Source organism: Glycine soja, chromosome 1 (genome assembly GCF_004193775.1).
Source record: "Glycine soja cultivar W05 chromosome 1, ASM419377v2, whole genome shotgun sequence".
In the NCBI taxonomy this organism is placed as follows: domain Eukaryota; kingdom Viridiplantae; phylum Streptophyta; class Magnoliopsida; order Fabales; family Fabaceae; genus Glycine; species Glycine soja.
In genome coordinates this window covers 6,374,748-6,446,289 of record NC_041002.1, presented here as the reverse complement: position 1 = coordinate 6,446,289, position 71,542 = coordinate 6,374,748, and the positions used below count along the sequence as shown (strand labels likewise).

General features: G+C 34.2%; 7 protein-coding genes across 10 annotated transcripts; 2 read left to right on the top strand and 5 right to left on the bottom strand.

The window, feature by feature from the left end:
- The first annotated feature begins 6,572 nt into the window (after positions 1–6,572).
- On the top strand, positions 6,573–13,191 carry LOC114411580 (rhamnogalacturonan I rhamnosyltransferase 1-like). 2 transcript variants are annotated; one of them, XM_028375220.1, is made up of 9 exons: positions 6,573–7,012; positions 7,113–7,427; positions 8,474–8,541; positions 8,623–8,711; positions 8,796–8,958; positions 10,174–10,463; positions 10,828–11,032; positions 11,759–11,916; positions 12,467–13,191. In XM_028375220.1, the coding sequence occupies exons 2-9, from the start codon at positions 7,157–7,159 to the stop codon at positions 12,741–12,743; spliced, it is 1,521 nt and encodes a 506-aa protein (XP_028231021.1). In that variant the 5' UTR covers positions 6,573–7,012; positions 7,113–7,156; the 3' UTR covers positions 12,744–13,191. The 2 variants fall into 2 exon arrangements, with proteins under 2 accessions (XP_028231021.1, XP_028231025.1); XM_028375224.1 differs by lacking the exon at positions 6,573–7,012 and adding an exon at positions 7,938–8,082 and having other exon boundaries at positions 7,330–7,427.
- Positions 13,192–14,437: 1,246 nt separating this feature from the next.
- On the top strand, positions 14,438–17,958 carry LOC114411600 (multiple myeloma tumor-associated protein 2 homolog). The gene is made up of 4 exons (XM_028375228.1): positions 14,438–14,609; positions 14,937–15,026; positions 16,368–16,635; positions 17,493–17,958. Exons 1-4 carry the CDS (start codon positions 14,567–14,569, stop codon positions 17,803–17,805), a joined length of 714 nt encoding a protein of 237 aa, XP_028231029.1. The 5' UTR covers positions 14,438–14,566; the 3' UTR covers positions 17,806–17,958.
- Positions 17,959–41,123: 23,165 nt separating this feature from the next.
- LOC114411561 lies at positions 41,124–43,924 on the bottom strand. 2 transcript variants are annotated; one of them, XM_028375207.1, is made up of 3 exons: positions 42,979–43,924; positions 42,213–42,872; positions 41,124–42,112 (listed from the first exon to the last, which is right to left on the bottom strand). In XM_028375207.1, exons 1-2 carry the CDS (start codon positions 43,297–43,299, stop codon positions 42,735–42,737), a joined length of 459 nt encoding a protein of 152 aa, XP_028231008.1. In that variant the 5' UTR covers positions 43,300–43,924; the 3' UTR covers positions 41,124–42,112; positions 42,213–42,734. The 2 variants fall into 2 exon arrangements, with proteins under 2 accessions (XP_028231008.1, XP_028231014.1); XM_028375213.1 differs by having other exon boundaries at positions 41,124–42,086.
- Positions 41,481–42,284, bottom strand: LOC114409354. Its single transcript, XM_028373135.1, has 4 exons — positions 42,213–42,284; positions 41,975–42,112; positions 41,669–41,882; positions 41,481–41,569 (listed from the first exon to the last, which is right to left on the bottom strand). Exons 1-4 carry the CDS (start codon positions 42,282–42,284, stop codon positions 41,481–41,483), a joined length of 513 nt encoding a protein of 170 aa, XP_028228936.1.
- Positions 43,925–45,938: 2,014 nt separating the features above from the next.
- Positions 45,939–47,898, bottom strand: LOC114411550. Its single transcript, XM_028375200.1, has one exon. It carries the CDS (start codon positions 47,636–47,638, stop codon positions 46,139–46,141), a length of 1,500 nt encoding a protein of 499 aa, XP_028231001.1. The 5' UTR covers positions 47,639–47,898; the 3' UTR covers positions 45,939–46,138.
- A 1,779-nt stretch (positions 47,899–49,677) lies between these two features.
- Positions 49,678–57,129, bottom strand: LOC114411534. Of its 2 annotated transcripts, XM_028375184.1 has the most exons (4): positions 56,909–57,127; positions 56,185–56,307; positions 50,318–50,420; positions 49,678–50,211 (listed from the first exon to the last, which is right to left on the bottom strand). In XM_028375184.1, the coding sequence occupies exons 1-4, from the start codon at positions 57,001–57,003 to the stop codon at positions 49,972–49,974; spliced, it is 561 nt and encodes a 186-aa protein (XP_028230985.1). In that variant the 5' UTR covers positions 57,004–57,127; the 3' UTR covers positions 49,678–49,971. The 2 variants fall into 2 exon arrangements, with proteins under 2 accessions (XP_028230985.1, XP_028230992.1); XM_028375191.1 differs by lacking the exon at positions 56,185–56,307 and having other exon boundaries at positions 56,909–57,129.
- Positions 57,130–58,323: 1,194 nt separating this feature from the next.
- LOC114408555 lies at positions 58,324–67,947 on the bottom strand. Its single transcript, XM_028372021.1, has 7 exons — positions 67,782–67,947; positions 67,591–67,652; positions 66,900–67,505; positions 66,655–66,715; positions 61,556–61,580; positions 59,567–60,418; positions 58,324–59,459 (listed from the first exon to the last, which is right to left on the bottom strand). Exons 1-7 carry the CDS (start codon positions 67,945–67,947, stop codon positions 59,348–59,350), a joined length of 1,884 nt encoding a protein of 627 aa, XP_028227822.1. The 3' UTR covers positions 58,324–59,347.
- Positions 67,948–71,542: the final 3,595 nt, after the last annotated feature.

Here is a 71,542-nt window from a genome sequence, read left to right as displayed (position 1 = left end):
ACTATTTTGAAAATATTTTGTCACAAGTTGTGACTCTTGAGATTTGAAATTCAACGTTCAAAAACATTGGTAATCGATTACATGCCCATGGTAATCGATTACTACTTTGTAAAATAGTTATAAAACTGTTTTGGGCTTCTGGTAATCTATTACTGCCTTATGGTAATCGATTACCAGAGAGTAAAAACTCTGGTAAAAGATTTTTCTTTGAAAAATTCTTTTGGACAAATTGTGCTATTGAATCTTTTCTTTGAAAAATTCTTTTTATACTTATCTTGATGTTTTTCTTGAGGTTCTTGCATATCTTGAGTCTTCTCTTGAATCTTCACTTGAATCTTCTTGATTCTTTAATCTTGTTTGAATGGATCTTTAATAATCTTTGGCATCATCAAAATAATCTTGGAAGCTTTGCTTCTACATCTTGGCTCTGACTTCTCTTGCTAGCTTCAGATCTGCAATGAGCGCTTCGTACTCTGCCTGGTTGTTTGAGGCTCTAAAATTGAGTTTGAGGGCTTGCTCTAGAGTGATAATGTCAGGGCTTTTGAGGATGATCCCTATCCCACTTCCTTTTACGTTGGATGCACTGTCAACATAAAGGATCCACCAGCCTGGGGTGGTTGTGTTATTTCCAGAGAATTCTGCTAGAAAGTCAGCCATGAACTATGTCTTCATAGGGCTGCGTGGTTTGTACTGGATGCCAAACTCTGAAAGTTTAACAGACTAGGCCACCATCCTTCCTACGAGTTCAGGCTTTCTCAAAACCTGTTTGATGGGGTAGTTCATCTTGACTACCACTTGATGACTTTGGAAGTAGGGCCTAAGTTGTCAGGTTGAGGTGACGAGTGCTAGTGCCACCTTTTTGATCATTTGGTAGCGCTTCTCAATGTCACGGAGCATGTGGCTGGTGAAGAAGATAGGGAGTTGGTGTTTCCCTTCCTTTTGTACGAGGGCTAAGCTGACATCTTTGTCAGCTACTAACAGATACAAGAGTAGGGGTGCTCCTAGCCTAGGTCTACTCAAAATTGGCGGTGTGGCTATGGTCTTCTTAAAAGCCAGAAAGGCTTGTTCACGAGTCTTGTCCCATGAGAAGGACTTAGTTTTCTTGAGCAGTTTGTAGAAAGGCTTCGCCTTTTTGGCGAGCTTTGGGAGGAACCTGGACAGGGATGGTAACCTATCGTTGAGCTTCTGAACTTCTTGTATGTTGGTTGGGTTGTGCATTTTGAGTATGGCAGTGCATTTGTCGGGGTTGGCTTCAATCCCCGGTGTGTGATCATGAAGTCGAGGAACTTGTTGCCGCCTACCCCAAAAGTACATTTTTCAGGGTTGAGGCGTATGTCGTATTTGCATAGTCCCCCGAAGACTTCTTCCAGGTCCGCTACATGTTGGGGTATGCTTTGAGACTTCACAATCATATCATCCACATATACCTCGACATTTTGTCTGAAAGTTGGCATCTTCAGTGATAAATGTCATTTTCTACTTGTCTGGAGGATGCATTCTGATTTGGTTGTATCTAGAGTAGGTGTCCAGGAAGCTTAGCACTTGGAACCCAGACTTCCCATCGACTAGCCTGTCGATGCTGGGCAGAGGGTACGCGTCTTTGGGGCATGCCCCATTGAGATCAATGTAGTCGGTGCACATTCTCCATTTGTCGTTGGCTTTTTTGACCATTATGACATTGGCGAGTCAGGAGGAAAACCTGACCTCTTTGAGGAAGTTTGCGCGGAGTATCTTATTGACTTCTTCTTTGACAACTTTGCACCATTCTTCTCTCATTTTTTTTTCTTTTCTTCTGTGATATTGGTTTGGCTTGTGGGAAAATGGCAAGTTTTTGGTAGATTATGTCGGGATGGATTCTCGGCATGTCAAAAGGCTGTCATGCAAATAAATCCACATTTTTGTGTATGACATTGGCGATGCACTGGTGCTCGTGACTGGTAAAGTCCCTACTGAGCCGTGTGCACTGCCTGGGTTTAGGTCTAAGTTACAGCTGGGCAAGCTCTTCGATGGGTTTTGGGCCTCTATCAAAATTTTCGTCTCGTGGATCTATGTCAAACTCATTGCCCTGGCTTGTTCGGTCAAGGCTCAGGCTTGAGACCCTTCGTTTATTGTCATGACTTGAGTGCCTTCGATCGCTGCGGGGTGAGGCCTAGCAGGCTCCCGAATGGGAGGATATTGTGTTACCTTTAGGCTTTCTGCATAGCATTGTCGTGCCTGCTTCTGATCAGCCTTGACGGTTACGATCTCCCCTGTCAATGTAGTGAATAGGGAATTTCATTATCAGATGGAGTGTGCAGACTATGGCTCAAAGCACGTTGAGTGTCTTTCTGTCGATTTAGGAAAAATATGATGTGTTTGTGTCAGCCAGTAAATATCTGATGGTGAAGCTCCTTCAGAGCTTGCCCAGACCGAAGGTGGTCATCAAGTGCACATAGCCTCTAGTCTCGACTCTCTTGCCGGAAAGTCGAGGAGTGGATCGGCGTGAGGGTGGACAGTGTCGGGTGAGACCTTGAGTCTCTGGAAGGTTTTCCAATATAGGATATCAACAGAACTGTCCTGATCGATGAGGACCCTAGACACCATAAAGTTTGCTATGATGATGGAGACAACCACATGGTCGTATTGGTTGACAGAATTGATGCCCTTGAAGTCCCTATCCGTGAAGGTGATAAAAAGGAGACTTCATTGTAAGGGTGTGTCGACAAAGTTAATGTCAATGTCCTGGATGGCATTTAAGGTGCCATTTTTGGGATTGTCTGGACTGTCCGCCATAGGAAAAGTCTCCAACGATGGTTTTGATTACAACTCTGATGTGTTGGGCATGTTCCTGTTTCGGTGGAGGTGATCTCTCACACCGTTGTGGTTGTTGTCTCTGTCTGCCTCAATCTTTTGCTCTTCTCCTGTCTGCTTCTTGGTTCCTGTGCTGCTCCTTTTGATGTCCTACGGGTCTTGCTCCTGCATGGTGATAGTCTGGTCTTTTTACAAACTAGGCTAAGTACCTAACTTGTATAAGTTATCTGATCTTGTCCTTTAGGACCCAGCAATCTTCAGTGTTATGACCAATACCATGGTGATACCTACAGTACTTGATTGCATCTGACCTCGACCTAGGAGGTTTCATCTGGGGTAGCCGGATGGGTACCTCTAGGTTGCAGGCTTCCTCGAGAATCATGGTATGATTGGGCATCAGAGGTGTGTAACGCTCATACTTGAGCCCTTTGAAGAGAGGCTGGCACTTGTCTGGCTTGTGCCTCTTGTTCGACTTGTGCAAGTCGGCCTTAGTGTTTGCTTTGTGCTTGTCGTGCTTCTGTTCAACTTGGAAGACTTCATTCCAAAATTTGGGCATTTCTTTCATCTAGATGTAGCCCTCGGCTCATTGGTGTAGCTCGTCCATGCTACTAGGTGGTTTTTTGCACAAACTATCTGCGAACTTGTCGGTGCATAGTGCGAGGAGCATGGAATGCAACGCTACCTCGGGGTTGAGATTTCAGATCTGGACAGCTGTGCCCTAATCTGTCCATGAATTTTCTGAAAGACTCGTCGTCTGCTTGTTGTAGACTGACCAAGGCGAGCAAGGTCATGCGGTAAGACCTGCTAGTGACATACTGCGATGATCCTTATGAATAAAAAAATGAATTCTCTTTTTTTAATTTTTTTTGGCAATAATTAACTTTACCCGCAATAGCTTTATCTTTATCTCTTTTATATGTCAAAGTAAGTAGGTGGAGACTTTTTTAGAAATTTTTATTGCACCTTTGATGAGTAATGAATGAAAAAAATATCAATACATGTGCATTAAACACTAATTGAGTGGAAAAAAAATAAAATTAATATTTAGAGCATCTCTAATGGAATTTTCTTGAAGGATTTCTTAAGTGAAAAATTTGTTTCTTACCGTTTCTTTTCTATTGGAATAAATCTATGTGGCAAGGGAAGTTTCTCAAAAATAAGATTTGTATATTTTGCAAGAAACTGTTTCTTAGTAATAAAAAATAATATTTATTTGACATTTAATAACACTATAATTAAACCATAATAAAGTGAAAATAAAAAAAAATATATAAGCGAATGTTTTGAAGTTTCTTACCATTGGAACAATATAGATTTCTTATAATGACATGGTACTATAACTCAAGAAACCTATTTAAAAAAATTTCCTTAAAAATACTCTTAACATCTCAAATATGGAGCTTTTTACATTACATTTTAAAATTTTTAAAACACATACCATTAATGCCCAAATATATATGTGTATTAATAGACATTAATTGAGGGAAAAGAATTAAAATTAATATTTAACATCTGAAATATGTAACTTTTTACCTTACATTTAAAAATTAAAAACATACCTTTAATGTCCAAATATACGTGTGTATTAATAGACATTAATTGAGTAAAAAAAAATTAAAACTAATATTAATTTAACCTCTGAAATATAAAACAATTTACTTATTTTAAAACTAAAATATATGTTTTATTATCAAATGTTAATGATAGATAAGTAATCCATCTAACCAATCATGATTATACTTTATTTCCATAGAGTCATTACAAAATATAAAGATACAATGACAAATATAGGAACATCTTTTGAAAGAAAACATTACACAAAAATTTACTTATATGTGTCTTGAATTGGTAAGTATTTTAGATATAGTAAATTTATTTTAAATTGTATATTATTTAATTATGTTATGAGATTTTTCTTACTTTTTCTATCAAACAAAAATAAACAGTAAAGTGATGTTTAAACATAAAAATTCAAATACTTTAATGCCTTTTATTAAAAAAATTGATCCCATTTATAATTAAATATTTTATTTTATTTATCAAAGTATTTGATTGGCTAATCTAATTTTATAAAAAAAAAGGAGAACAATGAAGTTTGAAAATAAATAATATTTGTCATCAATTTTTGAATTTATTCAATATAATAATACACATTCTTCAGATAGTTTAAATTAAGATAATAATAATAAATAAATAAATATATAAAAGGTTTATCATTTGTTTTAACTACTAATATAATTAAAACCATTAAAATGTGATGTAAATGAACCTTTTTCTCTTAGCTTGCACTTTTTCAATTTTCTATTCCATATTGCGCCATTTTTTATTTTTTGAAAATGAATATCAATGCACACATAACTTCTAATTTTATTTAATGTATTTTAGTCTTTATAGCCATTCTGCTAGGTTTGGTATTCAAAATATAAAGGAGATGAAAGCTAGTTCTTCCATTTTCCCCTTTCAAGCTTTGATGACTACATGATTTCAACCATAGCAAAATTTATTACCATTTTATTTATTTATTTATTTATTAATTTATTTAACTTTTAACATTAATTTGTGATTTCAAATTAACTGAAAAATATAACATTAATCTTTGTCTCTGAAAAAGATTAATTACTTAAAAATTACTTCGTACTAATATCATGATTAGAAAAAAAAATTTACACATATTTATTAGAAGAAATATACTACAATGAAGGTTTTTATTTTGTTACAATTTAAAATATAGTTCTTCAAATATTTTTGAAATCATATATTAATTATACATACATTATATATGTTGATAATATTATTCATGATATTTTACATGTATACTTGACTGAATTATTTTTATCTTTATTTTGTTTGATAAGGTGTTTGAGACATATAAAAAATAATTGAAGAATTATATATCTATTTCAACAATTTACATATATTTATAATTCCTTATAACAATAATAATTATTTTCTTAAGCGTAACACATGTTATCTTACTTTTATTAAATTGAATTATTTTTTTAGTATTTTACTTATTATATGTCAAAGCAAATAATTCAATAAAAAATTTGTTATACAGCTATATTATTTAATAATAATTATTTTATATTACATAAAAAACTGTTTATTTTGTGAATCACACTCATAAATTAAAACCAAGTATTATAAGAACTAAAAGAACATATTAAATAAATGTTAATGTCAACCTATCATGTACCACCTCACCATTTTTTCCATATCGCAAGACTACACGTATATGCACACCTAAGCCTTTAATGACAGACAAATGAAAAAGACTAAAAGTGGTAATGGAACAAAAGTTAGGAACTTTAACTTTCAAAAATTATATTTAAAGGACTAAAACGAACATCTAAAAAAGTTAATGAAAAAAGAAATTAAGCCCATAAAAGGTTCTGTTTTATCTAAATAATTAATGAATAATAAATACTGTATACTCTAGAATGTTCATTGTAGGCTAAGAAATTATTAAAATTATAAGAAGTGTTTAATGTTGATATATATTCTCATTTAATTATAAATTACTATTTAAATTATTTTAAGATAATTGTCTTAAAAGTTAATAAATTTATAATAAATTATAATTAAATGATCGGGTAAAATTTTACACTGTAATTTTTTTTCTCTTCTAATAATCTTACGATTATTTTTTTAATTTTCCCCATTTTTTTTGTTAGTTATCCATATCCATTTTGACTGCATCATTTTTCATGAGAAATACTACTAGTACGGTAACTGACCTGGTCGTAGTTATACTCATTTTATTTTAAAACTTAGTGTAAAGCGAGAAAATCAGAATCGGATAGAGAGAAAGAGAACATTTTTTACTGTGGAAAAGAGCGAGAAAACTTCCATTGAGATTGGCGAAATCGTGGTGTGGGATAGAAAAGGCAAAGAAAAAAAGAAAGGAAAAAACAAAATTTTCCCAGAAAAGGGAATCCAGAAATGCATTGCAAGACCGTTTGTTTGTCGTTGAGATTTGATCCTATCCCTTCACTCCCTTGTTCTTGGATCTCTGTGTCTTCTTGCTATTCCAATCTTTCTCTATAACTCTTTTTTCTTTCTTTTTAAAATTTTTGGCCATTGATTCTTTAAGAGCTCTCTGTTTGAGCAAAAATATCCTTTTTTGAGCCTCCCCCACGATAACTTGCATCAAATCCAATTCTGGGTTGGTTTCAATTTCTCCTAAAGATTCATTCACTTTGTTGCATTGTTTGTGCCCGAGGTAGGGATTCATGGGTTTGCGAATTTTGCATTGTTATAATGTGCATTAATTAATGAAGTTATTTATTTATCGTTGTATCTTTGTGTTATACTGTGTGAAGGTTTTAAGGTTCGATGAAGCGGCAATGAGGTGTGTGGCCGAGAAATGGAGGTTAGATCAGAGGGTATACAAGTGAGGTGTGATAAACTTCAGAGTCCCGTGATTCCTAGGACACGTTTGAGGATTTGGTTCATTCGTGTGTGCTCAAGCATTGTGGTGTGGACGTGTCTGGTTCAGTTAGTGACAGTGAGTGAACTATGGCATTCACATTTGATTTCTGGGATTACTAATGGTATATATCACATAACCCAAGTTCAGCTTCCAATACAAGAGGATAATGGGGTTGCTCAATCGCCTCCTGTTTTTCTTCCGCCAAGTTAGTTTCATTACTGAATACTTGTCTTACTGCTAAATTTTTTGCTTAAATGAAGAATTTGTAGTTGTAATCCAACATTGGATAAAATATAATTGATTTCTTAAATGAAGAATTTGTAGTTGTAAACATTGGATAAAATATAATTGAGCAACGAAATTCACGTGTATTATTGGCCATGTGTTATTTTTGTTGTTAGACGGTTATGGTCCTTATGGTTGTCATTAACTAAAAGTAGGTGCAAATTCTGTTAGATTTGTGGATTGTGAAATCTCTTTGGAGCATCAATGATGTATTGATTTATGTTTGTTAACTGGTATTCATTAGTCGGTTTTCTAGTGGCCTTTGGGCCATTATAAGTTGGGGATGTATGACGAGAGCATTAGAATTTCAAACTAAGATAAGATCAAATCTTACTGAATTCTGAAAGCCGACATTAATTTGATATTTTATCATGTTTTGGGGATTTCCTGCAAGAAGAGCTGCTTTATACTGATTTGTGGTCCCATTCAGTTTTGGTTAGGGGTAGCAGGAGGGACCTAAATGGAAAGCAAATATGACTATAACATAGGGTCTACTGCTTCATCCCAATTATTCTTTTAAGACATGCATATGTGCATGGTTGTTTTACATGTACCTTTCTACGTTGAAATAAGAGGTAATTATCTCTAAATATTACAAAAAGATCTCCTCTCATACATTTTATGTGTTGTCCTTCTATAGAACTTCTTTTATAACTATTTTATATGTTTGATTTATTTGAAACTGCTTGCTTGAGATAGTTTGCTTGTGCGTTTTGTTTTGGATATTAATATTGATAATTTCCTGAATTCTGGACCAAAATTGTTTGCTGTTGTTGGGCACCATCTTTTGATTTCCATTGTGTGCTTTACATTGTTAAAATGATTGTGAATGGGTATAATATGACTAATATAAAGCAATACTTGCAAATGTTTAGGTTTAATAGATAGGATATGTTAGGTGTTTTTACTTGTGTTTTCTAACACATTTTGGTATATGTTAAAGTCTTTTGACCCGAAACATTACAGGAAATTATACAAGTAATGGTTTTCTAAGAGTTTCCTGCAATGGGGGCTTGAATCAAATGCGTGCTGCGGTTTGTACTTCCTATTCTGCCATTTTTCTGTTTTTATTGTATGACAAGCATAAATACTCATTTAGAGGTACAATATTTCAGATTTGTGATATGGTGACAGTTGCTCGATTTTTGAATCTCACATTGGTTGTTCCAGAGCTTGATAAGACATCATTTTGGGCAGACCCTAGGTATATACTTTGTTCTGGAAAAACTTTAGTATCCTCTAATTTGGCCTCCTCGTCATTTTAAGTTTTTTAGTTTTCTTTTTGCAGCAATTTTGAGGACATTTTTGATGTGAAGCATTTCATTTATTCTTTAAGAGATGAAGTTCGGATAGTAAAAAGAGTGCCCAAAAAGTTCAGTAGCAAACATGGATACGCCACCTTGGAGATGCCTCCTGTTAGCTGGTCAAATGAAATATATTACTTGGAGCAGGTGTGCAGATTTTATTAGTTTTATTTCATGCGAGCAAAAAACAAAAACTATACTATGCAAAATGCAACTTAAGTTTTGATATTGTGATTATGATTCTAAACCTTTATTTTTATGTATTCGAAATATGTAGTTTTAGGGCAGCATGGATTATTTAATTTGTCAGTATTATGATATGAGGGTGTAGTTCCCCTCTAAATTGGTACATTGTTGATGCTTTTTGAGAAGGTCTTGGAGCTTTTCTCAACTTTTATGATTGTATGGCATGTAATGGTTGACTTATTATTTAGTAGACATGAAGGTAGGATGGATTGTATGTGTCAGTAATTTTGTCCTTTTGCAAATTGATTGGGACTTCGGCATTATTATTGCCACTAGTCTATAATTATGGATTTCTAAATCATGCCTTACTAATTCTTAATTTTTTTATTTGGTTACTTTTGATCTTGTTATGTGATGCACCTAGACTAAAATGCTGTGAGAACTTGTAATATTAATATATAAATAGGGAGTACAGTATAATTTTTCATTTGTCTTGTCATCGAAATGCCTCTTTACTGTCTGTACCTATCCATGGTGGAGAGTTAATTGGGATAATGGTTAAAAAATTCTTTTAATTAGGCTATTATAGATGACTTACTTTGAATGTTTTCCCCTGTAAATAACCATGAGTTTGTACTGATTTGATTTTATTGTCTGAAGTACTTGTATTTTTATCTTTTCTAGTGGACACTCCTCAGCCCTCCCCCTCTGAGTTGTCAATTGTTTCCTCATCTGGGCTAACAGTTATTGGCTCAATTTCAAATTCGGAAAATTATTAAGTTCATTAGTGTTCTTCCTTAATATCTCATATCTGTTCATCAAAAAGGAAATGACTGGAGAGGTAAATGTGCAATGCAGGAGAAGAAATGTCTGATGTTGTAGAAAATGGAGTCTATTGGTTATGTTATATTAAGAAATATATTAGCATTGAAGTGGAACATTTCAACTCTTCAATTATATTGAAATAATAAGAAAACCAAAAGTACTACTTTAAGTTGCTTTTCTTGTGTTTACTATTTATAAAGTAGACTGAGTTGTTTCTGATGTAGCTATACCAAAGTAGGTATCAAACCAAAAGTAGCACTTCATTGAGTGCACAGAATTAAGAAAATAACTACTTTTTTATGACCAGTACATATTATGAGTTTAATCTAATGCTGTTAATTCCTACTGCAGATTTTACCACTTTTTGGAAAACATAAGGTGTTACACTTCAACAAAACTGATACCCGTCTAGCAAACAATGGTCTTCCACTTTATTTACAGAAACTCAGGTGTCGTGTCAATTACCAGGCACTTAAATTCACTCCTCAAATTGAGAATTTGGGGCACAAATTGATTCAGATGCTTCATGAGAAGGGACCTTTTGTGGCGTTGCATCTGAGATATGAGATGGACATGTTGGCTTTCTCAGGTTGTACTTACGGTTGCACTGATAAAGAAGCTGAAGAGCTCAAGCAGCTGAGGTATTTTATGTTTCTTGTTTGGCTCTATATATTGGGTTTTAAGTCATTCTTGCTTATATCATTAATTGAGAGATAGATGCTTCTTATCTCAAAATTGCTAGGGAAGATACAAATGGATATCATTTTTTTCCCTGTCATAGCTAAATTACCATTGATTTGAAGTAGTTATTTATGTCTCCTATTGGATTTGAGATGAAAAATAAGCATATTATAGGTAGGGATTGATGGTAGATGCTAGTTACTTTTGCTGATAGAGGCTCCTTCTGGTTGGATTTGGAGTATTTTGTCACACTTAATGAAGAGTTTTTGTTGTAAGAATTTTTGCTATGAGCCACAGAATGTTGATTTTGCTTCTGTATTTCAGATATGCTTTCCCTTGGTGGAGAGAAAAGGAGATAATTTCTGATGAGAGGAGATCACAGGGTCTATGTCCTTTGACACCAGAGGAGGCAGCCTTAGTTTTGCGAGCCTTAGGTTTTGGTAGGGAGACACAGATCTATATTGCAGCTGGTGAGATTTATGGTGGTGAACGTAGACTTGCACAATTGAGAGCTTTATTTCCACGAATTGTGAGTTTTCATTGGCATTGTAATTTTTCCTACCACTTTTCTGTTTATTGTTTGGAACTTCTAAAAATGGTGCTGATTACTGATGCTCAATAATTGTGACCAATGAAGCACGGACACCTCTCTTGTTTGCCATGTTACCGTGTTGGACACGTTTGTGACACCGACACACCCTGACAGTTGTTTGACAGTTGTTTGACACTTGTCCGACACTTCTTATTAAGTGTCTAATTTTAAAATTAATTTTTGTTGGCTTGAACATGTAAGCTCTCACCTTTACACAACTCATACACTTGAAAAAACGTTGAAGGTTGGTTTACAAAGATGTATATACCATCAATTTAGATATTTTGTTATATGTTACTCATATTTCATTTCATTAGAGATTCTCTTACTGTGTGTGTATGTGGTGTTCCCATGTCCTAGATTTTAGACATTAGCCGTGTTGTCTGGTGTCCATGTTAGAGTCCGTGCTTCATAGATTGTGACAAATACTAATAGATTTCTGGGGATTATGAAAAATTGTCCATGTACAATTGTACATTTTGTATCACATAGGCACAGGGCAGATTCTGCTAAAAACCTTTTGAAAACCATGGTTAAGAATTGTTCTAGCTCTCAGTGGTTGGACCTGATCTAAATTATGCATTTTCTCCCTGTGATCCTCATTTCTGCTCTTTAAAATTATTCTGCATGGCAGCATCTGACTTTTCTTTTTTGCAATTTTAGGTGAAAAAGGAAACATTGCTAACCTGGGATGATTTGCAGCAGTTCCAGAATCATTCATCGCAGATGGCAGCCTTGGATTTTATGGTTTCAGCAGCCAGTAATGCATTTGTTCCTACCTATGATGGGAACATGGCAAAACTAGTGGAAGGTCATCGTAGGTATGTATTTACCTTGCAGGTTGAAAATTGATTTTGAGGAATGCTAGTTGACACAATGACACGTTCTATCAAAACAAATATAATTTCATGTTTGTCCCAAATAGAATGGGTGCCACTGATTCAGTGTGTATGTTGAATCGATTAATTTAAGCAAAGCAACTCATTGTTGCTTCCAGATTTTCACGTATTTTACGCGATTTTTGGGTCTTCACTGCCAATTCAAACTCACTATCAGTGGGATCCATAATCATAAGAAATTCATCAAGTGTATTGCTAGCAGAGGAGTGCTAGTAACACTCTAATATATATACTCTTTTTAACACATTTTTCTACTACTGGTTAAAATTTATTGAAAATTACAAAATTACGAGTGCAACACATTAAATAAGAAGTGAGACCCTCAAAATTTTGATTTCCAATAAATTTCAATTAATAGTAAAGTGTTTTTAAGATAGAGAGTGCTTCACTTGCATTTCTCTTACTAGCAATTCTGTTTGATTTTACTTGAATGTTTGTGGAAAGTTTCTTACTGAGATTAGTTTGTGCACAGGTATTCTGGTTTTAAAAAGACCATCTTATTGGATCGAAAAAAGGTGGTAGAATTGGTTGATATGCATCAGAATGGAACCCTTTCATGGATTGAGTTTGCAGATGCTGTGAGACGGGTTCACGAGAAGAGAATTGCTCAGCCAACTCGGCGAAGAGTTATATTAGATAAGCCAAAGGAAGAGGACTATTTCTATGCCAACCCTCATGAGTGCCTGTGTGAGGAAACAAATTGTGATGACTTGCTAGGTCCTCGTAACTCTAGTCAGGTATCATCATGAGTTAGGAGATGGAATCCAAAAAAATGCACCCATTCCACTCACTTGCTCAAGTATTGTGTTAAGAATGAAGATCACTGCTCCCAAGACCTTAGATTACAAGAATTTTGTAGGAAATCAGGGAAAGGAAAGCACATGAGTAAAAATAACAACAAAAAGAGAGGAAATATTAGCTTATGTTGAGGCTAGCAAAAGATGCCCCTTCATTTGTTGAATCTTCATTAGTTATTTTTTTTTTTTCATCCGTCTCTTTAAAGTTTCATTCAATGAATATTTGACAGTTCACATTGAATATACATTGAAAAAAAAAAGAGGATAAAAAGAGAACGAGTAGCCCATTATCGTATCCTAATCTCAAAGGATATGATTTTAATGAATTGACATATTAGGACTTTAATGATTCGGTGAATTGATAATTTTGAAATCCATTAGAATTGATAACCTTGAGTCATTTCTGTTGGCTAAGTCATGGGAAATGAATTGTAAATTTGAAAATTTGATTGTTCACGATGCATTTTTGTTTTTCTTATTGCTTTAGCTCTTCTGTGTCTTTCCAAAAAAGCTTGTCAGTGCTCACGAGTCCTCTCCTAAACTAAAAAACATTATAACTTGTGGCCTATGAATGGTATAATAAGGACTTCCTTTTCTAACCAGACTTGTAAAATCGCAAAACAAGAATAAAAATAAATTTAAAATTAGCATCTTCTCGTAAGTTTTCGAAATGTTCAGCGAATTTGTCTTCCAATTTTTCTTTTGCCATCCTTCTAGACACAAATATAATAGCCTAATAATAGCCTTGTCCTTATGTTTTGGGTGGTTCCATTAATTGATAGTATTTGCTTTTTTATTTCTTATTGTCAACTAATTTGTCAGCCATCTATTTTTCATGGTAGTCATATGATCATAACTTTTATCACGTGTCCTTATTCCTTCAAGGTTTTCAACCTATGTGAGTATTAATCATACTGCCAAATGCAATATAGTTGCACTCTTCCCTGTAAACGACCTTGTGTTTAGCCTTGTTTTTCTTTTGAATTTCTAATGAAGTAAGACCATTCCCTTGTATCCTTGAATCATGCAATATAACTAAATTTCTGAAGGGTTACATGGGTGGTATCCTGATTTCCTTGACTTCCATGCCCTAACTCTGCTATTTCATCAACATTAAAAAAAAAAAAAAGTTTAACAAGCATACAAGAACAAGATGTATCATCTAAATAAATGAATGGTTAATTGTATTTCATCTTAATCGTCTATTTATTTTGATAATATATCAACGATTAATTTTAGGTGGATGAGGGACTTTTTTTTACCTCTCACCTTAGAATTCACCTCCATACTTTAACTTGAATTCCTCTCTCTTTACCGGATACTAAACTTCACCCGTAAAAGTATTAAAACAAACACTAACCACATGAGTGATATATATATATATATATATATATATATATATAAAAAGGAGTAAAATAATATTTTAAGTTCTTATACATAATATTACTTATTTTTGTTATTTGAGTCTTTGTTGTACACAGAGATTTGGATTCAAATTAAAAATAAATATGATGTATTTTTTATTTTTTATTTTTTTTTAAAATATACCAATGAAACAATTTTTAATTTTTCAAAACTACATATTTTGCAAACAATTTTTAAAACTCAAGGAGAAGAAAATATAAATATACCAACCTAAATTCCTAATAATACGAAGCAAACAAACGCGCTTTAAACATGATTATTTCATTGCATAATAGATTGAGGCGGTGAAAGACCGAAAGGCTAAATCTTTTTGAACAGACGAAGGAAAAACGCAGTGATTAAGCGCAGACATGTATCATCCAACAAGAGGTGGCGTTCGTGGCGGTCGAGATCGTAAGTCATGTTCAATTTCTCGCTATTTCCCAAAATTTCTCTTTCTCTCTCTTTTGGGTATTGAATCGTTTCGGAATTTGTCAAATTGAAACTAGCAATTTCCTCTCTGTGATCCAATTTCATAAATTTTTTATTGAAATTGGTGTGATGGACGGTTTCTGCAAATTGGGGTTTTGTCTTTTTATTTTTATTCTGTATGAGTTGGTCATGTTGAACCCTAGAATTATGATTTTCACAAAATTCATGCTTAGGAGTAAAAAACTTTTGTATATAACTTCAATGATTTATGTATGATATCGATGAACGTGTTTTACTCTTGATGGCCAGAATTCACTTGGGAGGATGTGAAAGTTGATAAGCATAGGGAGAACTATCTTGGTCACAGTATCAAGGCTCCGGTTGGAAGATGGCAGAAAGGTAAAGTTGATTCTTTATTTCAGCTCAGCATTCTCTTTCTTCATTCAAAATGTCATATGTTGTTTTCATAATCTTGCATTTGGCATGGAGGCAAAACATTGCTTAGTTACATTAGCAGACATTGGATCATGATGCCTGGGGAATATGGCTGCCCTCGGCATGTTTTGTTCTGGTTATTATTTTGGGGGACCCATAACATGCCTCTAATTGGTATTTGTAGGTTTATGCTTTGAATTGACTAATGGAATCGTGAAACACTTTGCTATACCGAAGTTGATGTTTTTCGTTTGAAGAGCTTGGGTTCCACTTTGATTTTAAATAGGATACTGTCCGACTAAAATTGAGAGAACATCCCATTGTTCTGTTATTTAGATCCATAGAGTCTATTGTTCTACCTCCCCTCTTGTGTAGGACATTATGGAAGCTGATAGCCTTCTACAATGTTTATATGGATTTTGTCTAATGCAAAAAGAAAAAAGAAGGAGATATTTCGACAGGAACCACCAAAATTCCCTTATGATAATTTTTCCAACATTGTTATTCAAACTATTTTTTGTTTATAGTCTTCATGATCTTGTGTTTCAGTTAACTGTTCAAACTTAATCTTGTCTTATTCTTTGTTTGAGTTAATCAAAATGTTGACTGGTCAGTCTTTGGTTTACAAAATCCAGTGAAATAGGTTGTTTAAATAGAACATGAAATTTGAAGCTATTGGAAAGATCTGATAAAAGTGTCTTCTATGTGGAACAAATTTAATCCCAAATCTAGGCCAAATTTCAACTTTTTAATTCGAAGTTCACTTCTCTAACACCTTAATACCGATACACCTAAACCTAACTGCTACAAAGATTTAATCCTTGACCTAACTGCTACAAAGGTTTGTCTGGGGCCTAAATTGTTCACCCTAATATCCTGCTTCCTCCACCAGGGTCAGTGTTGGACAGTGGTCCCTGGTCTATATGCCTTGTTCCTTTACATTCAACACCAATCATCCTGGAAGATCCTTATTTGGTTGCACTTGGACTTTTTTGAGTCTGGTTACTTATTGGGCCACACTCAAAAATTTAATGAAAATCACTTTATAGCTGGAAAGGTAGGAAACTTCATATTTAAACCATTTTATTTTCCATTATTTTTTGTTTGTTTATTACCATGACATGGTTCCATCTCTCAGTTTTGAATCTGTATAGAGGACAGTACCTCTTCTTATTGTATTTATTATATACCTTTCTCTTTCATTAGTGTAGTTCATTGATCTAATTTTCTTGCAGTACACACTCTGTTATTATCTTAGTAAAAGAGCAAAAGAGCATCATTGAATCTCCTCTTTTAATTCAACAGGGAAAGATCTTTTCTGGTATACCAGGGATAAAAAGTCCCAAAATGCAGAAATGGAGGCTGCAAAAGAAGAGATAAAAAGAATTAAGGAAGAAGAGGAGCAGGCAATGAGGGAAGCTCTTGGCTTAGCTCCCAAGCGTTCTAACCATCCTCAAGGTAACCGTCTTGATAAACATGAGTTTTCAGAACTGGTAAAGCGGGGGTCTACAGCAGAGGACTTAGGTGCAGGTCATGCTGAAGCTGCAAGGGTTCAAGGTCTTGGTTTTGCAAGGTAAAGTGACTAGGAAAGAACATATTTTATGGCAATAAAGTAGATTTGATTTTCTTTATATTTACTTTAATTTTTTTCTATTTTCTGTTTCAGTTGTTTCTGATTTTTAGTACATTGTTAGAAATATGATTTAAAATCGTTCATGTGTCTTCACCTAACATTTTTAAGTTTTTGGTTTATTTAGTTCATGAAAAAAATGTTAGGATGTCCCACATTGGCTAGGAATATGACTAAAATACTTCTTTTAAGACTTGGGGAGGCTTTTGGGTGTGAGTTAGACCCGGTTTATTTTTAATATGGTATCCAAGCCTATCCAATCTTAATATTGAGTCACTTGTAGATGAATAATCTTGCAAATTTCACGTACAAGATGTCCAATTCTCCTCCTTCCTTATACTAGCTTTTATGAATATGGCCAAAATACTCCTTATAAGACATGTGAATCATAAAAAAAATGATTGGATTAAGAATAACTTGATGGGTTTGCTTTTGGTCATATGGACATTAAGATCATTATATTTAGACATAATGTGGATTAGCAATAAGATCATTTGGACATGGATATTCAGTTGCTTATGCTGGGTTTACCAATTCACTGTCCTAGTTTGTCATTGTTTTTGCAATTGCAATTGGCAATTACGTGGATTGGTTGTACCCTGTATAATTTGTCCCACATTTGTTTTTGAAAAATAGATCTTTTAATTATTGAATAGATTTTATTCACTTGAAAATATGCTTCACCTACTGAGTTTGTTTGCATACTAAACGAAACTATTATGCCAGCAATCATGTTTATTGTCAAGGATTTCCCTACCAATATTCTGTTACTTACATTTCCTACTGTTTGTACTTTGTAGAGAACCACGCCCTTGGGAAGAATCCGGTTCTTCTAAGCTTTCACTTAGTGACACACCAGCTGAGGTGGAAAATGTATCTATGCCAAATCAACCAGCACCAAAGACTGAAGATGATTCAGAAGATGAAAGTAGAAGAAAGAGAAGACGTGAGGAGAGGAAGGAGGAGAAACGTGAAAAGTGTGAGAAGCATCCTTCTCGTGAGGATAGGAAGCAAGAGAAGCGAGAGAAACATGAGAAGCGGCATTCGCGTGATTCAGATGACAGGAAGAGACACAAGAAAGATAAGGAGAGGAGAAGACATGATTCAGATTGAATATAATACTCTATGGGGGTTTTCTCATCACCTAATGTGAATTAGCATGTTTATTTCTATTTTCATAACTCAACATGGATGGTGTATCTTGGTTTTTCAAATTTGGAATTAGTGATGAAGTGAAATGAAGTCAAATCAGGGCTTAGTAATTGAGAGTATTCTTGATTCAAATATAAAGGAGGTTTAAAATTGTAATTGAAGTAGCTCATATGTTTACTTCACAACCAAAGCATAACCTGTCTCAATTAGTTGTGGCCTAATTAAAAAAATTAGTAACCCAATGCTACTTCAGTGATTAATTATCGTATCATGGCGAGTTTATTTTTACCATCTTACTTTTTTTTTTTTTTTGCCTTTTTGTAACTAAAGAATATGAGAAATTTTAAATGTGTTGCTACTCTGCTTAACATCCTGTTCAAAGTATGCAATAATAATATGTTGTAACAGATAAAAGTTAAAAAATTTTTGAATTTGAAAAACTAATGCTTGCATAGTTATTAGTTAATTTTGCATTTGCTACCTTAATACCGACATAAGAAAAAACTATCTTTAACACATGATGAAACAACTTTAAAACACAAGTTTTAAGATTTTTCCATAACTTCTCCAATTCCTAGCAAATATACTTTAAAGTTTATTCTTACACGTTAAATCACTTTTAAAGTAAATATTTATAATATTCAAACTTCAAATAGCCCGAGGCAAAATAACTGCAAACTTGGGCAAAAACTCCTTAGCAACTGTCAGTTTCTTTGCTCAAGTTATTTTTTATCAAGATTTCTCTGTACAGGAGTAAAAGCCAAATCTATTAAATATTTCTTTTTTTATGGTATGTTCAACTTGCCAACTTATCCTGTGTGTGCCAGCTTTTTCATACTACGTTGAATTTTCTTTCATACTATGTTTCATTTTCAATTCAACGTACATTTTTGCTTTGAATTCTTGCTGCTGCAATCATGCACTGAAGTGGGGTGCCATTAATCATCCTTGCCATTTTCCAACATTATTAAGTGCTCGTCAGAGAGACGCTTCAAGAATTTGAGAGGCCTAAAAGCAAATTTAAGAATGATGAATTTTATTTACTCATAAAATAATTTATTAAAATTATCATTGTTTTATTTAAAATTAATTTTTTGGGCTTTTTGTGATGCAAAATTATCAATTAAATTATCGTAATTAATTTCATTTAACATTTCTTTTTCAATAGACGATAACTCGAATCCCTTCGATCTTTATTGAGACATTGTTAATCTTAAATACGTTTTTATTATTTTTAGCTTTAAAAAAAATTTTCAACTGAAACAACTGATACTGTATCGTTAACATTATTCTATAAGTTATATATGCATTTGGAAAAGAATTTATTCTTTTTATATAATTAAGAATGTAAATTGGTTTATCACTTTCCAATCCTATAATTTTCTTTAAGATATTTAATTCTGAAAATAAATCTAATCTATCAACATCCAACAAATTATCATGTTTCAAATATTTTTTAGGGTTTAGGCATTTCTCTTTCAAAAGTGTACAATTTAGTAACTTTAATTTTTTAACACTAAATAAAAAACCAAAAATATCTTCATATATTTTAAATTGTTCAAATCTACTTTGAAGTGTGGTAATTGTTTTATCTACTATGTACAATAAGTAATCAATGCATTTTCAAATCCATTTTCTCTATACTTTTCAAAAAATGAAAAAAGACCTTTTAATTGGTCAATAGCTTCATCGCACAAATCTTTTGATTGTAAATTCTTACTAAGTTAACTGCAAATAAAATGTCATACCAAATAGTCATGCCTAACAAAAATTCAAAGTTTTCAAACTCATAATTTGCTAAACAATCAACTTCACTTTTTATTTTAGGATCATCACTAGCTTCAGCTAATTCAAATAAAGTATCTCTTATTTGTAAAGTTTGAAATCTTACAGCTTTCACACTTTCAATACGGCTTTCCCAACTTGTTTGTGACAATGATTTAAGAGTTAAGCTATGTATATGATTTTGTAAAATTTTTCACCTTTTTGTAGAAGAAGAAAATAAAGTGTATACACGTTGTAACACACCAAAGAAAGATGTAGCTTTAGAACAAAAGTTAACCATATCACAAAGTACTAAGTTTAAACTATGACAACCACAAGGAGTATAAAATGATCTAGGATTAATATCAAGGAATTTTTTCTGCACACACCTTAATACGAAAGACATTTGCTCTTGATGACTTATATCTAGAGTAAAGTCAAGTATGATTGCATAATATTTTTCATCCTTAATTTTTTTTATAATTTTTGTTTTGATTATGCCTACTAATAGATTTATCAACTCATTTTATATATTATGCTCAAGGTAATGATTGTGAATTTTATCGTCTTTCATTCAACAAATATGTTCTTGTATGATTGGATCAAATTCTATAATCATTTCAATTAGACTTAAAAAATTTCCTTTAACTTCTTAGTAGATGTTTTCATTTTTTCGAAGGAAGGCTAGGTTTAGATTGTGAACGTTAAAAAGGAAAACTGTTTTTTCCAATAATAATGGAGGAAAAAGAAATGTAAAAATGACATTGGTGGAAATAAAAGCTGAGGACCCATAACTCTTAATCAACATGAATTATTTTAGGCGAGTTGTCAGCAGCTCTTTAATTCGATATAAATTTTCGTATTTACTACCTCTTTAGTTTTTATCTGTGTGGATGAAATTTCCAGAAATGCTCCATTGAAGTACGACAATGTCATCTATTTATTTTCTTGTTTATTAGTATCTTTTTTATTTGGGAATTCGCGTTCGCAAAGAATTCTTTTCTCACTCAAGGCAGTTGTTAAATTTTATAAATTCAATTTAAATTAAAAAAAATAAACTAGTTTTAGAAAGTAGTATATCACATTAAAAAAATTCTAAAAGAATATTTTTTTTCGATATAAATTCTAAAAGAATATTACTATTTCCTTTATGAGTTTTACATATGCATAAGACTCGATTAAGTTAATCATATGGAACATATAATTATAAACAGTATAAAATTAGGAAAATAAACAGAAAGAAGCTTAAAAGTATCATTAGATAAATAATTAGTCACATGAACCTGCCTGGATATATGCATTCACTCGTGTAATGTTACGATCGATATGTAAAGTTGAAAAAGAAATTAAATTTAATGCATGTGCATAGCATGTATGCTATGATGCTTGCCACTGATGACATAGAGTCTCCAACATCCACATTGTGCTTCCCCGAGAGTACTGTGCAAATGAATAATAATAATAATAACACTATGGTCTCAACCAACCACATTGGGTTAATCAATGGAAACTATTTACTCCCTCTCCAACCACCGTAGATGAGTTTATTATTACCAAAAGTTTAGGAACAACAAGTAGTGAGGGTGCAATTGAAACTGTGAATGGTGGGGGTGACAGTGAGTCGTGGAGGTACTTCACCAAACACAACAATGAAGAAGAACTCGTTGAAACTGATGAGAAGAGAATAATGTACGACACGATGTCATGTTTGCAAGACGATGATGACATTATGGTGGCTGTTGAGGCATTAAGAGGTGCGGGTAATAATAATAATAATAATAATTCATCTTAATTAGCATTCTTGGATTAGAACCATTTTCTAGCATTCTGCATCATTCAAACCTAGAAAACAGGATATAGGTAAGTATTAAATATATTCTTCAGATTTCACTAAATGAGTCTGGTCCCCTGACTGCAATTAAGCTCTCCAAGATCCCTGTTTCTAGCGTTCTGCTTTATTCCATTCTAGAGAATAGGTTATATATATGTAAGAAATATAAGAAAAAAAATTATTATATTTGTATGTGCATTCATTTTTTTTAATTTTATTTTCCTTTTATCTTTATCTTCACTTCTTGTTACACTCCGAATTTGAAGTGTACATTTAGTTTTTAAGACTTAGAAAACACACTTTGGAATTGCACTTTTGTATTCACGTTGAATCATCTAAATTTATATTGAGATACTATTTAATATGATTTTAGATGAGTTTCAAGAAAATTGGAAATTGAAAGGAGATTAAGAATTTAGAGAAAAATGCAATAAAAGTAAAATTTAGAATTGAAATGACATCTGAAAATATTGTACTATCCCGTGAATGTGAAGTGTGAACTTAGGAATACTGAACATGCATATGTAAGTGTTTACAAATTCCAAAACTTATTACATCATACAAATTAGTATTTATAGATAAAAAAATTTAACTACTCATAACTTTCATAAACTTATTTTAATTAGTAATTTTTATTATTGATGACTTATATTTGTAATATCTCATAATAACTTTTGTCTTCCATCTTTATTTTTAATAACTTATATCTTCAATTTTTAAAGTTGATTACTTTTTGTAATGTTAATACTTTTTAAATTTTCATTTCTTATATTAATCTAAGTTAGTCAAAAGATTATATTTTAACACTTATATAATCAAAATAGTCTATTAAAAGACTATTTTTTAATACTTCATGTAGATCATTTTTGGATAATAAAAAATGATTATATTAAATAAAATAAAAGTTTTATGTTGACGAGAAAATAAAAAGTCCTCAACAATTTTATTAATGACTTTTGTTCTATATAGTTTATAATAAATGTATTTATGTATTATAACGGTCAAAATTATTATTATATTAATAATGTAGTTTAATATTTTCAAGGTGCTCAATATGCTTCCAAGAGTTCTCTTATAATAACAATATCAATTCATTTAATACTCTGGTTAATTAGCATTCTCGGATTTTAACCATTTTCTAGCATTTGTATTCAGTACACATAACCACATACAATTTACTCAACACAACACGCTGTTTGTTTGTTTTTAATCTTTTGAATCTCTTTCCGAAACCAGGACATGTTCTTTGAAGATTTGTCTTTACGAAATTTAGTAATTCTTTGGTTAAAAGCATAAACAACCCTTTCCATGAGGAAGATAAAGAAACGGTATTCTTGTTCTTCAAGGAAAGGAGCATAGAACATTATGATTTATGAAACAATCTTTAGCTAGTTTCATTTATTCTATTTTTGGACCACTTTATTCAGTGGAGCCCATGATTTATGAAACAATCTTTAGCTAGTTTCATTTATTCTATTTTTGGACCACTTTATTCAGTGGAGCCCAGTAGCTGGCTTGTTTTCACACCCACATTATTCATTCCTTTTGGAGAAACTTGTGCCTTTTCTTGTGGGGAGTTGCTACGTGCACCCAGCAAACAGTGAAGTGGCGAAACTGCCATTCAGCAATTATTCTTCCGGAAGAAGTTTCTATTTGGAAACTTTCCGGAAAACCTTTTTCCGGAAATTTTCCGGAAAACCTTCTTCCGGAAGAAGAATTTGTGACTTCCAGAAGTACCCACAAACTACTTCCGGAAGAACGTCATCCGGAATGTTTCCGGAAGAACCGTCTTCCGGAAGTTTCCGGAAGAAGCTTCTTCCGGAAGTTAGTTTTTTTTTTAAAAAAAATTTATTTTGTAATAATTTACTTTTAATGGATAAACTAAATTATAAAATAATTAATATTATTATACATAAATAATTAAATAATTAGTGAACGTAATTATGACTAATATTTATAATTTGTTTTTTAAACCATAAAAATTAATTAATTCGTAAATTTTATTAAAAATATAAATTATTTATTATGATAACATTTAATTTCTATTACAAAAGTTAATATATAATAAAAAAATGATTATTATTTTATAACAAAATGAAGAAAAAAGAATTTTCATTTTATAATAATAAGTAAAAATAAAATAATATTTAATGCGTATGTAATGACGATTTTGCCCTTGTGTAATTTTTTTTAAATTAACGCGTTCACGCTTCTTTTTACTGCGCTTTCTTCTCTGCTTGTTTCTTCTCTGCTTTGTTTCTTCCGTTTTGGTTGGTTGCTGTTGTTTCGGTGGTGGTCCCTTTTGCAGTTTCCATTGGTGGTCCCGTGAAGTATTTGAAGATTTGGTGGTCCCGTGTTCCGTATTTGAAGTTTTGTTAGTGGCTGTTCTTCCTATTTCGTCGGAGGTACGCATTTATGAGTATTTTTTTCATTTTCCGGCTAGTTTTTAGAGAAGAAAAACAATAAAAAAAAGTGTATCCGGAAGAAATTTTAGGCACAGCAGGAGGAAGGTCCGGAATGACCACTTCCGGAAGTTACTAAGGCCTATTCCGGAAGAAGTGCTTCCGGAAGACCTTCTTCCGGAATGGGTCTTAGTAACTTCCGGAAGAACTTCTTCCGGAATGTTAAATTATTAGCATTTTGTTTTATTTCTGTTTTATAATTTATATATATATATATATATATATATATATATATATATTTCTGTTTTATAATTTTTTTTATTTCTGTTTTATATATGTTGTGGATGATTGATTTAATTAGGTATAATGGTATAATATTAAATGATTTAGGTAACTTAAATGTATAATGGTACAAAAATGTTTTATTAGTTGTTTATTATAGTGATAAGTTTAGTTTAAGTAAATAATGTAGTTATAAATTTAGAATATATTTGTATTAGTTGTTAGTTAATAAGTAGTCAATTTATGGATGTGGTTATATGATAATTTTAATATAGTTGTGTATGATGCATATGTGCTATTAATATGTTTGTTATTTAAGGTGTAGTAAATTTTTGGATGTGGTTATATGATAATTTGAATGTACTTGTGTATGATGCATATGTCCTTAAGATGGATGAAGATCAATGGAGGTATGACTTTGCGATGTCACAAGAAGTTCATATGGATTATGATTATGATAATCAAGAAGAATGTGGGGTGAATGAACCACATGTCGATTGTTCAAATGCTTTTAATACATCTCAGGTAGTCATAGATAATTTGAGTCATTGGTTGAATTGATGGTTTGTATGAAAATTAATATGTTAGGGTTGCGTTGTAGGTATTCGCTACTCGAGATGATGTTTTGCAATGGGCTCGAACAGTTGCCCATGAAAATGGATTTGTTGCAGTGATTATGAGATCTGACACAGAGACCGGTAGCAGAGGAAGAAGTTCATTTGTCTTAATTGGGTGTGAAAGGAGTGGTACGTACAAGTGTAGAAATAAAGAATTCGTTAGAAAAGACACCGGGAGTAGGAAATGTGGTTGTCCCTTCAGGCTTTGTGGGAAACCAGTGCATGGATGGGAAGGTTGGATGGTGAAGTTGATCTGTGGGATTCATAATCATGAATTGGCGAAGTCCTTAGTTGGACATCCATACGCCGGACGATTGACTAAGGAAGAAAAGAAAATTATTGCTGATATGACAAAGTCCATGGTGAAACCGAAAAACATCTTGCTAACGTTAAAGGAACACAATGCCGACAGTTGCACCACGATAAAGCAAATTTACAATGCAAGAAGTACATATCGTTCTTCAATAAGAGGAGCTGATACCGAAATGCAGCATCTGATGAAGCTTCTCAAACGTGATCAATACATTCATTGGCATAGATTGAAGGATGAAGTTGTGGTGCGTGATCTGTTTTGGTGTCACCCAGATGCAGTAAAGTTATGCAATGCATGTCATCTAGTGTTTTTTATAGACAGTACCTACAAAACAAACAGGTACAGACTCCCACTACTTGACTTTGTTGGAGTGACACCAACGGCGATGACATTCTCTGCTGGGTTTGCATATCTGGAGGCTGAGCGTGTTAATAATATTGTATGGGCTTTGGAACGATTTCGAGGCCTATTTTTAAGACACGATCGCCTCCCTCTTGTTATTGTCACTGACAGAGACCTAGCACTGATGAATGCAGTGAAAATTGTGTTTCCCGAGTCTACTAATTTGTTGTGCAGGTTTCATATCGATAAGAATGTGAAGGCGAAGTGCAAATCTTTAATCGGGGAAAAAAATGTGTGGGACTATGTAATGGATAGCTGGGGTACTTTGGTTGATTTTCCGTCCGAACACGAGTTCCATGAGTCACATCAGAAGTTTCAAGTTGCTTGTTCGCCTTGGCCGATGTTCATTGACTATGTTAACGACCCCCCACAAGGAAAAATTTATTACAGCATGGACGAATAAGGTCATGCACCTAGGCAACACAACAACAAACAGGTATTAAGAACTGATTTTATTTGTTAGTAACGATTAGTATTAAATGGTATTTAATTGTTGTATATTTTCATGTTTGTTGTGTATTTTAAATATAGGGTTGAATCAGCTCATTGGGCTCTCAAAAGAGTACTACAAAATAGCGTTGGAGACCTGTGTAGTGTTTGGGATGCCATGAACAACATGATCACGCTGCAACACGTCGAAATTAAAGCATCCTTTGAAACCAGTACGCATGTGGTTGGCCATGTATATAAAAAAACCTTATACAAGAGGCTTCTTGGGATGGTTTCAAGGGATGCTTTAAATCAGATTGCTTCTGAGGTTGACCGTCTACGTTATCTCGGCAACAATCTCTCTTCTTGTGGTTGTGTGATGAGAAGCACGCACGGTCTTCCTTGTGCATGTGAGCTTTCTAGGTATACTGCTGGCAGCATCCCATTGGAGTCAGTCCATCTTTTTTGGAGGAGACTTTGCTTTTCAGACCAAGGGTTATGTGAGACGGAAGTCACCATCAAGGAAGAGATAGAGATCATATCTAAAAGGTTTGATGAACTTGATGTGGCTGGCAAAGTAACTCTAAAGAGTAAACTTCGAGAAATTGCATACCCTGATCATAACTCTATGTGCCCTCCTCCGTCAAAGGTCAACACTAAAGGTGCACCGAAGAAACCGATGAAAAGAAGTCAAAGATCCACAAAGCGTGATCCGTCTTACTGGGAGTATGTTGATGCTTTTCATTCTGTTCAAAGCAGCAACTCTCCAGTGAAACGAAGTGCATCATGTTCTCAACCGCCTCAGCCATCAAGGATCATCCCGATGTTGGATCAATTTGCGCCATTCTTTCAAGGTTTCATTCGTGACGTTGTGGATGTGAAAGCGGACTGTAACTGTGGATATCGGTCCATTGCCGCTTTATTAGGTATGGGGGAAGATTCGTGGCCGTTAGTGCGTAATGAATTGATTAAAGAACTTGGCAGGTGGTCGCATGAGTACATGAACCTCTTCGGTGGCACAGAGAGATTTGAACAATTAAAGTTGTCCCTACTTGTTGATGGCTTTTCAAAGGTATGTTTTTAGGTTAATTTTTTTTAATAAGAATGTTTAAATTACTTACATGTGTATGTTTGGTTCATTCAAGTTAGTGTGGACAAGTGGATGGATATAACGGACATGGGATATGTGATTGCTTCACGGTATAACGTAATCCTTGTATCGTTGTCCCAACAACAAAGCATGACATTTTTCCTTCTTAGAAGTCAACCACCACCTGACTCTTCTGGCCACCGCATCATATGTGTCGGTCACATGTTTGGAAATCATTTTGTTCAGGTACATTGAATATAGTTAGTATAACAATTATGCAATGACTTCGCTGGTTCGTTTGGCACGGTCAGCGCATGATATAATGTATGTTCATGTACAACAGGTTTATTTGAAAGACCATTGTCCCTTGCCGCCTCCAGCGCTGTTGTGGTCAAGCAATTGTTATTCTCATGCAAAACAGTGGGCAATTCCATATATTAGTAGAATGCAACAATACACAAGCTTGATGTCATTCAAAACACACTATGTAGACCTAAATGAAGACTAAACATGCATTGTTTATGTAATTGTATTCATTATGCGATATAATTTGTTGTAACCCGTTACTAACCAATTAATATTATCAAGTACTCGTTTGGTTAAGCAAGGAAATTGTTGGTCCAACAAAAATCATTTACGCGTGCAGTATACATCATTGTCATAATTGACAACACATAATGACATGCATGCGTATTACAGTTTGAGCACGACAACACATTGGCTGACTTCAGTACACATTCTGAAACTAGCAGTCGATCGACAACACATTGGCTGACTTGACTACACATTGGCGACAACACATTGGCTTACTTGACTACACATTTATGCGTGTCTATTTTTTTGTAAAAAAAGTTAAACAATGGCTCGGCCACAACCATCTATATATATGGCAGACTAGGCTACTAAATCACACATTATCTTGCTTTCAAATAATCTCCCAACTGATACACAAACTATGGCATTTTTAGGAGAAACTAGCAGTCAGACGATTGTCAACTCAAGGTTGGCTTTCATTTATCCAAATGGATCGATTATTCACAATGATACTGGGGTTTACTTCCAAACTTCAACTCCGGTGCCCATTCGAGTACCAAATAGGTGTGATTTTGCAAGCCTAAAAACCAGAATACACAATACCCTTCAGCTATCCGACAAACAATTTTTGGATGAAATTCACTACCGAAAGCCATTCACCGATACAGGTAACCAAATTCGCTTTGAGTGTATGAAATTGATAAATGATGACGATGTCAACACAATGTTAATGTGTAATGATCAATTTTCTTGTGTTGGTCCGATTGAGTTATTATGCACCGTTGGAAGAACACCAGATGGAATAATAAACTTACTTGAACGCACTATGCCTCGTATTCATGAAGCGATCCTGTATTACAACGGGAAATGAAACATGCCACCGCAGAACAAATTTGTTGGATGCGCGTTCACAGGAAAAAATCCTAAGAAATTTCAAATTCCTTCAACATGTACCATCGATGAACTGAAGAATTTAATCAAGCAAGTTGCACCTAAAGGGATTCCCCCTCTTGGAATTCACGAATCACAAACGGTAAGACGATTGTTTTTCCGCCAACCAGCTCGGTTTGAGTATTCCGATACGGTTATAAAATATGAAATAAATGAGCTGATCACCAACGAAGAACTGCTGAAGGTGTTAGTACAATCTAACTACTGGAAAAAATATGGACCAATAGAAATTTTAGTTGTCTTTACTAAATATGTTGTGAAAATCGAAGACGAGGTCACTGGGACGTCGCTAAACAACTGAATGTGATGTTTAATTGTTTGTTTTTTCGTTGATGTAACCTTTATCTGTTTACGGCGTGTTTAATTCCCATAATAAAGTTGAATGTGTTGTTTCAGTGGTCCATAAAATTAATTGTTAAAAGGGTCCATTTCCTATTTTTTTGGATTTTCAGGCTTTGTTTTGACATGTTAGTTGACAGAACCGGGGAACGCGACTATTTTTTTTGGGTTCTTTGACGTCCAAACATGAGAAATGGCCGCCCTCCATTGTCTCAGGGCACTGACACACCCACACAAAAAAATCCCAAACATGGGTACTTGAACATGGAAAAAGGGTCCATTTCCTATTTTTTTGGATTTTCAGGCTTTGTTTTGACGTGTTAGTTGACCGAACCGGGGAACGTGACTATTGTTTTTGGGTTCTTTGACGTCCAAACATGAGAAATGGCCGCCCTTCATTGTCTCAGGGCACTGGCACACCCACGCAAAAAAATCCCAAACATGGGTACTTGAACATGGAAAAAGGGTCCATTTCCTATTTTTTTGGATTTTCAGGCTTTGTTTTGACGTGTTAGTTGACCGAACCGGGGAACGCGACTATTTTTTTGGATTCTTTGACGTCCAAACATGAGAAATGGCCGCCCTCCATTGTCTCAAGGCACTGACACACCCACGCAAAAAAATCCCAAACATGGGTACTTGAACATGGATTTTTTTTAAGTCATCATTGTAGTATCTTATATGGCGATTTCATTGTCATGTAAATTTTTTTTTATGATCGAATCATAATTTTTTATATATCATAATTACTTTAAAAATCTTACTAACACATAATTATGAATTATGAATGATTTTAAAAACATTTATTTTTTATGTAATACTTACAAACAAAACTCATGATTCTAGGTTTAGTTTTTTAAAAAATTAATTTAAAACACTCGTAAATTTCGCTTAACGACCACAAACAATCGAAATAATAAACTATATTATAAAATAATAAACCGTGCAAAACGCGTCAACTATTAAACAAAAAACTGTTATAATTACAAATATTCATGTCAACTATAACACAAAAAATAAATACAATGATCAATGGTCCGTGCGACGTCTCTGATGAGCCTTGACAATCCCATCAGCACTGGGTCCCCCTCTCGCGATTGCCAGGCAGTCTTGTATAATGTCATATAACTTTGTGCCTGCAGTGACTATCCTAAGGTTGAGCACACGCTCCAACCTCTGTGCAATCGCCTCATATCCCTCGTAATCATCCTGTCAAAGTCATTAAAAACATTTATTATAAAATTTAAAATAAATAACAACTCATAAAACATTAAACGCGCAAATAATCTTACCACATATGGAGGGGGGTCAAATGCCACTGGAACCTGGGGGCTGGGCGGCTGTATGTAGTCCTCAGGGTCTGCAGCTGGTGCATCCCTCTGCTGGTCACCTGCCTGGGTCGGTGTCATGAAAGGGTGAGATATGCGGAAAAACCACTCCATGTAATCCGCAGATACCTGCCCAGGCACTAGACAAACCTGACCCCAAGTAGTAAGTGATCCGCAAACTCCATCCACCTATCATCTATCTGATCGTGTGACAATCGTGCACTAACAGGCGGCGGAGGGATGCTCTGGATGTAACCGAACTGGCGTACCACCCTCTCCGGTCGAACTGTGACGATCATAGGACCCCATCTGAGCTGACCCTGGAACGATGAAATCTCCTGAAACGCCCTAACCCCCCGATGCTCCGTGTACGACAACCAGGACACATCTGTGACGGCCAAACCATCACAACGTGCCCTGTAGGGTGCTCCTATGATGCCCTTCATGTGCGCCTTCGACGTCAACGACCGGGAAACATGTGGGGACGTCTCCTGGTATGTATCGTCAGTCACGCACTAGTGCACACTAGGGAAGTGCTCATAGATCCAGCACTACACAATAATTGAGGTTAACATAACATAAAAACATGTTTAAATCATAATCGAACGTAACATATTAATAAACACAAAATTTACCTGAAGTAGCGTCAAGTACCCCGCAAGCTGTCGGGTGGTGGTCCTACAAGCCTCATCTAACTGGTCATACATATGAACCAGCGCGGCAACTCCCCAAGCGTAACCACCACTATGAGCGAGGTCCCGGAAAGTGTCAAGGTGGACCACATGCACATATGTTGCACTCTTATTAGCAAAAAGAGTGCAACCGACAAGGTGCAGCAGATAAGCGCGAGCTACGACAATCCACCGCCGGGCCTGACATCTGGTCTCATATATGTCTCGAACCCATCCTAATCGTACATATGCTCCACGTGTGAGTGTTGTCTCCGCTCTGGCCTCCTCCGCAGACACTTCCAGCAACTCCGTAAGCAAGAATCTGGCCTCCTCCGTAGAAAAGGCGTGGAAACTGTGCAAGGCGCCAGTGATGGGCAAATGTAGGATTGACGACACATCATCCAATGTGATCGTCAGCTCTCCTACAGGAAGGTGGAAGGTGCTAGTCTCACTGTGCCACCTCTCCACAAATGCGGATATAAGTCCAGGATCGCTAGTAATAACTGAACAATCTATCAGTGGACTTAATCCAGTGATAGCCACCAGGCCTCAATCTCAGGCACTGGCCTCCCAATCAGTGTCATCTTCCTCCCATGTGACACTAATTTCAAATCAGGACGTTCCTGATTTGAAGTACAAATTATACAATTATTAAAAAAAATTACTCATAAACAAATAAATCAACAATGATAAATAATTCACAAATAAAAATACCTGTCCACTCCAGACGACATGTGCAACATGCTCGGCAAATGATGTGAGCACTGACGGGTCTCGTGGACCACCAGGGAATCCCTCAGCAGCATCATCACCATCTGACCCCTTACCACTATCAGCACCCTGTGCGTCCGCACGCATCTCAGGTGCCTCCGTAGCCTGCTCAAGGACATCGTCAGTCATGTCAGCGACGTCCTCAACCATATCACGTCCCTCCGTAGTCATCTGATGAACGCATAGCCTACGAGATGAGGCAGTAGGCCTACGCCTCTCAGGAACATTAGCAGCATCCTCATCAGCAGGTCTATCTCTGCCTACAACTCTACCTATTGCACGACCTAAACCTCGTGTTCTGGCCATGATCTGCAAATCATGTCGAACACGTATTTTTTTCGGTCAAAATATACACAATTTTCTTTATAAAAAAACAACTTTATTTATAAACAAATAAGACTAACTTAAATCAAATTATTTTAAAACATACACAACATAATTTTTTTTAAAAAATTAAACTAAACAACTTCATTTATAAAAAAAACACAACTAATGTAAAAAAAATTTATTAATAAACATGCACAACTTAATTTTTAAAAAAAAATTAAACAACTTCATTAAAAAAAACACAACTAAATTATTTAGTAAACATCCACAAGTTAATTTTTTTTTTTAAAAAATAAACAACTTCATTTATAAAAAAAACACAACTAATATAAAAATAATTCATTACTAAACATCCACAACTTAATTTAAAAAAAAAAATTAAACAACTTCATTAAAAAAAAACACAACTAAATTATTTAGTAAACATCCACAAGTTAATTTTTTTTAAAAAAAATAAACAACTTCATTTATAAAAAAAACACAACTAATATAAAAATAATTCATTACTAAACATCCACAACTTAATTTTAAAAAAAAAATTAAACAACTTCATTTATAAAAAAAAACACAACTAATGTAAAAAAAAATTAATTAGTAAACATCCAACTCTTAATTTAAAAAAAAATAAGAAACTTCATTTCTAAAATAAACACAACTAAATTACTTAGTAAACATCCACAAGTTAATTTTAAAAAAAAAATAAACAACTTCATTTATATAAAAAAAAACACAACTAATATAAAAATAATTCATTACTAAACATCCACAACTTAATTTAAAAAAAAAATTAAACAACTAATGTAAAAAAAATTATTTAGTAAACATCCACAATTTTTTTAGAAAATAAAATACTTCATTTATAATTAAAAAAAACTAATTAATTAAAAAAAATAGTATTTTTATAAAACTTCCAAAACACACAACTTTAATTATAAAAATAGACAACTTCATTTTTAAAGAAAAAACACTAATTTAAAAAAATAAACAATAAACAAAAACAAATACAACTACTTTTATAAAAAAAATTACAATTTAATATTTAGTAAAAATACACAATTTAAATTATAAAAAGAACATGACATCAAGAACCCAAACCTCATTTTTCATAAAATCTATAAAACAAAATAATCAACAGAAATATAATAATTCATTTAAAAAAAACAAAAGAAATTTTGTTTTAAAAAAAAAACACTTTCCGGAAGAATTGTTCTTCCGGAATTATTCCTCTTCCGGAAACTTCTTCCGGAAATCCCAAACGTTTTCCGGAAGAACCTTTCTTCCGGAATGTTTCCGGAAGAAGGGTTCTTCCGGAAAACGTTTGGTTTCTTCCGGAAGAACACTTCTTCCGGAATGTTTCCGGAACATGTTCTTCCGGAAGTTTCGGAAGAACCCATAACGGGTCTTCCGGAAGCCTCGCCGTCAGCCCCCTTTCCCCATTTTTTCTGGCACCTCCTGCTCTCGTCTTCTACCCTATGGTTCCGCTAACCTAAGGTTCTTTTAACCTAGCCTAATGCTACAACTACACAGTGCATAATAAAACCAAATGGAAGGTTAATGAAACTTACCTCGAACGGCAATGGCGTCCAAGCGAAAGAAGCAGCAGCTGGGCTCGCGGTGGAAGAGAAGGCTCGCGGAAGAGGAAAGAAAAGAAAGAAAAGCAGAAGCAAGAAGTGATTCCGGGAGAGAAGAGGGAATGTTTTAAATTTTTTAATGAAGGGTAAAATAGTACTTTCAATAAATTGCTGGGTGCACCTAGCATTTCCCTTTCTTGTGGCAGAGATTGTTGTACCGGACCAAAAAGTTTCAAATTCTAGTTGTTCTACTTTAATCTTTAATTGTAATGTATATTAATTATTATTGATCATTGATTCCGAAACTTTATAAACTAATCAACGTGGTTGGTTTTAATTAGTTTTATTCTATCTAACAAGAGATCTGGTTTTGGTTTAATAGTTTGCTATGGGATTAAATAGCGATTAGTAAGGATGTTAAAAAAAAAACTAGTTCAAATTGAATGAGATGGCAATCGAAGCCAAAACGAATTGATTTTTTTTTTTCAAACTAGTTCAAGAAAAAATGAGTGCACTATTTTATAAAACAAATTCGATAAACTGAATTATTTTTACAAAAACAATTTGGTTAGCCAAAATGGTTTTTATTTAAATATTTTTTTATTTAAAAAAATAGTTCAAAAACTAGTTTGAAAAGTTCTTCTATTAGAATTAGTTTAAAATTGATTAAAAATTAGTTCAGTTTAGAACCAGTTTTTTAAAACCAGTTTCTAAATCAGTTTGACTTTTTGGATATAAAATTGAACGGGTTAAAAGAAGTTGAAACCAATTTGATTCGGTTTTTTTACCGAACTAGTTTTTCCACACCCCTATCAAAAAGTTCATTTGCTTTTGCCAGAAAAATATCTTCCTAATAGAGAGTATTTTTAATGAAAATATCTTCTTGTGAAATATGATATTTTTTCTACATTGTGCTATGTTTGATAAGACTTTAGAGAAGTTTATAATTTTACCAATCATTGATCAAAACGATCTTATTTGTATCATGTTTCATAATCATGCTAGTAGGAGACATACTCATCGAGTTCTTGCATAAATAATAGATATGTTTCTTTACATCATTTGTGATCATTTATTTGTTAGTTTATCAACTAATCTTATCAAACACTTTTATAAGCTTTAGTTTATAAGTTTTCAGTTAGTTTCCAATTTTCAGCTCCTAGTTTATAGTTTATAAGTAGTTGTTTATAAGATAATTTTACCAAACATAACCAATAGAGCAAAATATTGTTACTGTGTCGAAGTCCTACTTAACTGGTTAACTACAAAATTTTCAATCTTTCTTCCTTTAGGCATATTAAAGATTTTTGGTTGGTCAAATTGAAATGGAGGGCGTTGCTGTCCCTTGGATGAAAATGGAAGTGTGTTTTTGTTTCACATATGGGCGTTGTTCTTTTTATTTTTTTCACACTCGGGGTGTGCAATGAAAATACAATTTTATTGTACACTGTTCAACAAACAACATAATCATACTTTTGTTGTTGATTGAGAATCCCCAACCCTTACTCCCCTCATCACAAACCCTCCCCCCACCCTCCCTGCCTCATCTTTGACTCTAACAGCAACTCCATTGTCCTCGTCCACAACCCCTCTTCCCCTTCCCTCACTTGCACTGTTTATGTTCGTGTGGGATGTGTGTTGCAGGTCTAAACATGGGTGAGGTGTGCACAACAAATATGGACATGGGTGGGGTGCACACAGCCTCAATGGTGCTCAAATGATGCAGTGGTGCTCTGATATGAAGTGGCACGACAGTGGATTTGTTTGGGGTGAGAAAATGATTCTGAATAAAGAGAGGGAAAGCAGAGAGAGTATGAGGAAGGGAAATCGAGTAATTTCTAATGTTTTGATGTGTGAATGACAATTTAGGTAGTGTCAATGTCAAATCCCAATATCTTATTCTTAGTATACGTGTAAGTAATCCAAATTAATCTAATCTGAAGACAATTATTATGATTTAGTTTAAGTGTCAAATTTGATCTACGTCGAGTCCTCTTAATTTTGTTTTAACCTGACATCTATGTCTTTTTCTTTTTTCTTTTAAATAGTATTACTATGTTTTTATAGATAAAATAGATGTTAAAATAGTGGGGGAAAAGAAGAGGAATGAATATACAAATTTGGCATAGATTGAAATAAATCCTAAAATTATCCACCAAATTGGTGGCACCATGAACTTTTTGGGCTGGGCCAAGAATTCGAGTCACCAACTCTTATGAAACAAAAAGAAGTTGGGTGTTGCTAGGTACACCCAACACTATTGCTGGTGCACCCAACATATTTCGTTAATGGCAAAAAAGCCCCTGCTATTTTACTTTTAAGTTGGTGTTTGTTTTTTTTTTAATGTTTTACGCCTTTATCATTTTGTGCTCCGGTTTCTCTCGTTTGTGGTCATTTTCCATTGTTGAGAGAGGTAGCGGTTCGGTAGAGGTGAAAGTGTTACCGGTCGGTGATTATTGTAGTTATTGTTTTGATTTCGTTGGAGGTACACATTTTTCTAGCTTTTCTGGCTAACTGGTGCTCTAGTAGATTTGATTTTTTTTCACATACGGATGAAGTGAATCCGTAAGATGTATACAGATGAAGTGAATCCATAAGATGTATACGGATAAAGTAGATTCGTAAGTACGAGGTAAAGCATACGAATGCAGTTCATCCATATGATTCTTACGGATGTAGTTCATCCGTGTGGTTTATACAGATGAACTATATCTGTATTCCGTATAAACCATACGGATGTAGTTCATCCGTATGGTTTTTTTTTAAAAAGAATTGGCTAAAGTTTTATTTATTTTAATTATTAATATGTTAAATTAGTGATCTGGTCCCTATAGTTTAATAATTTTATTTTAGTCCCTATAGTGTAATTCTTTTTGGAAATTATGAATTATTTAGTTATTAGAAATTATATATAGTATAAATGTATATTTTAATTATTTAGGTTGAAATTAGTTATAAATTATAAATTTATTTGTATTACTTGCTAATATATATGTAGTTAATTTATTTTGATGATATTTATCAAATTTTGATGGTAAGGACTAAAATGGAATTAAAATATAAAGTATATGGAAGGACTAATATAGGGTTTTTGTTCATTGATATATATGACTATGAATTTTAGTTTTGATAATATGGTGTACACTAAAAGATTATGTAGACTTGTGTATGATGTATAAATTTTTTATTTGTTGTTAAGATGAACGAAGATCAATGGATGTATGACAATATAATGTTTGAAGAAGTTGATATGGATTATCAAAATGAACAAGAATATGGTGTAAATGAATCACATGTTGATTGTTCGGATGCTTTTAATACTTCTCAGGTAATAATGTTTATTATTGTGAGTGATTTGATGAAATGTATGTCTTGTAGAAAACTTAAATTGTCTGGGTTGCGTTGCAGGTCTTTAATACTCGAGATGATGTTTTGCAGTGTGCTCGATCAGTTGCTCATGAAAACGAATTTGTTGCAGTCATTATGAGGTCTGACATATAGACTGGTAGTAGAGGAAGAAGTTCATTTGTATTAATTGGCTGTGAAAGGAGTGGTCAATATAGGTGTAGGAAGAAAGATTTTTTTAGAAGAGATACTGAGAGTAGGAAATGTGGATGTCCCTTCAAGTTTTGTAGGAAACCAGTCATTGGAGGGCAAGGATGAATGGTGAAGTTGATGTGTGGGATTCATAATCATGAATTGGCCAAGTCATTAGTTGGACATTCATACATTGGGCAATTGACTAATGATGAGAAGACAATTATTGTTGATATGACCAAGTTAATGGTGAAACCAAGAAATATTCTGCTAACGTTGAAGGAGCACAATGCCAATAGTTGTACAACAATAAAACAAATATACAATGCAAGAAGTGCATACCATTCTTCCATTAGAGGATGTGATACTAAAATGCAACATCTAATGAAGCTTCTTGAACGAGATTAATATATTCATTGGCATAGATTAAAGGATGAAGACGTGGTACGTGATATATTTTGGTGTCACCCTGATGCAATGAAGTTATGCAATTCATGTAATTTGGTGTTTTTCATAGAAAGTACCTACAAAACAACCAGGTACAGACTCTCACTACTTGACTTTGTTGGGGTGACACCAATAGGGATGACATTCTCTGTTGGGTTTGCATATTTGGAGGGTGAACGTGTTAATAATGTGGTATGGGCTTTAGAACGGTTTCGAGGTCTATTTTTAATACATGATGGCCTCCCGGTAGTTCTTGTGACTTACAGAGACCTAGCATTGATGAATGCAGTGAAAACTGTGTTATTTGAGTGTACAAACTTGTTGTGCAGATTTCACATCGACAAGAATGTCAAGGCCAAATGTAAATCCCTATTTGGTAAAAAAAAAATGCTTGGGAGTATGTCATGGATGCCTAGGAAAGTCTGATTGATTGTCCTTCCGAACACCAGTTCCATGAATGCCTTAAGATGTTTGAAATTGTTTGTTCACCTTGGCCAATGTTTGTTGACTACGTTAACGAAACATGGATAATCCCCCACAAGAAAAAATTTGTTACAGCCTGGACGAATAAGGTGATGCACTTAGGCAACACAACAACAAACAGGTATTAAAATGTTCAACTTTTTCTAGTAAGGTTAATGAATTCATGGAATTTAATTGTTATATATGTTTATTGTTTATTGTTTATTATTTTTTGTGTATTTGAAATGTAGGGTTATATCTGCTCATTGGGCTTTAAACGAGTATTACATACTAGCCTTGGAGACCTGTGTAGTGTTTGGGATGCCATGAACAACATAATCACGCTGCAGCACACTGAAATTAAAGCATCATTTGAAACAAGTACACATGTGGTTGGACATGTTTTTAAAAAAACCTTATACAAGAGGCTTCTTGGAATGGTTTCAAGGTACGCTTTAAATAAGATTGTTGTTAAGTTTAAGCGTGTACATTATGCTGGCAAGAATCCATCTTCTTGTGGTTGTGTCATGAGAACCACGCACGGTCTTCCTTGTGCATGTGAGCTATCTAAGTATGTTCTTGGTAGCATCCCACTAGATTCAATCCATATGTTTTGGAGGAGACTTAGTTTTTCGGACCAAGGGTTATGTGAGGCCCAAGTGACCATAAAGGAAAAGATGGAAACCATATCTAAAAGATTTGAGGAACTTGATGTTTGTGGTAAAGTAACTCTCAAGAGTAAACTTCAAGAAATTGCATACCCTGATCAAAACTCTATGTGTCATCCTCCGTCAAAGGTCAACACTAAAGGTGCACCGAAGAAATCGATGAACAAAAACCAAAGATCTACAAAGCGTGATCCGTCTTACTGGGAGTATGTTGATGCTTTTCATTTTGTGCAAAATAGAAACTCTTCAATGAAGCGTAGTCCCTCATCTTCTGACCAGCCGAATCCAAGAAGGATCATCCCGATGTTGGATCAATTTGAGCCATTTATACAGGGTTTCATTGACAACATTGTGAATGTGAAAGCTGACGGTAATTGTGAATATCGATCGATTGTCGCTTTATTAGGTATGGGTGAAGATTCTTGGTCGTTGGTGCACAATCAATTGCTTAAAGAACTTGCCAAATGGTCAAATGACTATATCAACCTCTTCGGTGACACAGACAAATTCGAGGAATTAAGGAGGTCCCTACTTGTTGATGGGTTATCCAAGGTATGTTTTTTAGGTTTTGGTTTTTAAGAAGTAACTTTAAATAACTTTGATGTGTATATTTTTTTGATTCAGGTTACTGTGGATAAGTGGATGGATATAACAGAGATGGGATATGTCATTGCATCAATGTTTAATGTAATCCTTGTATCGTTGTCCCGACAACAAAGCATGACATTTTTTCCTCTTAGAAGTCAACCACCAACAGATTCTTCTGTGCATCGCATTATATGTATCGATCACGTCTTTAGCAATCATTTTGTTCAGGTACATTGAAGATAGGTAGTCTTATTTTTAAATTTATGCAATCATTTGTGTTCATTTGACTTAATATTGTTTGTGCATGTACAACAGGTTTATTTAATTGACTGTTGTCCTTTACTGTCTCTAGCATTGTTATGGTCTAGGAATTCTCATCCTCAGGCAAAGCAGTGGCCAACTTCATATATTAGTAGAATGCAGTAGTACAGAAGCTTCAAGATGTTGAAAAGAGACTATATTGACCTAAATGAAGATTGAACATGCAGCAGTGGCCGTTGTAATGTCATACATGAGTTGTGTGCATGCGTGTTTTCTCACTGGCTTAAATATTATTACCAATGTAGAAGACAATTTTGGTGAATTCCATGTGATATAAATTGTTGTGATACGCTTATCCTTAATTATTACTTAATTGTTGCATTAAGAAATAAATTATTTGGTGCAAGTAAAATAAATTACACATGTATGATACATCATTGTTAGAATTGAAATTATTGAGTCAAATTATTGAAATTAATTGGTGCAAGTAAAATAAATTGTTGTTATAAACTACACATTCTTTCCCAACCCAGCCACTATGAGTATTCAATAAAATTATCAAATTTGAAATTATTGAGCTGAAAACTAATGATGACGTGCTAAAGGTCTTAGTACAGTCTAACTACTAGAAACAATTTGGGCCAATAGAAATTTTAGTTGTTTTTAGTAAACAGGTAATGAAAATGAAAGACAACGTGTCTCTGTCACAACTTGATTCAATGCAAAATTAGTATTATTTAATTGTAATTTTTCATGCAAATTTTATTTCTTTTCACTATGTTGAAGTTAATGTAATATTTGAATTCGAGAAGTTGTTCACTAGTCTTTAAACTAAGATGAATTTTCTTTCTTTGCACTACAATTTCTAAACATTAAAAGTTCGAGAAGTTGTTCATTGGCCTTTATTTCTTGGGGCAAGAGACCCAAAATGAAACACATTGGATGGCCCAAGATGTTACCAATAGATTATGATACACTTCATTGCCAAAAACCAACCAATAAAAGTTCATGAACACAGAATAAAGCACTTTGCAATGACCAAGGTCCACGTTGTCCTCATAGAACAAATCAAAATATTAAAGTGGAGCCTATGTAGCCCCCAAAAAAATATCAACAAAAATTTAATAGAGCAAATAATAACAGCTAAATTGAAAAGAGATGATCTTGTTATTCATGATTCAAATTTGTTGTAGGCTAAAAATTGAATGGGGCCTGGATTTTATGCAATTTGCTATCCAAAAGGACTGCTCTAGCAACTAAATGGCTATCACTTTTGGAGACATCATATAATTTATAGATCAAAGGAGTTTAAACCAAATTGGGTGGGATATCAATCCAATGCTCAATGCAACTAATGCTACTGCTTAGAAGTTTCTAACATGATTATTTACACCCCTAGCTAATAAAATTTTATGTTCATGGTTCACCTAAATCAACATATTTGGTATTCATTGGAAGCTTCATATTAAAATTGGTCAACCAAAAAAGATATGAATCAGTGAACAAACCCTTTTGTTGTGTCTGTGACCATTCTTTTTTTACTTTGAAGTCAAACATGTAACAACTTTTCTTTCACATAAACGACTAAACATGATTGTGCTAAAAATTACGTTAAGTTACATAAATTGTAGATCAATAATAAAAAAAAACCAATATTTAACCATGCTTAAACTTAAAAAGAAGACACACACAACTAGAATAAACACAAAATAAAAGTTATAACCAAATAATGTAACAAATACAAAATGTTAGGCAAAACAAAAATGTTGTCAAATGCAAGACAATTATAAACATCATTTATGACTGATCCTTGCTCCGTCTTTGTCGCGCCCTAACATAAACATTTCCATCTGCTATGACACCCCTAGCGATCCTGATGCAGTCTTCCATGACCTCATGTACCTCTGTGCCTGCAGTGACTATCCTTAGGTTGAGTAGACGCTAAAACCTTTCTGCGATCGCTTGGCACGCATCCTATCACATTTAAAAAAAAACCCATACACAATTATAGTAATTGAAATAAATAACATTTAATAAAACATTAAAGCAAGTCATCTTATCACTGCATGTCTAGGCTGCTCCACATCAGAAGGCACATTTGAAGGTCCAGCTTCTAGTGCCATTGGGACCTCAGGGATATCTGGCTCCACATATGTGTCATGTTATGGGACAGGTGGATGTCTGGGCGGATCAGCTGCCTATGTGGGTGTGATGAACGGATGAGAGATCCTGAAGAAACAGTTCGTGTAATCTGGTGCACACTGGCCAGGCACAAGACAAATCTGTCCCCCTGCTGCTAGATGGTCGGAGTAATGCATCCACCTGTTGTCAATATCTTCAAATGACAAGCTGGCACCCGTAGGTAGTGGAGGAATGGTCTGAACGTATCCAAATTGTCGCACCACCCTCTCTGGTCGATGTGTGACCACAATGGGACCCCATCTAAGCTCACCCTAAAAGCATGAAATGAGGTCAAACGCCCTAACACCTTAGTGTTCAGCATAAGGCATCCAACATACATTAGGGATCATCAGTGCCTCTATACGTGTCCAGTACGTTGATGCTGGGAATCCCTTCGAATAAGCCTTCGTAGTAAGCCACCGTAAGCACGTGGTGACGTCTCATCATACTCTGGATCAGTCACACTCTCATGAACACTGGGAAAATGATCATATATCCAACACTACACACATTACATCAACATAAAAGAAATATCAAATAAACATATTAAAAACATATTTAAATCATAATCCAATTTAACATATTAAAAACATAAAATTTACCTGTAATAAAGTGATGTAACCAGCAAGCTGTCGACCGCCGCTCTTACAAGCATCATTCAAATGATCATACATATGCACCAGGGCGGCAGCTCCCCATGCATAGCTTCCACTCTAACTGAAGTCTCGAAAAGCGTCTAAAAATACAACATGAACATGTGTTGCACTCTTGTTAGCAAAAAGAGTGCAACCTAACAAGTGTAGGAGATACGCACGAGTTGTAACAGTCCAATGTCGGGCCTCACATCTCCTCTAATAAATATTCCGTAGCCACGATAGGCGTACGTATGCCCCATGATATTGTGTTGTCTCAACTCTAACTTACTCACCCGAGACTTCTAGCAACTCCACCAACATCAGCACCGCTTCGTCCACATGCAGAGGCTCGAAGCTATGGAAGGTGCCTATGATCGAAAGATGAAGCAGTGACGCCACATCATCCAGCGTGATGGTCAACTCTCCTACAGGAAGATGAAAACTACTAGTTTCCTTGTGCCACCTCTCGACAAAAGCAGATATAACTCCCTAATCGCCAGTGTCTACTGAACATGCGATCAAAGGAGTTAATCTTGTGGCAGCGACTAGCCCTTCAATTTCTGGTGCAGACCTCCCAAATTTCTCAACTTTCCTTCCATGGGAGGCTAACTTCAATTCAGGGCGTTCCTGAATTGAAGTATAAATGATTCGAAATAACATAAAATAATAAATTAAATTATCACAAAAATTTCAATAACAAATACTAAACACTTTACTTAAAAATTTAAATTACCTCTCCATTCCATATACTAAGTGCAACATGGTCACCATACTCAGTCAGCACTGATGGGTCATACGGCTCACCTAGGAATTCCTCAACATCATCAACAGCAAATCCCTCAGCACCATCAACAGCTTCTGCACCAGGTGCAGGTATGTCCTCACTAATAGTAGCAGCATCCTCAGGAACAGGGGCAGCTCCCCGTTGCCTACGTGCGGATGTTGTAAGCCTTTGCCGTTGGGGAACATCATCTGAATCATGATGATCCTCTCTCCCTAGGGCTTTGTCTATAACCCTACCTAGGGCACGACCTAAACCTCTGGTTCTAACCATGATCTGCAAATCATGACGCACATGTATTTTTTTTGTCAAATTCAATATTTACTATTTAAATAACAATAAACCTACATAACCCTAAATCTTCAACCCTAGCAGATAAACCCTAATCCAGCCACCCTAAACCGTAACACTTACGCCCTAAGCCCTAAACTAAACCCTAAGATAAACCCTAAATCCTAAACTAAACCCTAACCACTACATATCTACAATTTGTAAAACTACCAATAACATACCACCATATATATTAACCCTAAGCCTTAAACTAAACCCTCACCACTAAACCCTAACCACTACATATCTACAATTTGTAAAACTACCCTACCACCATATATTAAACCCTAAGTCCTAAACTAAACCATAAGCTAAAACCTTAGCCCTAAACTAAACCCTAACCACTACATATCTACAATTTGTAAAACTACCAATAACATACCACCATATATATTAAACCCTATGCCCTAAGCTAAACCCTAACCACTACATATCTACAATTTGTAAAACTACCAATAACATACCACCATATATATTAAACCCTAAGCTAAACCCTAAGCCCTAAACTAAACCCTAATCATTATTTTCATTCAAATATATTAAACATAAAAAACAAAAAACATACCTATTATTTACTATTAAAGTTTAAAATTTATTTCATACCACCATGCAATCATACATATTTTTTTAATAAACACAAAGCATACCTATTTTTAATACAAAACAAACAAATACAAATCAATTTTTCAAAAAATAAATACAAAATTTGCCAAAAAAAAATTAAAACCTTCATACGGATGAACTGTCATACGAATGAAGTTACATTTACAGATGAACTTCATCCGTATGAGTCATACGGATGAATTGCCATACGAATGAAGTTACATTTATTGATGAACTTCATCCGTATGAATGTTACAAAATCAATATAAAATACGGATGAACTACATCCATAACACTAAACTCAATCCTCTACCCTACATCCGTAACCAAACAAAACCAGCAAAGCAAATGCCATTAACAGGGAGAAAGAAGAAACTTACCTCGCAGACGAAGTAGCACCAAAATGTAGGTCCTCAATACCACCCAAAGGAGGAGAAGAAGAAGAAGAACACAGTGACGTCGAGGAGAAGAAGAACGTAGCCAAGAAAAAGAAGAACAACGAAGAAGAAGAAGCGTAACCTATTGCGCTTCAATTTTATTTTTAAATTTAAGCCAGAGGCATTTTTGCCCATTCAAGTAAAATGCTAGGTGCACCTAGCAACACCCAAAGAAGTTTCTTTATTGAAAACAGTTGCATTTCAGAGAATGATAAGGAATTACTACTGGAACAACAGGAAAATCACAACTGATTCTGATTGTTAATGTTAGGCATCAAACATCACTTTGCTACTATACTAGGAATCAAAAGCTAGTACTTAAAATTTTCCTTCACGATCATGAGAGAGAATCTATAAGATCAAACTCATAACAAATAGTGAATGACACAAATTGAAGGGTGTAGACTAAGACTGCAAACATGAATACGATAAACATCACAATCCTTACTTTGATTCAGAAAAGAAAGAATCACTATTCAAAAGTGAAATGTAGAATGCTTCTTGTGATTGGACTCAAACTAAGCGTGTTTGTGTTTCCATCCTTGGAACTTGAACAGATTGAAACAAAAACAAAAAAATGTTGCTCTTTCTTAGACCTAACTTTGAAAAGTGTTCTACCAGACACACAAACTTAACAAACATTAAAAAAGATATTGTTTTGGATGAGAATTGGCCTCACATCATCGCATGATATACACCCAGAAGGGAATTCCAAAATGTATCAAGAAAAATAAGAAATCAACATGAAATGAAACCAATAGGAGATAATGAAGCTAAAACCCTTTGTTAACACAAACCCAAAATGAAGGATAGTGAAAGAGAGAAATGGATGAAATGTTCTGTTCCATGGCTTTGAACCAAGTAGGTTACCTTGGTTGAGCTATATTGTTCACGAAACAACCATGTTTGCATGGTAGGTGCAGGGGAATCAACATAAACAATTACATGGGAAGTTGATGTATTGTTCAAACATGACTTTTTCCATTCTAAGGGAACAACCAACCATTAAACATGCATGACATTAATCTTTATGGAACTCACTAAGCTTCATACAATTGAATTATATTTAGTAGACAAAGCAACATTTAATGAATGAATAATATGCATGTATCACTGAATATACATATCAAAGCAGATAAAATGGCAAACAGAGATGTAAGTCTTACAAGGATGCTCAACAAATGACAACATTGGGATTATATGATGCAAGAGCTCTCCTTAAAGGATGGAGGATCATAGAATAAAGTGACCATTCATCAAGGTAATTTGCACAGCATAACATCCATAATCCATTATAGTTCTCTAAGCTAAGCAAAGCTAATTCTCAACCTCTCAAGCGTAGCTCCTTTACTACCCGCATAGTACATTACAATTTTAGAAGTTCTCGAGGAACAGAGAATTAATGTTAAAACATAAACCTGATCAGTAATAACAGACAATCAAATAAAAATAACAATTTTAGATTTTCTGTCTTGCATATTTCCTACCCAATACAGTATTGCAGTGGCAAATGCTAAATTTTATGGCTTAGGGATTCCTGCTGTAGTTCAGGACTAGAAGATGTTTACCATATTCATAAAAGTCAGGACAAGTTCCAATCTTACTGTACAAGAAAGTGTATAATAACCAATAAGTCTAAATACAAAACTAAGTAATCCAAACTCAACAAAATCAAAAATCAATTCATAAAGAATGAAGACACTGTATAAATAATTGACAACAAAACATTGGATACACCTAGCTTATACATGGAAACCTGTCCATCTTCTAAATCTTCCAATATCCCTCCCTTCGGAAACGGCCATTCCTATTCCAACTCTTCCTCCATTGCCAATACCTCTATAATACAACCTCCACTCATTTCCTTCTATATCCATTTCAACCAAACATGGGGATCCAACATCCTTATCATCCCAGCAACCTTGGTCCGACGGCTTTAAAATTGCCTCATCCTGAAGCCTCGCCCATTCCTTCAACCCGTCAGGAGACACAGCCATCCCAATGCTCCTTCTCCCATCAGCAGCAACACCTTCATACGTCATTACATAGTTCCCGCCACTCCGGTTCCTCGTCACGCATGGGTTCATCACTCCAAACTCATCAAAGGAACCACCTTTCCCTCCCCCCATTATTTTCCCCAACTTCACCCACCTAATTCCGTCCCTCGACCTAACAATCCCAACACCAAAATGCCCTCTTTGGACATCAAATGAGTGATAATACATCCTTAGATCACCATTCCCATGTAAAACCACTTGCGGGGAAGAAATAAACAAAGAATCCCACTCCTTCTCAGACCCAACATCAATCAATGCTCCACTATGATGCTCCCCCTCAATCCTAGCCCAATACCTCCCATCCTTACTAATAGCCATTCCAGGCAAGGACTTCAAAACTTTCCCATTCCCATTCCCATACCCACAACTCACACTACCATTGATTACTCCATCAGGGTTTTCCACACTGAACTCCAGAGAATGATCAGAAAACTCCACCCTCTCAGAAACAAAGCCAGTGTAGTAAAGCCAGTAAACAGCACTGGAGGCCCTAACCCTAGAACTAGACATGACCACCATCTCAGAAGGCCTAATGCCACCAGTGTCAAAACCCCACCAATCCTTACCAGAACTCATCACAAACCCCACATCAGAACTTGACCTAGCAGGGCCTCCACCACGCTCCCAATGAACCCCATTCTTTGAAACAGCCAACCCTATCAAATCAGAAGAAGGGTGCCCTTTTGCCCTCCCATGGTACCACATGTACCACCTCTCTTCTTCGTCACTCAGAAACCTCTTCACCAATGGGGACCCTATATCTGCACTGTCCCAAGAGTTTGAAGGACCCAAATCAAGCACCAACCCTCTTGAGGAAGAGGAATGTGATGGCCCCAAAGGTGGTGGTGATGAAGAAAAGGCTGCACTTGATGATGAATCTGATGATTGTGGTGCATTTTGGGAGTTTGAAATTGAATTGGGTTCATTGTTTTGATTGTTGTTGTGTTGTGTCTCGCTGTTGGCGCTGGTGTCTGGTTTTGTGGAGCAGCGTAGGAAAGATGGGAACTTCGAGGAGATTGGAGAGAGGGTGGTGGTGTTGGGTTTGTTGGAACATGCCCATGAGGGAATTATGGTTGTCAGAGGGGTTAAACGTTGGAAAATGGAAACTTTTGAAAGGGTTGTGTTGCGGGGTTGCAATGAAGGAAGAGCCATCGATGATGATGATGGTGGTGATGCTATGTCCATGGTTGTGGAATAGTTTTGCACGCGAAACACGAGTTTGAGGGCCAAATGAGTGGGCGGGGTGACAGGGGAAGAAGTTGAAGCTTGAAGAGGGAATTTGAATGAGACAAAAAAAATGATGTGTTTGTGTGGTACAAGTTTAACTAACACCTTGGGTGGAAAAGAATTGCAATGAATGAGAGAGGGTACTTTGTTTTTATTTTAATGACTCAATGGTTTTGTTTGTATTCTGTGAAAGATTTTGGGGAAGTGCTGTTGGCAAAATGACAATGGACACAATGCATGGTGGTGGAAGGTGGTGTATATTTACCCCAAGAAAATATTTTATTTATTTATTTTTGGTGGGTTCAGATGAATTCTGTTCCACTTTCCACGCAAGAGGTCAACCAACTTGAGGAAAGGAAAATGGTATTGTCTGAAGTATGATCCAATTTTACCCATCACAAATTCAAAGCAACATGATTTGGAAATGACTTTATTGGGTCTCACTTTCTTCTCTTCTCTTGGAATTGGACCCCTTTGAATTTAGGATGCAAATTTGTGTGGTGTAGTTCACGGGTACCAATAATATCACGCAGAATACTTGGATAAAGTTGTTTGAGTAATTTTAGTTTCATTTTGTAATCACTCTATCCTCCAATTCAAAGTTTTTATAATTGGAGTGTAATACATACATATTTGTATTTCAAAAGAAAACATCAAAACTAATAGGGATCTAACTTTTGTCCTAATATTATTGGATCAGTTAACTCCAATGATATCTCTGAAGAAACTGACATGTGCAAACACAGGCTGCTGTTTTTTCTTGGGGAGACAAGGATATAAATCCAATAATTTATGCGAGCATTTTTCGTTTGATTTTGCTGCAGTCTAGACATATTGTAAAACATGAACTGTGAAAGTGTCCACTAAAGAATATATTTTCACACTATAATATTTCTTTTATATTCTTTCCGTAATATAATAGTTCTTTTCAACAGCAAAATTGATAAAGCTTGGGAGGAGATAAAGAAATGGTATCGCTTTCTCTCGAAGAAAAGTATGTAGAAACGAACAGTAACCAATCTTTTAGTCAGTGTAATTCACCCATTTCTGCTGTTCTGTCTTTCCCGACTTCGTACTATACATAGCACCTGCAACTTCTCTGCATAGATGAACTTTTCTCAAGTTTGATTCTCTTCAACCACATTTTCACACCTACACATTTATTATTTTAAAGATCTTTGTAATTTAAAACTTGGAGTATATGTGTGTGTGTTTTTTTTTCTCTGTCTTCACTACTTTCCTTCCTTTTCTTCAAGTACAATTTGTAGCATAGACTGTTGCACTAAGCCGATAGGTTCCATGGATCAACCCAATTTATATAATCTTTGATTTCAAAATTTAACAAACAAATCAAATGACTCATTTATTTAGTTCTATTCTAACATAAATTTGCCTTCAATTTAGAATTTAGAACCTGCTGATAATATCTCCAAAAAATTATTGCTAGGAGGGGAATATATTGTAATCCAAATGGAATCAGTCTTGCAAGTGAGTATAGACCGGAAGTTAATTTGAAAACGTTTTTATGATACAAATTAAGCACTTTTTAACATTTTCTTATTTTCTACTATTTGATATTTTCTCTTGGCATTTTTTCCGGTGAATTAGATTGATCATTTTTCTTCTATACAATTAGACCAAAAAAGAAAATTCTTTAAAAACTTTGAATGATCCAACCATTCCGAATTCCCTCAGGAAACGATGCTTAAATATTTTAAAGACTAACAAAGTTATACTTTGCTGCACTTGAGATAACATTCGAAATCTTCAACCGACAATACTAGAAACTCAATCTGGATGAAATCGGTATAAAGACAATGAAAACAAATTATATCAGATTTTACAATGAGAAATTCATAGTTGATGGTTTAAGGTTCGTAAAAGATGGAAAAATTTTCGTATTAATAATTGGCGCTGCAGATACATTCAAACTCTGTGTAGCAAGTAATCTATGTATGTTTATCAAGGAAACATATTTTAGTGATGGCATGTGCAAAGAAACTCAATGAAAAACTGGTTAATGATCAAATTGACGAGAGCTTAACACAAGATATCTTCTCAAGGCATGTGTTAGCTACTAACAAAACTTGGGTAGCCTGGAAGAAATGACCCTCGCATGAAATTTTGGTAAAATTTTCTATTGCAGCATCTAATACAACAAATAAATATTCCACCTAATATCAGGGAAGAAGTATATGCACTTCTCAGTAGCTGAATGGTAAATGTTATTGTCAGAGCTAATTTCTCAAGAGCCAAACATTCAATGTAGTGTAACTTTGCCCCCATAAAAGTCACCAATCACCACCTCGACTCAATCTCTCTGCTGCTGCCTCGGCTTTCTGTTTCTCCACAATTTCAAGTATCTTGGGATTGAAGAAACGATCACGAACATATTTCCTCTCCTCAGCTTGTATCTCCTTGATGGCACTAGGATATGGGTTTTGAGGAAGTCTCTTCCCTTGAAGACGTGCAATTTCCTTCAAACGGGTATATGCTTTCTTCTTTGCCTTCTTCTCTGTCACATATTCCATCTAGAAAGTGGGAATCAACGAAAACAATCCAACTGATCGTTAGAGGACAAAAGGGTAAAACAAATTGTAGAGATAACATATTCAAGAACCAATTTAGGTTACATACATCAGCTATAGCCATTGCTTGCTCCTCACTAACGCCCTGCTCCTTCAATTCAAGAACCCTCAAGGCAAATACACGAGACGGAGGGGGATCAAAAGCATGAAACCTGTTGAAACATTAATCATGTATATGAATAAGTGATTAATGCATTTGATGCTTCAACTTCATTATTTCCAAGAACACGTAGACATGGGTTAGAGCCTATTTGAAAGTTCTCTTAATGAAAATGTAGGCAACATGCAAAATATTAATCTACTCTATGCATCCAATATATGTCAGCCATCAATTAGTAACAACCATTCCTTTGAGGAATTCTTATCAAATTGATAAAACCAGCATATAGTCAGCATGTATAATGCATTTGTTAAATTATGTGTATACATGCTTGCTTTTATTTCCTGTTTAGCTTGTTTCAGAAGACAGCATTGTGATGTCCCATCAAGCTGTCTTCTCATCAAGCCTTGTATTGTGTATATATGTATGTGTGTTAAAGGCAATAAAATTAAGCTAAGTGAGTTAACTTTTCTACTCACTAAAATATCAAAGCTTCAAGTTGGCATCAGAGCGGGTTCTGTCCGTCGTCGCCATTCGCCGTCTCCAGCCACCTTATTCTCTAGCGAGACCAGGGTTAGGATCGCCTTGAAAGCGCGACCAAACACCTACAAGTCGCGCCGCCATCAGAGCTCCCATGCGCCACCACGCACCGTTACAGCCTCGCGTGTTTTTTGGCGCGTGAAGTCCACGCGCCGCCGTGTCGTCATCGGAAGCTTGCCCGAGTTGTCCCGGCAGCTTCGTTGGCCCCTCCTGAGTGCGTTCCAAGTGTTGGTTTTTTGTTTCGGCAAGCTCGTGTGTTAGCTTGTGCTTAGTTCTACCCTTTTCCGTTAGGGTTTCTGTCATTGATCAGAAATGACTTCTGCTGGACCTGCCTTCTCCTTTTCTGGAACCCCGACTATCACGACTGCAAAACTAAACTGAAAGAACTATTTGTCTTGGTCTGCTTCGTTTGAACTGTGGTTTCTCAGCCAAGGACACCATGACCACTTGGAAAAAGGTATTGATACTGTTCCAAGTGACAGAAAATCTGAGTGAAAAAAGCTGGATTATCAGCTATGCGCTGTCTTATGGCAATCAGTCGAGGCAGATGTTTTGGAGATCCTTAGATTGTTCAAAACATGTTGTTCCTTTTGGAAGAAGGCCCGAGAAATCTTTGTCAATGATATTCAGAGTTTGTTTGATACAACTATGAAGGTCACAGCCCTCAAACAAACCAGTCACGACATGATTGCACACATAGGTAAAGCTCGGGCTGCAGTGGAAGAGTTGAAGAGGTTCCTTGTGGCTGATTCGCTGGAAGAAGTGAATAAAAAGTTGGATAAGTTCTATATGGTTCTCATCTTGAGGAGTCTCCATTCAGATTTTGATCATGTGCGTGATCAAGTTCTTGCCGGAGATCAAGTACCATCGATGGATTCACTCAATTATTTTCCCTCATGATCATTTATTCCATGTTCCACCTAAAGTGTTTGGTTGTACTTGTTTTGTCCATGATCTCTCTCCTGGTTTAGACAAACTTTCTGCTCGGGCAATCAAGTGTGTCTTTTTAGGTTATTCTCATCTTCAAAATGGTTACAAATGTTACTCTCCATCTACCAGGCGATACTATATGTCTGTAGATGTAACCTTCTTTGAAGACACACCCTTTTTCTCACCATCTATGGACCATTCTTCTTCCATCCAGAATGTACTTCCAATTCCCTCTCCTTGTCCCCTAGGTGCCTCAAACCAAAATGTCAATGAAGTTTCACTTTCTCCATCACATCCGACTGAAGTTGTTCCTCCACCACTTCTTACATATGAACACAGGACACAGAAAGTTGGTTCTACAGTACCTGAAGCTTCTCATCATGATTCTCATTCTTCTTCAATCAATCCTCAAGTCATGGATCCTGCTCCCTCACATTCCTCTGATTCAGACTGGCCCATTGCCATCCAAAAAGGTACTCGATCCACTCGTAATCCTCATCCTATCTATAACTTTCTGAGTTATCATCGTTTGTCTCCTTCATATTCTTCCTTTGTTTTCTCTCTATCTTCGCATTTTGTTCCTTCTAATACTCATGAGGCACTTAGTCATCCTGGATGGCGACAGGCTATGATGGATGAAATGCAAGCTCTTGAGCATAATGGTATTTGGAACTTGTACCTCTTCCTCCTGGCAAGAAGACTGTGGGTTGTAAGTGGGTCTACGCAATTAAAGTTGGGCCTAATGGTGAGATTGATCGGCTTAAGGCTAGATTAGTAGCTAAAGACTATACTCAGATATATGGCCTTGATTATTGTGACACTTTCTCTCCGGTAGCTAAGATCACTACTGTTCGTCTGTTTCTTGCTATGGCTGCCATGCGCCATAGGCCTCTCCATCAGCTTGATATTAAAAATGCCTTCCTTCATGGTTACCTTGAGGAGGAAATTTATATGGAGCAACCTCCTAGGTTTGTTGCTCAGGGGGAGTATGGTCTTGTGTGTCAGCTACGCTGATCTCTCTATGGGTTGAAGCAATCTCCTCGGGCCTGGTTCGGTAAATTCAGTCATATTGTTCAACTTTTTGGGTTGAAACGAAGTGAAGCTAATGACTCTGTATTTTATTGTCATTCATCCCCTGGGAAATGTGTTTATTTGATAGTATATGTTGATGATATAGTAATTACAGGGAATGATGCTACTAAGATTGTCCAGCTAAAGGAGCACTTATTCAGTCATTTCCAGACCAAAGACCTGGGATATTTGAAGTACTTTCTTGGTATTGAGGTGACTCAGCCAGGAGATGGTGTTGTGATCTCACAGAGGAAGTATGCCCTTGACATTTTGGAGGAGACAGGCATGCAGCATTGCAGACCTGTTGATAGCCCTATGGATCCAAATCTGAAGCTCATGGCAGATCAGAGTGAAATTTATCATGACCCTGAGAGATATAGGAAACTTGTGGGAAAACTTATTTATCTCACCATTACAAGACCTAATATCTCCTTTGTTGTTGGTGTGGTTAGTCAGTTTATGCAGAGTCCTCATGTCAATCATTGGAATGCCGTTATGCGTATTCTTAGATATGTAAAGAGAGCTCCTGGTCAAGGATTACTATATGAAGACAAGGGTAATACGCAAGTATCTGGATATTGTGATGCAAATTGGGCTGGTTGTCCTATTGATAGGAGATCTACATCAGGAGACTGTGTTTTCATTGGAGGGAATCTTGTCTCTTGGAAAAACAAGAAACAGACTATTGTTGCTCGATCCAGCGCAGAGGCTGAGTACCGATCTATGGCTATGGTCACATGTGAACTTATGTGGATTAAGCAACTTTTTCAAGAATTGAAGTTTTGTAAAGTTGCACGAATGAAGTTACTTTGTGATAATCAGGCAGCCCTCCACATTGCGTCCAATCCAGTCTTTCATGAGAGGACCAAGCACATAGAGATTGATCGTCACTTCATTCGAGAGAAATTATTGTCCAAGGAGATTGTCACTGAGTTCATCAATTCTAATGATCAGCTAGCAGACATTTTGACTAAGTCCTTAAGGGGAACTAGGATTCAGTTTATATGTTCCAAGCTTGGTGCATATGATTTATATGCTCCAGCTTGAGGGGGAGTGTTAAATTATGTGTATACATGCTTGCTTCTATTTCCTGTTTAGCTTGTTTCAGAAGACAGCATTGTGATGTCCCATCAAGCTGTCTTCTCATCAAGCCTTGTATTGTGTATATATGTATGTGTGTTAAAGGCAATAAAATTAAGCTAAGTGAGTTAACTTTTCTACTCACTAAAATATCAAAGCTTCAAGTGCATTGAATTAAGAAACCAAGTACATCAAACCCTATTTGGAGGAAAAATAAAACTTGAGTATCTCATAACCAGTAAAAAAATATAAGAAAGCAAACAATTATAATTTATCAGAGAGCAGAAACAAAGACACAGACATACTATTTTGCAAAGTCCAAGTGATAAGTTTCGAAACAGGTTATAGGTTAACAGGTTATTAATAGTTACATATTTAAGAACTCAGTCCACCCCCTAAAAGGGCAAGTCCAAAAAATTGAAGAAAGAGAATTAGAGTACTTCTTTCCAGTTTCCATTGTTTTGACAGCAAGGGAATACGGAACTCAAATTATATACTTGAACCCACTCAAAAAGTAGCTCCAAATAAGAAATATTCATTATAACTAGAGTAAAACTAAATTCTAAACAGTGTTATTAATGGTGGAAGGCCAAAAATTCTACCATATAAACATTCCATTGCAGCCACCATATCTGAATTCCCTTCACAAATTGCCCATGGTGGCTGGCAAAAAAAATTGCAACACCATTCCATCATGGCGGCCACAGTGCCACCATTTAGCTACAATGATTCTAAATGCTAATCAGAAAACAATATGAGAGATCTATTACATAGAAATAAAAGGCTAACACAGACGTGAATCAACAAAAAAAATAAACATCAGTCAAGAATGTAATTGATATTGAGGACAAAGACACTGTTTAGAGAGAGAAAACAAGAGACGTGAGCATATAATTATATTATGTGTTATAAATACAAGGATAATTACACAGAATTACAAGAATGTAGCATTACTCTAACTAACATATAATTCTGCCTTATTAACACTATTAATATAAAATTACATTATTTCCAACACTCCCCCCTCAATCTAGAGCATATAAGAGATATTTTTCTTACATGCTCCAGCTTAGTGGGAGAATCCCAAAACCTAAGTATGGTCTTTGTCTTCATACATGAGAGCTTTTCTTGACAAAACCAGCATATATTGATATTTTTTTTTGTTTCCTTTTGGCGTGCAACATGTAAATACAAAAGAAAAAAAAAACAACACAAAATAAGTTTTAAGAAATCAAGTAAATCAAAACCCATTCGTTGGAAAAAGAACACTTGAGTATCTCAACCATTAAAAAAAATATAAGGACCTAAGGAGAACCACACCACAAAAGCTAACTATTGTAGTTGCCTGTTAGCACAGGGTATTATACTGAACTAAGCAGTTTAAATGCTTATTTAGACATTCAGATAAATAATCATGCGAAGAGTGGGACACAATCTAAAAATTCCATCCAAAAGTACTATAGCTGGTAAACAAGGTGTTAGTGTTACATTACAGAAAAGAGGTAGTGAGCTACATGCTGTACACATGACAGCTGATCAGGTGACTGGGGGAATGTTGAGTTATTCTGTTAGTTTTAGGTATAGTAACAGAATCAGGAAAATACCAATACTATCAGATTTTGTCTTCTCTTGTATTGCCTTCTGATGTATTCTGTTTGGATAGACTAGGATTTCAGTTCTTCCCAGTTGTTACACTGATTAGATACACATTTTATACTGTTTAGGAATTTCTGTTGCAATCTATTGTGTGGCTACTGATAAATTGAAGGGTAATCACAGCACAAGGAAACAAGTTCTTCCTAACTTACTACTATACTAGGAATCAAATGGAACTTGAAAGATAAGAGCCTGTTTATTTTAAGAAAATGATTTCTGAGTTTTTATTTCATTGTTTTTACTATTCATATAAAGATTTTAAAAAAAGGAAACAAAGTAAAAATAAAATGACATTTTTGTAATGATTAGTAAAAAAATATCATTTCCCTAAACCAAATAGGCATGACATTCTGATTTCCCTCATTCATGAATCAAAACTTAGAACCTCACCTCCAATTTTCTCTCGTGGCCACGTCATATTACAACAGAGACCAGACACATAACAAGATAAAACATCATACAGCAATGCAGAAACAAGAACTAGATGCTCAAACACTGCAAATGGAACAAAAACTAGAGACAAGGAAAAAGGGCAACACTTTATGGCGTCATGGTATTTGGATTCCGGATATTTCTTATAAAACTTCTTCACATAAACATCCTCAGGAAGAGTGATGGTCGGAATTTTCCCTGCAGATCGAGGAAACGTTGCAGGTGGCCCGCTGATAAACACAGTAACAAATAAAACATTACACACTTTAAAAAAAAAAAAAAAACATAGAAGGATCATCACCATGATCAAATAAACATTCAAAATAAAAATTGAGCGAATATAAAAAATTCCCAAAATCATGAAACTCAGCAAGTGAAGTCCAAATCAAGACTTGAAAATTGAACATCGCCAGCACCATAATCCTTGAGTAAAAAAAATAAAACATGACACCATTTTCCAAAAAAAAAAACATAAATTATCATCACTATGCTCAAATAACATTCAAAATAAAAATTCAGAGAATCCCCAAAATTCCTAAAACCATTAAACTCAGCAAGTGAAGTCTAGACCAATACTTGAGAAATGAACATCAGAAGCACCATAACCCTAAATTTGATTCAAGAAAAATAAATAAAGCAAAAAAAAAATAGAGATTTCAATAGTGAAATGCACGATACCAGACACTGAAAAAAAAGTGCCATTTTTTTAGCAAAATGGGCGTAAGTGACTAAAACCCAGATGGGGGGTTCTCAAATGGCAAAGGAAAAATGCAAAATCAGAATGAAAAAGGAAAAGATTAAAGAGAATGAATCCGAAATTAGGAGATTAACTGTTCCATGGCTTTGAGCCACGCGGGTTGCGCCTTGGCCAAACCCTTCACGAGCTTCCTCGTTCGAGACAGAAAATCCCCTCGCATAAACGACATCGTTTAGCTTCTTCTTCTTCGTTGTGTTCCGTTCTCTCTGTTTCTGGTTCGCGTCGATGCGGCTCTTGCTGTTGGCTGTTGCAGTGAGAAAGACTGGGCACAAGAATATTGCACATTTGCCGGCAAAAACACCAAAAGGGGCCCCTTTTAGAAATTATTTACCAAAAAGGGGCCCTTTTGAAATTATTTTCGGAGGGGGTCACTTTTTTTATTGCAAAGCGCCCCCCACCCCGGCGCCTCCACTGTGCACGCGACACGTGGCACAGGGAGGTAGCGCCCCTGCACCAGGCGCGACGGGTAGCGCCCAGAGGTCAGGCGCGACCGGTAGCGCCCAGGGGTCAGGCGCGACCCTAGGCGCCTAGGGACCAGGCGCCTGCCCCCCCCACACACCCCAGCCCCCTTCCCACACCCCCCCCCCCAGCCTCTTCTTCTCACACCCCCCCAGCCCCTTCCCACACCCCCCAGCCTCTTCTTCTCACACCCCCCCAGCCCCTTCCCACACCCCCAGCCTCTTCTTCTTACACCCCCCCAACCTCTTCCCACACCCCCCCCCCGAAAATTCTATATTTTTTATATTGTTTATCAAAAATTTAAATTTTGTTTCATTTTTGCTATTTGTATTATTTGTTATTTTTTTATATTCCCCCAACCCAAAATTTCAATAAGATTATTTTTTATACACTCTAAATTGTATATTTTTTAATTTGTTTATCAAAAATTTAAATTTTTTTCATTTTTATTATTAGTATTATTTGTTATTTTTTTATATTTTATTATTCTCTCTTTTTGAAGTATATATAAGTACATTTTCAATAAAATACATTTTCACCTAAAATACATTTTGAAATCCTAAAATGTTTTAAAATGCTTCTTGATTTGGTCAATTCTTTTTTGATTTGGCCATTAAATTACGTAAGAGATCACTTTTGATTTATGTGTCATTAACATTATGGTTATTTATTTTTATTTATTTTAAAAGCATTGCACAATAAATTGAAACGTTGAAGTGACAATAATATTAAATTAACATGAAATAAAATCATACAAAGTAGAAGACAATATGAAACACATGGAAAAAAATAATACAAGGTACATGAAAATGTTAAACCATGCGGAAAAAATGTAAACTCATTATTAATCAATCATCACTATGTCTGTGATGCCGCGACGAAGTTCCACATGGCCGGTCCCAATTTCTAGCTGCTCTATCAGGATTTCTTCTTCTAGGATTCGCCCTTTCATCCACTTGGTCAGCCTCGACAGAGAAATCATGACGTAAATCGACCCCTAATAAGTCGTCCATGTCGAGTATATCTCCAGGTACATTCCACGGACCAGCAAGTGGGGCATTTGGGGTCGATACTTGACCACTTTGGGTAAATGAAGGAGTTTCCGTTGAAGAAGGAGAGGACCCAAATATGCCTGCAAAACTATACCCTGGTTGAAAATCATGTGGGTATGAATACATCGGCGGCATCTGAGACGGTTCTTGGGTGAATGCCGGCGGTGTGTAATACATTCCATGTTGTCGTTCTGGCATCGGAGGCAAACTATATGTTGCTGCATCAACAGTTTCCCGACGTCGCGCTAAGCCTCGAGTCTCCACACTTTGCCGTAGTATATTAAACTGTTGATGTTCAAATTGTGGCTGAGAAGGGGGAGCATCTTCATGTGCCTCAAGTATCCTATCCTCTTCCTCAGACAAAAGAGTGATCTTCTCGATACATGGCAGTAAATCGTCAAAAGTAGAAACCCTTCTCCCAACAGGCGACACCATAAAATGTAGTGTTTCGGCGATTTCACCCTGCATAGAAAATAAATGAATAGTTATTAAAATAATCTTAAATAAGCGCAACATTCTTTTCTAAATTATAATGGACAATGTATACCAATAGTCCTCTTCTTGCATGTTTTGGGTCCACATACACTTTTGTTTTACGCCTGTACCACCTCATATATTCAGAGTTCAGACCGAGGGTCCCTGTTTGTGGCGGCGTCTGCTCTACTCTCCTTTCATAGCGACTATTCCATTCATTAAGCGCGGGTTGCATTAGTCGCATCCAATTTTTTCCTTCCTTTCCCTTTAATGTCAAGTCATGTATGTTGTTGGGTTGCATTACTGGTCCCGGAATAGGTTGTTGCATTCCAAATTGTCTCATGACTCTATCTGGCTGGTGCCATTCCACTTTTTGAAAACAAATAAGTGGTATGATACATGTCCATAATACAGACCCAAAAAAACAAACTTGACTCAAGTTCATTTCCACATGTCCAGCATAAGGGACCCATACAAACTGCATATAAAAGTTAAATTTAATAAATTAATTAAGAAATACAACATCATTTAATAAACAAACATCAAAATTGTTACCTCGTCGCGTTTCATGACATCTAATTTACGACGAAACTCAATTAAATTGTCATTGCCTATGTGATGCAATTCACCTCCCAACCATCTTGACAAAAAATTAAATAACAAAATAAAATGTTACATAGAATAATGATTAACATCAACCAAACATGTTTATTAATAATGAATTCAAAATAGTAAAGGAAAGTATACCTGTAACCAAGTGGCGCGTTTTGTTGTTGTGGAGGAATAACTGAGGGGGCTAATGTTGGGCATCGTTCCCATGCCCATAATTGAATCAAGAGAGTGAAACCGCCTATTGATTTAGCATTATAGTCTGTTGCGATGCACATCTCTCTATAAAGGTTACCCAAAACAGCAGCTCCCCATGCATAACTACTGCACTCTCTAAGGTCTCTCAGAAACTGCAAATATTTCAAATGCACCCGTTTGCTGCTTTTGTCAACAAACATTACCCCACCTATGAATCGTAAGATCCAAGCACGAGCAAATCTTTCAAGGCCTTCTTGGTTGCCTGTAAAATCATGAATATTTGCAAAATGAGAAGACAACCAACTCAATTTAATTGAGTTCCCATCAATTGCAGCATCGTCAGGCATGACACCCAATAATTCATGAAACAATTCAAACCCATCAATATTTGTATTTCCAATTAATGGTCTTCCATCCACAGGAATACCAAGTAGCACAGAAACATCTTGAAGTGTAATAGTTGCCTCTCCACACTTCAAATGAAATGTATGCGTTTCTGGCCTCCACCTTTCAATAAAAGCATTCACCAATGCTCCATTCACTTTGAGCTGCGCCAATTTCATTATCGGGTACAAACCCGAAATTTGTAATAGAGGAATAATTTCTTCGGGCGGTGCTTCTCTATGATTGTATAGTGGTGTGGCTCGTCGAATTTTTAATGTCCTATCATTAGCACCATTCCAAATATGTTGGGATACATGATTTTTTTGCATCCACAATAAATCATCCTCTAATGGTCCAGATGCCACGTCATAATGATGAGAAGATGACGAACTAGCCATTTTAAAACTCCTGTATAGAAAGAAAAAAAAATTAATAGTCACACATATCATAAATAATAAATAAAGTTAAGTACGTACGCGTAACTTAAATTTTAGAAACGAGCACGTAATTAAAATTTTACAAACAAACACATAATTTAAATTTTCTTCACATTGAGTGAGGAATTTTTTTACTTAATTTTCAGAAAATATATATATATTTTTTTCTCCATTTCAACAATTTCAAAAAAATAATTTCTACACATTGAGAAATTTTTTTTCTTCATTTTCAGAAAATATATATATATTTTTTGTCAATTTCAACAATTTCAATATATATATATATATATATATATATATATATATATATATATATATATAATAAAAATTAATTTTTACACATTCAGAATTTTTTTTCTTCATTTTCAGAAAATATATATATATATTTTGTCAATTTCAGCAATTTCAATATATATATATATATATATATATAATAAAAATTAATTTTTACACATTCAGAATTTTTTTCTTCATTTTCAGAAAATATATATATATATTTTGTCAATTTCAGCAATTTCAATATATATATATATATATATATATATATATATATATATATATATATATATATATATATATATATATATATATATATAAATTAATTTTTACACAATCAGAATTTTTTTTCTTCATTTTCAGAAAATATATATATATATTTTGTCAATTTCAGCAATTTTAATATATATATATATATATATATATATATATATAATAAAAATTAATTTTTACACATTCAGAATTTTTTTTCTTCATTTTCAGAAAATATATATATATATTTTGTCAATTTCAATAATTTCAATAAGCATATATATATAATAAAAAATAATTTCTTCACATTGAGGATTTTTTTTCTCAACTTTCAGAAAATATATATATTTTTTTCCTCAATTTCACAAATTTCAGAAAATAATATAAGAACACGTATATATATATTTTTTATATATAATAATAATATGCCTTTCTTTTTTAAATACGCATAATAACATTATTACAGTAATATTTATTATGAATCTTAATTAAATTTATATTCTAAAAATTAAAACACAAATAAACAATTTGTTATATAATTAATAAAAAATAACTAAAATAATAAACAAATTAAACTAACAGCAATTTGTACACAAGATGACCACCTGCAAAAAAAAAACATACAACAAATAAAATATAACAATTTATAAAAAATAAATAAATTTGAAATAATTAAAAAAATCACATACCAGCAACTTTGGGGGAGAATGGAAGCAAAAATGGAGTGTTGGGAGGGGGGGGGGGGGACAAGCTTCAAACAGAGAGAATTTGGGGGAGAAGGAGGGAGTGGGGGTGAGGGGACCACGGGGTGAGGGGGGGACCAGAGGGGTTGGGGTGGGGTGGGGTGGGGCTTTAACGTTGGCTGGGGGGGGGTGGCGCCTGGTCCCGAGGCGCCTAGGGTCGCGCCTGGTGCAGGGGCGCCACCGGTCGCGCCCAGTGCCAGGGCGCTACCCGTCGCGCCTGGTGCAGGGGCGCTACCTCCCTGTGCCACGTGTCGCGTGCACAGTGGAGGCGCCGGGGTGGGGGGCGCTTTGCAATAAAAAAAGTGACCCCCTCCGGAAATAATTTCAAAAGGGCCCCTTTTTGGTAAATAATTTCTAAAAGGGGCCCCTTTTGGTGTTTTTGCCCACATTTGCCTTGCCTATGTTACGTTTTATCTAACACTACATCACTACATGCACCCCGCTGCAAAATTAGATGCATAATATAATTATATAAACTCATTTAGTTATAACATTATAAAATTTAGTAAAGGAGAACTAAACTTAATATAAGATTATCAAAAAAATTTAAAATTATAATCTTTAAAATGCAAAACACAATATATAACATTTTAAGTGTTACTAAATATTTATGAATCAAGCAAATGAGTTGAAAATCAACTCTAATTATACATAATACAGTTTATCATTTAAAGTTATAAAAACTCTAAAAATAAAACATGACTCATCTTTAAAAAGAAATAAATGAAAATTGAATGTAATAAGATTAGAATATATAATATATTTTATATAATACACGATCTATTCACAAAATGATAAGTTCACAAAAAGATTTCTAGTAGAAGCATTTTTAGCATCACTCTCCACAAATAACACCACCAAAGAGTTATAATTAAACAAAAAATTACCTTAGTATAATGTAATGTAATTAAATTACAAACAAATCCAAAATAAAATAAAGTTAGATGTTGCACCTAGGGACTCAAATATAATTTATATTCCAACTTCCAAATTTTGTGATCCTACAAAAGACCTCCGGGTAAGCTGCAAAATTAAATGTATAATATAATGATATACATTGTGTATAACTTAGCAAGTAAGAACCAAAACTAATAAGATTGGAATATGTAATATATTTTATAAAATAACAATGTCTATTTAGCTCATAAGTTCACAAAACCAACCCACCATTATTTATGCTAAAATACACTAGAAAAAGTTCTCAACAACGTTTAGAGAAATTGGTAGAGTATAATGCACTTAAATTACAAACACAAATGAATCTCACTCAATATTTACCTTACTATATGACAAAGTGATTATGACATAAAAAATTGTTTTAATATAAACTTTATTATTTGGTTCATCTACTATGGATGTCAAACTATTTAAATTCTATAAACATTATTTGAATATATTTTTTTCGTCACACACAAAATAATAGATTGATAAAGATTGTACATTTATCTTCCATCAGATATAGAAAAATGAAAATCCTATTGATTGGATGCCCATATTTGATATAAGTTCTTTCTAATGACATTCCCGTAAGCAATCTAGAAACATCTAATTTCAAAAGACAACAACAAATAAAGTTAGTAATGATTTCCTAACAATAAAAAATAACTACACAAGTTGAAATGACTAACCTATAAGAAGACTTGTAATTGCTTTCATGTTCACAACATCCTTAAATGGTAATGGTATAAAGCCAATTTTTGTGATTTTTTCTGTATCAATATATGTAATTACAATGTATCTCGCACAATCAACTTATATATGTGGTTTGTAACTCTATGTGGTTTATTATTACTCCAAACACACATATTCTAAAACATATACACCCTACCTACTTATATATCCAAATCAAGTAGGTGGAATACATCTTCTCGAATTAAAGCTTCAATCTTAGCACCCTGTTTATTTTTAATAATAATAGTAAATTTATTAGTCATAAAGAAAAGTATATACAATAATATGTTCCTATTGATATCTAATCAATTTGATATATTATTCAATTTAATTTTATTAAACTATAAATCGAAAAACAAACACACTGTGAGACCTCACAATATGATAAATGGGAAAATAAACCAATTTGTTATATTCTAAGTGATAGGTAAACAGTCCAAAATTTGATTGATATTATACATACCTCAAAGTCAAACAAAATCAAATGCAAAATGGGGACTTGGATTGGTTGATCATTGTTAACAATAGTCCGCATTCTATATGATTTGTGTTGTCACTACCCATGAATGGAAGCCTAGGTGTATATCTTTGAGTTGGATTTGTCGTAGCAGAGACAAAGCCATCATATCTGGCGTTCAAATAATAAGTAACAATAAGGTAGAGAAATGAGACCAGGTCAGAAACTAAACACTAAAGAAATCACTAACAAAGAAAGACACAAAGTAAAGTAATGTTCAAATATAATGCTAACATATCATACTTGCTTCTTGAATAAATGAGCGAGTTTTATGTAAAGAAGAACTCAAAGAGAGAAGCAAGAGAAACTCCTTGTTGCAACTTCGTGAAAAGTAGCAGAAAAGAAGATGACACAAGAACTACAACTCTCTATTTTTCTTAATGCACGAGAGAGAATCAAAGTAGCTGACCAAATATGGGCACAAATAGTCTACTATAGCCTGCCAACATAGAAAAATAGCCTTTGGTAAAGATGTGTTGTCAAATCACTTAATATCATTAAGAATAAATAAAATATTCATTAAAAGATAAATGTCTTGGGTTATCATCACACTACATGCAAAGATCATATATGTTTCAATTTCACATATTCAAATTAGTCATATGAATGTAAAGATATACTCATATGTTGAGACCTTTTATTTGTGTTGGGGTTAACAAGAAGTGAAAATTTGTCATATGGAGTGACAAGAGATTAATTATGTCAACATGTTGTTCGGAAGAAAAAAAATAACTTTAAAGATAAAAACCATTTTTATTAGCTATCTTGATTAAAAAGTGGAAACATATGTTATTTCTTACTCTAAATTATATATGTTGGGTTCTTATGGTTTAGATGTTAACGCATCTATACGTGACCACGTACTCTTATTTTACTACTTGTTATCATTCATTCAAATAAATAACTTAAAAATAATCACTCCCATTTTAAGAACTTAGTAAATTGTAAATAACATACTTTTATATATATTACCATTAAACTAAATGTACCCATAAAAGTCACAAAAAAAAATATAATTTTCCCACCAATGATTGATTCATCTAAATCCCATTTCAAAATCATATGTAAACCAAAATGGTACATAATGAAATTTCAACCCCTGGAAATCACAGTTGCACCAAAAAACTGTCTACTAAGTGCGTGTTTGGATGAGCGTTGATAAAATTGATTTTAAATCAAAGTGATTTTAGATTAATGTGATTTTATATAATTGATTTTGAAGTAACGTGATTTTTGTTTGGGTAACATATATTAGAAAATTGATTTTTAAAGAGAGTAATGTTTGGATACTTTTAGTCATAATTGATTTTGAAAGTAAAATTACTAAAATAGACCTTAAGTCTTTGAATACTTATTTGTTATTATAATTTACTATTTTTTGATATACATATAAATAAATTAAAATTAAATAGATATATAAACTTGTATTCATTGTAAAAAAAAATTAAAATTAGCATAAGTACACAAATGTATCTAAATTAAAAAGTACAAATAAGGAACATATATAAAGTCAATCAAATTCAATAATAAATACAATATTAGTTATTTTTCTTGCACCGTATAATTTCATCTCAAATATAGTCTTGAACATTATCCATCTCTGGTGCAGAAACTATATTTAGAACTTGGGATTGGTCAAAGCTAGTCTCATTGTGATTATTATAATCTATATCAAGAAGTATGTCTTCTTCTTCATAGCGTATAAAATCAGAATCCATTGTAGCATTCCTTCTGATAAAACTATGTATAGTCATTGTTGCACAAACTATTTGAACTTGTGTTTCAAATTTGTATTTAGGCATATGACGTAAAATTGCAAACCTATTCTTCCACACACCAAAAGTTCTTTCTATTGTGCACCTTAGACTTGAGTGATAAAAATTGAAGACCTCATTATCATTTGCAAATCTAGATTTACGTCTAAAATCAGGGAGATGGTAACGTTCACATATGTAAGGACCAAGATACCCCATTGGTGTTGGGTAGCCAGCATCCACTAAATAATATTTACCTAATAAAAAAATTAAAAAAGTGAATAAACATGATATTTTTATTCAAATTATAAATCATGTATATCTATATAAAAAAAACCTGGAGGAGGATGTGGAAAATTTAAGTTAGCATTTGTGAGAGCATGGTCAAAAACACGAGCATCGTGAGCAGTACCTTCCTATCCAGCTAATACAAAAGTGAAGCAATATTCCAATCACATACAACCATTATATTTTGTGTTGGAATACCTTTTCTTCCAATAAACCTTGCTTGTTCAGCAGGGCTAACTATACATGGAATATGTGTACCATCAATTGCTCCTATGGTATTTTTAAAAAATGGCCAATATTGTTGATCACTTTCAATTTTGACCTCACAATCACGAAACATGGGATCTTGTGGTCTAATATATTTGAAGGACAATTTAAGGCAAGCAAGTAGGACATCATGAATAGCCTACTTATAGTCTCTCCTGAGTGTTGAAATCGTTCTTGAAGCATTCTATTACCTAACCCATGGCATGGCCAACCATATTTAAGAAAATTGCAACCATTTCTTGAACCTCCATGCCCTTAGTTTCCTTTAAGCCTTGCTCAACTAATTCAGTGCAAAGTTTATGAAAAATAGATTTTTCCATGCGAAACATCTCATAACAACGAATTGGATGCCCTTGTAATATTTCATAAACCCATGTATGACCTGTATGTTCACTAGTTCTATGTGGCTCTTTACATATATGCATTATTGCATACTCACCAACCAATGCAGCCACATAAGAAGCCTCTTCCAAAATGTCATTGTCTTCATTGCTTTCAAGCTAAAATCGTTTAATCCAATTATTCATTTAACTATTAACACTTGTCCAAATACATGACTTAATAATGATAACAAAGAAATAATATAACAATAGTACATATAATAGTCAAAAGCATACACTAGCAGTCCAACTCCTATGACATAAACTAAATTGACATATTCATGAATAAGGGATTTTTAACTACATCTTTAAGCCAATGTAACCTTTTCTCATCTTCACCTTGCAAAGCAATGAACATCTCCCTTGCTGGCTTAAATAACATCAAGTTACAACATTTGGTATGTAACTCAGTGTCATTTGCAACTTCAGGTAAGGTCTTAAGTTCTTTCACCACTTCATTAATAGATGCACTAGATACATCTTCTATACATGACCTACATGTTTTTGCAATGTCACTAACTACCTCAGCTATCTTCAATGAGGCATTTAATTTCTTTTTACCAATCTTCTCAGTACGATCAATTCGCTTGTGCTTCTCTCCACTCTTTTGGCTACCAATTGCTTGACTACCAGTTCCTTGTGAAGCATTTATATTAATGTCTCCAAATTCATTTGTTGCTCCTACACTAACATCATCACTGTCTCCTGATCCTTCTTCCATATTTATGTTAATACCATCAAGGCACGGGCGATACACATCATTAACATCACCACCAAATGTACTTGGCAATATCCTTGATGATGGTGCCCACATAAAATCTCTGGTAGCCACTACATTCTTAAAAAGTATAGTTAGTTGATGAGCAAATGGATGTCCCTTGTACCTAAATTTTCCATACAAAGGATTTTCCTGCATGTTTACAACTCATCATATATAATAGTCACACTAAATATAAGCATTTACCATATATTAAGTACACTTAAATATGACATACCAGTTGTTTGGTCTCCCACCATTCATTTGGTGCATTAACAGTGTTCCTGATATTGTCCCATCCTAAACCAGTGTCTTTTCCAAATAATTTGTACCATACACGCCAATCTTTTCTTAAGTTATCATACTTATTTTTTAATTGTGTCTTGTTATAAGTCCTTCTAGTTAATTGTGTAAACTTGGATTGAATACCTTTCCACCTTACCTTAGTAAAGCTAGAACCAAGGTGTTCCCCTTTAGTAATTTGCTCCAAACATGCTTCAATAAAAGCTTCATTTGCTTTTGGATCCCAAGTAGCTTTTTCTTTGTCAATATTTTGTGAAGGATTCACAACAGCTTTTCCTCTAATAGTACTCATAATCTAAATAAATTTTTATGAATAAATAAATATTAATTTATTAAAACAAAAGAAAAAAATAGTAAAGTGGTGTTTTTTATTTTATCATATATGTTACATACACACTTAATATCAACCAATACATTTTTATCCCTATTATACTCATCAAATATATCAAGAACAAGTCATATAAACTATATAATAAAAATAAAAATAAAATAAGAACAAATGAAAAAGTAAAACATATTATTTAAAAAAAAAATTATGATACATTTGTTTTGGAAGTCCACTTCAAAAAATATTTTGTAAACGGTGATAAGAATAAGATAATAGTCCAATAATAGATGTTAATATTCTAAAACATAAGCATAAATTTGAAACACAACTCTAATAAGATAAAATAGTGCAAGAGGTTCTTATAACAATTTAGATATAGGTGAAAGCAACAATAGATAAGTAGTTAGTGATGAGGATAATTATAATTCTGATTCTCAAACTCATGATAATAAGGAGGAGATTAGGAGACTAGATGATTTTACTTTTGAAAATATATATGATCCAAGCCGATGGAAGAATATTGATACAACTTTGAGAGATTTATTAGTAGAAAATGGTCTTATTAAAGTTACTGATATGGATTTCCCAAAGGATAAATATTCTAGGCACTTTTCTTCATCAAATTACATTCAAAAATTGCCTAATGGAGAAAAATAATGACTAATTTCTTCTAGAGATTTGGATAGAGTATTTTGTTTTTGTTGCAAATTATTTAATGTTGTTTCTTGTACAAGTAAACTAGCTAACGAAGGTAGTAAAGATGGGAGAAATCTTAGTGCTAAGTTGAAGAGTCATGAAATAACGAATGAGCATATTACTAACATGAATGCATGAATTGATTTGGAAATGAGATTGGTAAAAAATAAAACAATAGACAAACATGTTCAAGAACAAATAAATAGAGATAGAGAACATTGGAGAAATGTGTTGTTAAGAATAATGTTTTAACGACGCACATTCTAAAATGGTTCTCTAGAATCATCTTAGAATATGTCTCGGTAACATTTTTGTAATTAACGCCAATATAACTAAGACGATTGTTGACACCTATCTTTGAAGGTAGGATGCGATGACATTTTCGTCAATTGTAGACTACATTCTACGACGGGTTATAGTCGAAAACTATCTTTGTTAATTTACAAAAATAATTAAAAAAAAAAGTTGTACGTATATTCTTTACCGTTTGAACATACCTAGCTAGCTTATGCATTCTGAACCCGAAGACGAAGCTGACAACATCAAAGCTAAGATCGTGTGCTATGTCATCCCACCGTGTGTCATCAATGACATCATGGTCGTGCCGCCCCGCCGAAGTGAGCCCTAAACCCTAAACGAGCAGGTCGTGCCACGTGACCATCTTAAAATGTGTTGCATGCTACGACAGTTGCGTCTCTGACACCGTCTTAAAATGTAACATATTCCAAGACGATTCTAGGCAACCGGCGTAGAATGTAAGAAACCTTTTACGATGTTTGCAACGACAACAATTGTGAATCGACGTCGTATGTCGTATTTAACCGATGTAGAAGGTCGCTTCTGTAGTAGTGGTAGTGTTGAGTCCACAATAAAGTGATGATTTTATTGGTTCAGTTGCTTACATTTATACGTTGAATCATGAGATTGATGACCGAAACAAACACTGTTCAAACTGGATATTAAGGAATTTACCACAAGTCTAAATTAATTTAGAGTCAGTTTGTTTAAAATTTCAAAAAATTATTTATAAAAAAATAGTTTTTAAAAAATTATTGTTTGATAACTAGATAATTATTTATTTTCTAAAAAAAGAAAATATTTTTTTAAGTAAAAATAATTCAAATCAACACATAAAAAATAAAAAAATACTTATTTTATTTAAAAAACATTCTTTTATGAATAAGTTTAAACAAACTATTCAAACAATGGATACATATGAAAGATGGGAGGCGACAACTTTTCGCTTGGGATGAGGAACTTTTGACAGAGTTACAAAATCGGCGGTTACTTGGTACTTCCCCTCAAATTGATGATGTCTTGGATGACTCCATATGAAAAGGGATCCCTCTCGTTCTTTTTCAGTAGGAGTATAACTAATTTAAATTGGGTTGATTTTTATTTATTTTTTAATTTAATTTAATTAAATTAAATTGTATTTATTTTTTTATTTTGTTAATTCAATTTAATTTTAATTGAATCAAATTTGATCATTAAAAAATTATCACATCTTTTAAGTTTTGGAAAAAATTAAATAAATCCTCAAATTAAAAAAATGATAAGAATATTTTTTTATAGAATACTAAGGATATTTTTATTTTTTTACAGTACCATTCATAAAAATATGATTATCTTAAACTAAAAAAAATAATGTATTACCTTAAAAATGAGATGAATTTAGTTTAAGATTTTTATATTATTAAGTTAATTGTACTTGGGTTGAATTGAGTTAGATCATATTTTAGTTCACATTGGTCACTCAATTCAATTTTAATTGGATTTATCAAATTAAAACTAATTCAATTTAACTCAAAAAAAATAAAAATTTATGCTTTTAGTCCGTAAATTTGTGCCAATGTTCCTCAACCTTTTTTTATTAAGGTTTTTAGTGCATAAATTTATATTTGATCGGTCAATGTCACTCAACTTTTTTCCATTAAGGTTTTTAGTTGTTAAACTTTTGAAAATTAAAATTTCATTTTTAATTCTTAAAATATCATTAAATAAATAAAAATAATGGGTTCAAACTTTTATTCAAAGACTAAAAACTAAAATTTTTAAAAGTTTAAGACCTTGATTAATCAAATGAAAGTTTAATGACTAAAAATCTTAATGGAAAAAGATTGAAGGATCTTAATTAGTTAAACAAAAATTTAGACATTAAAACCGAATTTAAAAAAAATTAAAGAATAAAAACTTAGTTAACCCTAAAAAAAACACTTTTCGCTGCTGTAACATAACTCAAACTTATTGAAAAAGACTATCTCTTTATAAAATCACAAGTGCATAATGAGGGCAAGAAAGTGTAAAACAAATAAAAAAAATTAGTGAGCAAACCCATAAACATATCAAAAGAGAAGATTAAAAAATAAATTAAAATAAACGCCTTGATGGGATAAAAGAATTACCATAAGATAATATCTCTCACTCTTAGACAGCAAAACCTTTGAGATAGAAAGTACTACGCCTAGAAAAAGAACAAACCCAGAAACTCAACAAAATTAAATTTTTATGAAGAACTTAGATTTATTTAATATACCATTAATGATAAAATTGTGTAGAAAATAAATATAATTTGTATTCGAAGCAAATTTTACGAAGCACGATAATACGACACGTGCATTCCGAAGCTTAAAAGCTTCTCTTTAAGTGTCAAATGTATTCTGAACCTTTTAACGGATTCTCAGATTTATAATTATGGATTTGCAAGAATTTCAAATTAATACTGATAGATAATTTCTTGATTAAAATAGTGTTGATTGATCAATTTATTTAATATACCATTAATGACAAAATTGTGTAGAAAATAAGTCTGATTTGTATCTGAACTAAATCTTATGAAGCACCATCGACACGTGTACTCCGA

Bases quoted from the DNA above. Each gene is read 5' to 3' on its own strand.
- LOC114411600 (XM_028375228.1), top strand. From the start codon at position 14,567: ATGTATCATCCAACAAGAGGTGGCGTTCGTGGCGGTCGAGATC. The intron at 14,610-14,936 runs GTAAGTCATGTT...CTTGATGGCCAG, and splicing joins CGTTCGTGGCGGTCGAGATC to AATTCACTTGGGAGGATGTG. The intron at 15,027-16,367 runs GTAAAGTTGATT...TTAATTCAACAG, and splicing joins GGTTGGAAGATGGCAGAAAG to GGAAAGATCTTTTCTGGTAT.
- LOC114411534 (XM_028375184.1), bottom strand. From the start codon at position 57,003: ATGTCGTTTATGCGAGGGGATTTTCTGTCTCGAACGAGGAAGCTCGTG. The intron at 56,308-56,908 runs GTTAATCTCCTA...TGTGTTTATCAG, and splicing joins TGGCTCAAAGCCATGGAACA to CGGGCCACCTGCAACGTTTC. The intron at 50,421-56,184 runs GTGTTGCCCTTT...ATGTTTCAACAG, and splicing joins AAATACCATGACGCCATAAA to GTTTCATGCTTTTGATCCCC.
- LOC114411561 (XM_028375207.1), bottom strand. From the start codon at position 43,299: ATGGTTAGAACCAGAGGTTTAGGTCGTGCCCTAGGTAGGGTTATAGAC. The intron at 42,873-42,978 runs GTAATTTAAATT...ACTTCAATTCAG, and splicing joins TTAGTATATGGAATGGAGAG to GAACGCCCTGAATTGAAGTT.
- LOC114409354 (XM_028373135.1), bottom strand. From the start codon at position 42,284: ATGTATGATCATTTGAATGATGCTTGTAAGAGCGGCGGTCGACAGCTT. The intron at 41,883-41,974 runs GTATAGAGGCAC...TCATGCTTTTAG, and splicing joins AGCATCAACGTACTGGACAC to GGTGAGCTTAGATGGGGTCC. The intron at 41,570-41,668 runs GTTTCTTCAGGA...ATGTGGAGCCAG, and splicing joins TGCACCAGATTACACGAACT to ATATCCCTGAGGTCCCAATG.
- LOC114411550 (XM_028375200.1), bottom strand. From the start codon at position 47,638: ATGGACATAGCATCACCACCATCATCATCATCGATGGCTCTTCCTTCA.
- LOC114408555 (XM_028372021.1), bottom strand. From the start codon at position 67,947: ATGAGTACTATTAGAGGAAAAGCTGTTGTGAATCCTTCACAAAATATT. The intron at 66,716-66,899 runs GTAGTTAAAAAT...AAACGATTTTAG, and splicing joins GGTTACATTGGCTTAAAGAT to CTTGAAAGCAATGAAGACAA. The intron at 61,581-66,654 runs GTGAGTATGCAA...TTTTTTTTGCAG, and splicing joins TTATGTGGCTGCATTGGTTG to GTGGTCATCTTGTGTACAAA.
- LOC114411580 (XM_028375220.1), top strand. From the start codon at position 7,157: ATGGAGGTTAGATCAGAGGGTATACAAGTGAGGTGTGATAAACTTCAG. The intron at 10,464-10,827 runs GTATTTTATGTT...TCTGTATTTCAG, and splicing joins GAAGAGCTCAAGCAGCTGAG to ATATGCTTTCCCTTGGTGGA. The intron at 11,917-12,466 runs GTATGTATTTAC...GTTTGTGCACAG, and splicing joins CTAGTGGAAGGTCATCGTAG to GTATTCTGGTTTTAAAAAGA.